The sequence below is a fragment of the Acanthaster planci genome, linkage group LG01, assembly GCF_054643075.1.
Source record: "Acanthaster planci isolate LZ-2023a linkage group LG01, COTS_SCS, whole genome shotgun sequence".
NCBI classification, from domain to species: Eukaryota; Metazoa; Echinodermata; class Asteroidea; order Valvatida; family Acanthasteridae; genus Acanthaster; species Acanthaster planci.
Genome location: NC_141777.1, coordinates 38,748,372 through 38,820,220, shown reverse-complemented (window position 1 = coordinate 38,820,220; position 71,849 = coordinate 38,748,372). Strand labels below are relative to the sequence as shown.

General features: G+C 40.5%; 4 protein-coding genes across 15 annotated transcripts in view; 3 read left to right on the top strand and 1 right to left on the bottom strand.

Annotated features, from left to right (window-relative positions):
• LOC110980616 (CMP-N-acetylneuraminate-poly-alpha-2,8-sialyltransferase-like) overlaps window positions 1-6,536 on the top strand; it is a 13,999-nt gene extending 7,463 nt beyond the window's left edge. For 2 of the 4 annotated variants that reach the window (XM_022237463.2, XM_022237467.2), the window contains exons 2-7: window positions 809-928; window positions 1,706-1,856; window positions 2,839-2,951; window positions 3,207-3,296; window positions 3,590-3,837; window positions 4,623-6,536. In XM_022237463.2, the coding sequence (XP_022093155.2) occupies window positions 809-928; window positions 1,706-1,856; window positions 2,839-2,951; window positions 3,207-3,296; window positions 3,590-3,837; window positions 4,623-4,843 (943 nt within the window). In that variant the 3' untranslated portion in view covers window positions 4,844-6,536. The remainder of the gene's footprint in view (window positions 1-808; window positions 929-1,705; window positions 1,857-2,838; window positions 2,952-3,206; window positions 3,297-3,589; window positions 3,838-4,622) is intronic. The other 2 variants (XM_022237465.2, XM_022237468.2) reach the window with 2 other exon arrangements.
• LOC147800737 (uncharacterized) overlaps window positions 1-11,270 on the bottom strand; it is a 52,482-nt gene extending 41,212 nt beyond the window's left edge. The window contains exons 1-2 of one of the 2 annotated variants that reach the window (XM_087140602.1): window positions 10,755-11,270; window positions 7,182-7,223 (exon numbers count right to left, since the gene is read on the bottom strand). In XM_087140602.1, the coding sequence (XP_086996728.1) occupies window positions 7,182-7,216 (35 nt within the window). In that variant the 5' untranslated portion in view covers window positions 7,217-7,223; window positions 10,755-11,270. Of the gene's footprint in view, window positions 1-7,181; window positions 8,336-10,754 lie in introns of those variants that run through there. The other variant, XM_087140606.1, reaches the window with a different exon arrangement.
• A 12,075-nt stretch (window positions 11,271-23,345) lies between these two features.
• LOC110980589 (CMP-N-acetylneuraminate-poly-alpha-2,8-sialyltransferase-like) lies at window positions 23,346-48,655 on the top strand. 8 transcript variants are annotated; one of them, XM_022237417.2, is made up of 10 exons: window positions 23,346-23,472; window positions 24,835-24,923; window positions 33,819-33,964; window positions 36,938-37,299; window positions 40,632-40,751; window positions 41,322-41,472; window positions 42,574-42,686; window positions 42,898-42,987; window positions 43,665-43,912; window positions 44,607-48,655. In XM_022237417.2, exons 4-10 carry the CDS (start codon window positions 37,037-37,039, stop codon window positions 44,825-44,827), a joined length of 1,206 nt encoding a protein of 401 aa, XP_022093109.2. In that variant the 5' UTR covers window positions 23,346-23,472; window positions 24,835-24,923; window positions 33,819-33,964; window positions 36,938-37,036; the 3' UTR covers window positions 44,828-48,655. The 8 variants fall into 8 exon arrangements, 7 of the variants coding, with proteins under 7 accessions (XP_022093109.2, XP_086995107.1, XP_022093110.2 ...); XM_022237418.2 differs by lacking the exon at window positions 23,346-23,472 and adding an exon at window positions 23,479-23,916; XM_087138957.1 differs by lacking the exon at window positions 23,346-23,472 and adding an exon at window positions 23,479-24,559.
• Window positions 48,656-53,696: 5,041 nt separating this feature from the next.
• Window positions 53,697-67,290, top strand: LOC110980563 (amino acid transporter heavy chain SLC3A1-like). Its single transcript, XM_022237372.2, has 11 exons — window positions 53,697-54,322; window positions 57,419-57,604; window positions 59,361-59,515; window positions 61,284-61,409; window positions 61,944-62,079; window positions 62,407-62,660; window positions 62,837-62,940; window positions 63,167-63,377; window positions 63,840-64,025; window positions 65,350-65,478; window positions 65,625-67,290. Exons 1-11 carry the CDS (start codon window positions 53,950-53,952, stop codon window positions 65,961-65,963), a joined length of 2,199 nt encoding a protein of 732 aa, XP_022093064.2. The 5' UTR covers window positions 53,697-53,949; the 3' UTR covers window positions 65,964-67,290.
• Window positions 67,291-71,849: the final 4,559 nt, after the last annotated feature.

The window sequence follows — 71,849 nt, the reverse complement described above, 5'->3', positions numbered from 1 at the left end:
ACAATCAACATGAAATCTTTATTGTCGTAATAGAAGAAGTTGAGATCCTACTACGTGTATAATGCATCCGAAATAATCTGAACATTACCTATGCGTCCACTTGTCCACAACAATCGGAAAGTGGAAAATTGATTAGCCTGATCCCCCGAAAAAAAAGTCCTGGGTCCATTAATAATACTGCATAATATATTCACTGCATCACATAATTTATGCATTGACCATGCGACATAATGCCTCGACTATACCACTCCATGGATTAAGAGCATGATATAATGGTGTACGTGAAAGCATCTCATAATGCATATTCCACATGCTGATAACTTAACATCACATATTGACATCATATGACGGTTTTTAACGTTATGACTTGACAACTAGTTTCTGTGACAGATTACTGCTTCGAGGAATGGAACATTTCATGTGTCATCCCGTGAAATCATTCTTATTGCTGTGCTAATGAACATTCATTATTTGTATACTGAACGCTGCCTCGTAATGGTCTAGGTCAAAGCGGACGGTTACATGCGGGATGCCTGCTATTTTTCCATCTTTGTACAGTTTCCTTATACTATCACCTAAATACAAAATTACAGCACCGGCCATAAATCTTTAAAAGTTGCCTAAATATATCCATTTGTTTTTTGCTCAATTGTTTTATTTTGTATAGGTACTTTCTTAATGATAGAAAAAAAGTTCTGCGGCCTTAAAAATAATGTTCGAAATGTTGGGTTTGTCTCAGACATTGACTTTAGTCCTGCATCCTTATATGAGGATAACAGGGTTCCGATTTCTTTGTATTTGAAAATAGGATCTTCTCTGAGAGATACCGTCATTTGTTTAAAGAAAACACAGAGATGTTCTTCAAGCACCTGAGAAGGCTCACTGAAACAGAATCGAAACCACACAATAAAACTATATGTGATTTCAGGTGAGATTTTACATGATGTTTAATTTCGCTCAGCGGCGTATCCAGCTTTAGGTGTGTGAAGGGGGATTCAAAAGTGAATGCGGCTTTGGGTTCCTTCAACAGGATTCATGTTGGGGGAGAAAAAAGTTATCAAAAACCTTACCCGCGGTCCCGACATCCTTGCTATTTTCATAGTGTTGTTTTAGGGTAAAAGTGGTAACATTTGATAAATAAATATACCGATTACTCTCTTACCCATGAAGTATTCTTTGTAAAAAAATCGTCAGGGGGACAAGCTGCCTCTGTCCCTAGCTGGATACGCCACTGGTTTTGTTTATGAGACATAAAGCAGACTTTCTGTAAACTTACAGTTCAGCTGGTGACTGAAGCAACTGTCAAAGCCGAATAGAAGCACAAAGTTTTCCACTGTATGCGCGGAAAACGCGTCCTTTCAAAGTTTACAAAACTTACATTTCGCAAGTGTTTTTTTAAAATAATTATTTAGGAAGTGTTATCAAATTGTAACACATTTTAAACGTAAGTCTCAAGGTCAACAGAAAATTTCTTTGTTCGACGAAATTCAGATTTTCCGAGAGAGATGGCATACCTTAATAGGCGTGACAAACCATTGCTGTAATCGATTAAACAAAGGAACTAAACTTTTGGCCAGAATGAACACTTATTTTTAGTGTATGATCATGTCACTCATTATGTTTGCAGGAGTTACTGCAACATCCAAATGACATTTGAATATTATATCAAGGGTAACTTTTCCATTCTGTGCCAACCTCGACACAGAGATAGCCTTCGTGCTGTATTGGGAGAAGAAGGAAGTATAAGGAATTTCCTGTTGACGAAGACCAACGTTCCACGTGATTCCCGGATGTGCTTCTACATGTACGGAAACATTCAAGCTTTCCCACCGGCTCTCTGGGAGTGTTTACCCAAGGTAGGTTCATGAGGGCTTAGGGAGTTGCTACTTGGTACTTTGTTTTTCACGACTGTTCCCATAGTGTTCACCTATTTGAACTGACTTTTGTAAAGGTCATTGTCTACTTTGCCACTGGCAATTGGCATACGCCATTCTTTGGTTCCGGAAATAAACCATTGGAAAAAAACTCTTTTTCTACGTCAAAATATGTACATTGTCATTGAACCTGTCCCTACAAATGGTGAAGTGATTACAGCTCACCATAATGTAGGGGCTTCAACCACACCAACAAATCAAAGTAGTGAAGTGTAGAGAGTTAATTCTAAAGCATTTCCGTCTTGATCGGGGTATTTAAGTCTCTTTGGAGACCAGTTATTACCAAAATATTAGACTTGTTTGGGACAAGTGAGCAACGTAGGATATATGTCAAAATGTGTATGCATATCCAGGAACCCTTGAAAATCTTCTTTTCAGTTTCAGTGATAAACCTTTTTGGTATTTATAATTTAAAGGGTATTTAGATGCCTGTATGGTTTTTATAGTAATCATGTTGCGATCCGAAAATATCCAAAATATCATTGCTTGTTAATTATTTTAAAAACTTACTTATTTGATACTTATTTATTCCGTAAATAAATCACTCTTCTTTGCTTTTTATACCAGTGTATAAAGAAAAATACCCTGGTATAAAAAGCAAAGAATAGTGATTTATTAACAGAAAAAATAAGTATCAACATGGTTAAACAAATTGATAGTGATAGGGTTATGCTAGTGTACATGTACTATGATTAAATAAGGCTAGCATTAAGTATAAGATCTTATAAAATATAGAAAGCCTATTTTACGGGTGAAGACTTGGGCAGTTTGCAACAAAGGACAACAGACTTCTCGACGTACAACGTTAAACTTTAAAGTCCCGCACTAGCTAGCTATTTGGGCTTATTTGATAATTCTGTCTATAGTGGCTTGTGCTTTGTTTATGAAGTTTCTATCTTTCTAGAACGAAATTTACAAACCGGGACAGTTTGCAAGCTGCAGTGTGGTCGGATCAAGCGGCATTTTGAGAGGTTCTCGATGTGGAAAGGAAATTGACCAACTACAGGCTGTTTTCAGGTAAGACAAGGCATAGGGCAAGTTGAAGTTGCCGAAATATGGAACGTAGTCAGCACAACTAAAATAGTCGAAAGTCAAATAATAAGAGAAAGATTTTGTGTCAATGTCTTAAAGTTCCTGGCATTAGAAAGCTTTCGATTTTCCTTACGAGTCTAGAGTGCTTTACGGAAAATGAATGACAGAAGAAATGAAACGAAATAAGCTGACTCATTTAATCTCTGAAGCTATTATGAAGGGGATATTATATCCTCACAGATTTAACTTAGCCCCGACCAAGGGTTTCGAGGAGGACGTGGGCAGAAAGACAAACTTCACAACTTTGAACCCTTCCTTTGTCAGGAACAAGTGAGTTTCGGATCTACGCTTCTTTGTTAATTAGTGTGTTTAATGCATCATTATTGTTGAGCAAAGGATGGCTTAAAAACACCCAAATGTTTCTGCTAGTTAACATGTTGAGTTCTTTTCAGGCAATGAAAAAAAAATTTCTGAAGGATCTTAAGAAAGTTAGGAAGATTGGAGAGATATACGATCAAGGTCGCTGTGAGACATAGTTTTGCCATGTCTCTCAAATAAAATCGACTTTCCTTAAAAATGCACCCCTAAATTTCTGAAGTTCAAAAGATGTTTTTTTTCCATAGGCTGAATAGCTTGAAAACACAGGATGACCAGACGCGATTCGGCAATGTTCTCGAGCAGTTTAAAGACTCTTACTTATGGTTACCAGCTTTTTCTGTTGCTGCCGATATCTCTATTGTAACCCAAACGGCACAGTTTGCTGTCAATTCTAAGATTGTTTGGCCAATTCTTGGGCATCCTGAACACTTCCTCTCAGTCTCAACTATGTGGCGGACGATGTCGAAGACCAAACACACCTGGGCTTCATCCGGTAAGGCAAAACACACTTTTCATGTTGAAACAGTCAGAATATAATCGGTCCATCATAATGCTGCATATTAAAAGAACTTGTTTTCGGGTCCATTCTATTTTGGACAATACAAGTGGGCTTGTTATGTATTTGGCTTGCGGTAGCGCAATGAAAAATATCTCTTTTGAGAGTATAAAAAGAACCGGATGGTTCTTAGTCCAAAAATGGGCTGAGTAAAAATTTATATGAAGTTGAGCTTGAAGGAACCCTTCCTACTCAGGCCCGTAACTGGGGGTGCAGGGGGGCCGTCCGCACCCCCCAGCCGACTAAGGTCCTCTTTAAGGCAATAAAAAGGTTTTGAGCTATAGTAGAACATCTTTCGCCTCGGTCGATCCCCTCTTCGGTAGTTTACTTGTAACCCCCCTAAAACAATTGGTACAAGCTCATGAATCCTGATTATTTTTTTCAAATACAAAAACACAAGATCTATGCTTGGTCCGCCTTGTTGAGGATTGGCATCCCCCTGGAAAAGTCCTGGTTACGGGCCTGCAACGTCATAGTTTCAACTGTGTTTTCCGCCCACTACTCTTTGCGCAGTTGCAGTTGTATCAAGAAGTCTGTTTTCACTTGGAGCGTAAAAGCTTCAAGAGGATTGTTTTGTTGATAATTTCGCCGACAGGAACAACGATTTTTCCCTTACAAACGACGAATATGGGAATATACCAGTTGCAACAACGCCCCAGTATTCCAGCACTCCACCTGTCAAAATGTTTGCCACTGATTTTGACTTTTTGTCTACTACACAGGTTTGTACCTGATCTTGTCCCTCGTCGATGTCTGTGATCGAATCCATGTCTTCGGTTTCTGGCCGTACACAACAACCATCAACGGCAGTGATGTTCCTTACCACTACCACAATGACATCTCTGCTATGACCAACGTGCACAATTTTGACACAGAATTCAAGAGTCTCGTTCATTTATACGAACAGGGTATAATCAATATGCATCTAGGTCCTTGTATTTAATATTACTACAATTCAGCGGATAACTATGAAGGATATTTTACACTACAAAAGCAGCATTTTCATGTGCATAATGCAGTTGTCATGGCCTTTTCTTCCACGTGTATTAGCCGCAGCGAAAAAAAACTTTAAATGAGAACTATCAACTACAACGGCACATTCACGTTAGAGTAAAGTTGTACCAAAAAGATGTGCGCTCTTATCGCTTGATGTACTGTATTTCAGGTTGGGGGTTTAACACTAGCGGTGAAACTGGGGATGGGGACATGACCCCACTCTGAACACAATGTAGCAGGGCTTATCTGGCTGTTAATGGTCTATGCCTGTTGGTCTCGCAGTTGCCTCCGTGTTGAGAATTTGTAAAGATGAATTTCCGAAGATTATGTAAATTAGTAAGTGGAGGCCAAGTCACTGGATTCAAGTAGTTGTTTGTGCCAGGTTTTAACCACATTCCTAAATGGTGGAATGATCACATGAATGTTCCACTGGACTTAAAAGGTTCAAGCATTTCATCCCTTGTTGAATCCTGAGCGTTGGACCGATGGGATGTGGGCAAGGCCCCCTCACCAACTATGCCGTGTTTCTCAAGTCATCAAGCATTATGAGTGTTCGTTGTTGGCCCTATCCTGCCGTGGTCTCCATCTAGATTCCGAGCCAAACTACCGCTGGCAATCTCCTCGTCTTCGCCACGCCCTGTGACCCGACCCTCTCTAAATGTCCCAAAGCTCGAGTTCCCGCGCCAGCTGTGCTGGCTCAACAAACTGTCAAGCACTCTTGTCGGACCGGGCACAGGATGTTGGAGGTTGCACTGGTTCGAGATCAAGGCAACACCTCTCTTGCGCCTTTCCAAAAACCGCCTTCTGAAACCAGCTCGGAATTCCACCCTTCGAGGTACCTCATTTTTCACAGCCACTGCCAAACCAGTTAATTCACTTACTTTGTAATGCATAATTTTCTCAATTGTTGATCTCAGAAGTGTTCTTTTGTCGAGCAGAAATAATTAAATTGTGTGATTATTTTTTGCTCCTAAACTCTTGATTTCGGTTTCACTTTTATTGCAGTGTTTCATTCCCTTAATTAATGTGTTGTCTATTATGTTGTTTTGCTTGAATTTGAGGCGTTCTTCTCGGGGCCGCGCATGCTCGAGTGGGGGATTGGTCCATGGTGTGGCCGCAATCATTTTACTCATATAGTTCTTTCACTGTGAAAAGTTCAAGTCTTATCCGTTTAGAGTTTATTGATACAAGTTTAACTCATTTTGGTGATGGAGGTTGAACAATTTGTGATGAATTTGGTTGCAAACTGCCATTCCTACAGGTATCGGTAACTCAGTTTGGTCTATTTTTTCAATTCTCATCTGCAATACATTATCTTCTGGGAGACCTGGTAAACTGTGAAATGTTGTAATGCATGTATTTTTGTATGATGCTATAACTGTTGCTTGATTGATATTTTTAGTATTTGTTTTTTTTAGTATCCTGCAGGGGTGTGACATGTGTTTTGTGTCTTTTGGGTGTGGTGTTGTTGCTTGTGCTGCTGTTTCTAAGTTTGTGTGTTACTGTATTTTGTATGTTTTTTATGGTGTAGATTCTTAATTAAAACTATATTTTTGAGCCTACATATTATTTTGTAACTGTGTAAATCTTTTGTGTTTAAATCCTGCAAAATAAATAAATGAAAATGAAATGAAACGAAAGAGCCGAAATTGCAATTTTTTTTAAATTTTATTGTGTAATTTTTTAAATATAGATATGTTACGTATTTTTCCGTTACAAAGTGTCTGGATTCACACAATTTTGCGCGAAAATTTGGTTCAAATTCAAACTTATTGTACACAAACATTTACAGGCGGATTCCCAGTTTTGGAGTGCAATTGATTAAGAAAATATTTTGGTTTATATGAACCAATTTTATAACCAGGGAAACTCATTTTTAATAGATATTGATCAAATTTGGCAAATTCATTTTTTTTTCATATGAGAAATGAAATAATTTGGGGGTTATTTAAAACCGCATTTTGCATTCCTTTTTGAGGCAGGGCACAAAATCAGTGCTACTGAAAAATGAAACAATTAATTTACTTTGGGTTTGAAAAATTTAATTATATGGGAGATCAGAGCGCGCGAAATCAAATACAGCCTGTTGTTAAGCCTTTACGTGCAAATCGTGCGCACACGCACCTTGGTAATGAGTGCCCTGAACACACGTGGTATACGTGCATGTGCAATGCGCCAGTTAGGTGTTTGTTTTGCCAAAGTCGCTCTCGATCTTAACCCTCTGGTTCCTTCAATTATTGTGGGGTGGTAAACCTATGGTGTGTTAATTTACATCACCCACTTACCTTTGTCCTTTGCGTACCCAGGTATTGATGGACATGCACAAACTGTGGAAATAAACGACCCCAGATTACTCCATTTATTCCAATCATGTCTAGAGGTTATGAAGTGATTAAATTAGAGAAATCAATCAGAACCGTTGCCGGTATCCGTCAAATATAACACTTACTTTGTCCGTCTTTACAAATCTATTTGACTTGAGCTAATTTGCCATAACTTGCAACAATTTTTCTCATCCATTAACACCGGTGCCAACTTTAATTAGTATCGTTCGTTTATGCCAGCATGTTTGCGTATTGCATTGAGGAATTGTTCTCCAAGAAACCGCCCGTGACTGCCAATCGAACGCAGTAACACGTGTCGTACGAAGCGTCGGGGAACGTACCGCTGACTGCTTGGCTTGACTTCTCTTTATGGTCTAAAAAATACCAAATAAGAAAGTGAAAGGCGGTAATAACGGCGGCAAAGGAGTTCGGGCGTTTAGGCAGTGCCAACATAATGCCAACTAACCACACGCGACGTCTACGTGGTCGGCTTCCTTGATTTGAAAGTGTCAATCCAATGGCTTCCCGGAAGTTTACCCAAGCTGCATGGAGTTTCGTTACATTTGTAATTTTTGAAATTTTCATTACATGTTTCATGTTATCGTAGAGGCCATAAATCTAGCTCGCGTTTCGTCCATTAGTCATACGGGCAGTCGCTTGAAATAATTTGATGATGTGCAGGGCTTGCCCTTTATTTTTTCGGACAGTAGCCTGCGGGGCTAGTAAATTGTAATTTTTACTAGCCCATAGAGAATTTTACTAGCCCATGAAATGTGTGAAAAAAATAACAATTAAAGCAGGTTTTTGACTTAAGAAGGTTGGTCCACCAAGACGTTTCTATCAATCGCTATCACGTGGGGTGATAGCGGTTCGTGGGTAGACTGGTTCCCGTTCCCTACTCACTCACCAGGCATGACTGTCCAATGAAGGGCTTGCGATCAGTGGTACAAAGAAGTCACTCACGAACCGGATTGCACCAGTCTATGGACGCAGTATCGGTTTTTGGTATTTGGTCCCCAGCACAAATCGTATGTTAATTATATTGGTCATGTATAGAGGTCACTGACTACTAGAGAAACTATCATTGATGCTTTGATGCTATATACTAGGTACAATGTACAGCACACAATACGGGATTGCAGGTGCGAGTCAGACGCAATGTTGGGGTTTATTTGATTCCACTAAAATAAATTTACATTCATGACAGACAAAAGGCAAAGCTTTGAAATCAACGATTACTAAGGTACGAAAATAGTGCCTCAAAAGCGTGTGACAGTTTCCTATATAACCCATCATTGCGTTTTTAACATTTTACAAGCTTACGGTTGGGTATTATGATTTTTTACTTACTAATCTTGTATACAAACTATTTGAAAAAAAGATTACCAAAATATTTCAAATATTATCAAATGCATGTGGGTCAATGGGGATTCATTTAAGTAGTGCAACCCGTCTGTATAGTCGATATTACGTAATCATTTCGAGCCTCTCGACCAATCAGAACGCTGGATTTGGCCTCATTAGCATAATTTGCTCTTTTTATTGTTCAAATTGGCCTTTTTATTGCAGGGGGGAAGTAAACGCCAAACCTACACGGTAAAATGAGATTACCAATGAAATTTTTAAACTCGATAAAAATCTCAAAAAAAGCAATTTATACATTAAAAAGACCAATTTATACAATAAAAAGACGAATTAAAAAATATGAGGTTTATTTTGATCAATAAAAATAAAAGATCCGCTTGAGCAATGAGAGGAATATATTTTAACAATGAAAAGATCAATTTACAGCACAAAAAATCAATTTGAACGATAAAAAGAACAATTTGAACAATTAAAAGAGTAATAAAACGAGTAAAACAGCAATATATAGAGCAGCTTGAGCGATAAAAAGACCAATTTGAACAATAAAACAATGAAAAATAAACAATGAAATATGCAAATCAAAAGCAGTAAATCCGTATATATTTAGGATATATGGAACGCTTTCCCTTTTTTCCTGTCATTTAAAGGTCATCCTTCGCAGAGTCAACATGACTGGTATTTATACAACCAAGCCTTATGCTTGTCACCAATGTGACAAATGCTTCGGACGGAAGTTTAATCTAGAGAGGCACATGGAAAATATCCATGTTGAGGAGGTATCAGACATGAATGAAGCTGACAAAAACTAAATTTCCATTTTATGTAAACTTACTTCAATTGATTACCCTCCTTTAGAAACATACATAACTACATACGTAAAAACAAATAGTAATAGGATTAATAGTAATAATAGCACGCTTCATTCAGACGACTAATGCAGAATGCGTTTCCTGTGTTTTCTGATTACAAATACACTACATAATACACATGTACATGTATATGCATGTCCATGTGCAGTATATAAAGCAGTATCTCGAGTAGCCTACGCCCCTCACTTAGGGGAACACCCCTACTCGTCACCCAAACATGGAACGACCCGATGAGGAGCTGGCTCCTCAAATTATGCTAATGAGGGAGAAATGGGGCTAAATACAGCGTTCTGATTGGTCGAGAGGCTCGAGAAAACCCCCAAAAGGGGCGTGGTTTCTCTATACAGACGGGCTTCCCTACTTACACAGCTGAAGGTAAGCCACGGAGAAGTGGCCCATCAGTGCAGTGACTTGTATTCTCTTGATAATAATTATTTATTGTAATTGATTTGATAAAGAAAGCGCGGAACAGCATAGAATCCCATCAGGATCTTCTCTTTTTTATTTTCGTATTGCTTTCAGCATAAGTCTGCGAAAATTTAACCTTCCCTATTCTGGATAAAGCAGCCCTCAGGGGTACAAACATTGTGGTTTAAGGCTAGGCCATTTAAAAGCAAATGGTTTGGACTTCGGATCCAGGCTCAGATTTGACAGCGATCTGGCATTTAGTACTGATTCTACCTCAGTCATGAAAGTCAACCTTTAACTTTAAGTGCCTCTTTTTATATTTTACGTTAACTTTGTAAAACCTCCACACGTCATTGGACTCAAAATAGTTTCTTTAGGTATGGAATTACTGGGCTTGTTGGGGGGTCGATAATTTAATACCAGTGGGGGGGATCCAGTACACCTTTGACCTCGACAAAGCAATTAATAAATAGGTACAAAATAAATATGTATAAAATAAATATGAATAATAAATAGATGAATAGTTATAAAACTATGAATAGGAAGGAAGTATGGGGTGAAAAAATGCGGTACGGATTGACCTTTCATGCAGTAATTGAAAGAAAGGGTACGTGTCACAGCATGCATCCGTCTTTCCCATGGAGGACTGCAGCGGTAAAGGTTGAGAGACGTGTGGACTTAGTAAGGAAAAACTCAGGAGGGCGAAAATTGTGTTCAGAAAATAAACTCTTAATTTAATTAAGTACCAAATCTATCTTATCCCAAACAGGCCAACTATTCCGTAAATTTATTATCCCAAAGTAAGATAAATAAGAGAATAAATAAATAAAAATATATCTATATATATACAACTGCTGTCTAAAGGGGCCAAGATAATGTAAGACTACGGTACCTGTACCAGGTTTCAGGGATTAGCCCACCACTGCATAGGAATATGCTCAGCAGCAGACAAGCGTCCGAGTTCAACAGGGACTTGGCGGTTTTTCCCACGGCCACTCCTGTAGGGAAGATACGGCCTGGCTCCGCAGCAGATTCCCCGGTAAGTAGTCTCTCTGGTCTCCCCCAGCTACCGTCGGCCTGACACGGCTGGTAGGTACTTGTAGGCAGCGGGCTCCAACTCACCAGTTCACACAGGACTCAGCTTTGTGTACAACTGTACACGGCGGACTCTCCCTACTCAGGAGTAGACTCGTCGTCCACCTCACACCAAATCCACTCAGGATTATGTTAAGCTTTGAATTGGTGGTCCACTGAGGACAAACAACCCAGCCTCATGTAGTACCCACGGGGGGGAAAGCCAGTTATGGTATACTGGCTTAAATCATGGGCCACTCCCTGGTACACACAGTACCAATGTAGAGTACACTCCACACAGGAGGTGACTGCTCACAGTGCAAGCTAGTAAGGCAGTGCCTACGGGGATGCACATGGCATTTCAGTGTTAAACAAAATCACTGAAGCAAAACCTAATTTGCCTAATGCTGATTTCCACGTGAAAGATAAACTTAGATACTCCCTGGGTCAACCTCATTGCTAAAGAGGGGGATTTAAACACAGTGCAAGGTATATGTGAGTCAAAGAATTATAAATTTACTATATTTAAGAACACATTGTGACAGTACGGTTTGACTTAGTGTACGAATATAAATAGGGAAAAGGGTAAAAATATGAAATGGGGATTTGAAAGTGGTAAAATGATAATTCCTACACAATGGACGGCCCGGACAGCCGGGCTGGAAGCGAGATAATCCGCAGACAATGGACCACGCGGACCGCCAGGGCTGGAACCGAGATAATCCCAAGACAACGGAACGTAATGGCCTTGGGTAAGGACGGCGCAGACAATAGACGGCTCGTGGCGCCGGACTGGAAGCGAGCATTTGATCCGACATAATCTCTAGACAATGGAGAGTTCGATTTAAAGAACCGCGGTGGACTGCATTGCAGTGGCCAAAGTAGCAAGGGTCATTTTACGAACAGCAACGAACAGCGACGAACGTTGAATCTTGTCGGCAATGGATTTCTACCAAGATATACAAAACCGTCAAACGTACTAAGCACTCAGCTTGCTTCTCGAAACCGTTGTACTCAGCCAAGATGAGAGGCCGTACGCCTTTCATAGACTGTGCGAACTGGCTCGGAATCAAGAAGACGGTAACGGGCCGTCAGATGAAGAGGATCGAATGGACCTGGCTGAAGACGGCGCACCGCACCAGCGAGGGTACGGTAATAGCGAAGACAACGTCGACGATCCGTGGGCAGAATTTGAGGAAGCCGACCGAGAGGACGGAGGAGTGGACGGTTAAGAACTACCACAAGTGGAAGACGGGAAGAACCAGGCACCCAAGAAGATGATTCGCGTGGAGAGACCGCAAGATTTTTACGATATTATCGACGTTAATTAGAAGTTTGTAAAAAAGTATCAGACCTCCACGTATGATTATAGAGTTCAGTTCCGGGACGTGGAACAATTTCCTTACAGGAGTTTTTGCAACGCCTGGGTTCCATTTTTGAGAGCATTTTTGAAAGGTTAACGGACAGTGTCCCCGCTGAAGACAAAGTAAGGTTAGTGTGTCAATCAAGTTACTTGAATTTTCCCATCGCTCTGCTATTTTTACGAGTGGATGAATTAACGGTCGAGAGATTTGTGGCTCGTGTCGAGCAAGTGTTGCAGTCCTACCAACACATTCGATTGGACCGCCAGGTAGACATTCATTTCGTGCATTTGCAGATGCAAAAAGGGGGAAGGACCCAAACTCAAGGCGACGATGATGATCCTCGGGCTGCATTTGAGGAGGATGTGGGAATGGACGAAGTAGCGGACATGGCAGGCTACGAAGAACTACCGGAGGAAGAAGACGGGGAGAACCAACCACCCAGGAAAAGAATTAGTGCTGAGCTGACTCCCCCGCCTAGCCCTGCTACCCCGCCCAGCCTGGCTCCCGCTCCCGTCGCCCCGGTGCAGAATCCATCCGTCCTCCCACCCAGTGACGACGACCTCTTCATACAGGCAACCATGCTATTGTATGTACGCGTACACGTGGCTGTGTTTTTGAAATTCGGAATAGATGCCACGGGTGTGAGGTGGATCACCCGTCGCAAACACAGCACAGCTTCATCATTGAAGACAGAAAAACGTTATTAGATTGGTACATGAATGACATGGTGGAGGATTTGATTAAAAACAGATATGAGGAAGTATTCAACCAGTGGTTAGAGAAATTTGATCATAATGCAGAACTGCAACACCTTTATAGGCACCGAGACATGGCCATACTGGACTTATGCAGTTTTCCCTGCATCGAAACTCTGGAAGAAGATAAGTTGAACGTTCTGAAACAATTTGTGTTGCATTATTAGGGTTTCTTCGGGGATGTCGTCACAAGGTTTCTCTTGTTCGCTTCGGTTTTGGTTTTTACTTTGGTTTCGGTTTGTTTTTTTTCTTTATATTAAGTTTTATTATAACTTTTTTTCACACGGTGTATAGGTATATGTTTTCTGTGTTTAAGAAGGATTTGTTTGGAATAAATTGGTTGTGGTTGTACTTTGGAATTCTTGGCCCTGCTGCGTTGTTTAATACCTCTTTGTTTTGCTTCAAACTTCAACTAAAATAAGAAACTAATAATTTAAACATAGAAAGAAAAACTCAAAGAAATTGTAAAATAAAGAATATTATTGAGAAGGAAAAACAAATAAATTTAGACATAGAAAGAAGGAAATGAACATAATACTAAGGGTTCTTAATAATAAATTTAGACATAAACAAATTAATCTGACCGGACAGCCATATTTTCGTTAATTCGATCGTTAGTTTGACCCTATAGCTTGGCATTTTTTATTATATCTTTAAGTACGTTCATAATAACACTGTACACTTTCTTTTGTGCCCATTTTGAAACAACCAACTTTAATTCCCTACAAACACAACAGATAATCGCCATGACAAACAACAACAAAAGCAATTGCCGATTGAATTTATTTAAAAATAACGTGCTAATGATTCGTTATGGTTCATACGTGGAATTCTTTGTGTATATATCTGAGACTGATAATCCCATTCACTGCAATTTGAACATTTTATGCCAACAATTTCAATAAGCGTGCTTTAAATCATTGTAACACGCAATGATAGCTCCTTGGTAAATCTTTTATTTAACCTACAGAAGAAAAGGTGAAAATTGCTTTTTGTGCTAAAATATTAAGAGATTATTCATTTGGCACATGTTTTACATGTTACCCTTGTGCCTCCATTCTGCTTAAACAATGTACATGTATGTGTAGAGAGGTCTCAAATCTGTTAAAATGGTAAATGAAAACTAGGCAGTCTTCCATGGATACACGTCCTATTGTGTTGAATATTTTGTTCCAACTTGAAACGTGCACAAATAAATAAATGAAACATGTAATGGCATGGGCATCGGTGCCGTTGTGCCCATGTTTTCGTTTATCCAATCCTTAATTGTAACCATTCGTAGGTGGCCACTACATAGCCGTGCGTTTTTTCTTTATTTCGTCTTTCGTTGGCATTCTTGTGTGCCTATTTTAGTCTTATGTTAATGTTTATGTTATGTTAAAATACATAATATACGTAAGACGTAAGAGTTAAACAATCCAAAATATTACCCAATAATAAAAAACGAAAAATAGTGACAACCGTATATAGAAAAAGAAAACAACCTTTCCAATACAAAAAAGACAAAAGCAAAATCTTCGACAGTCGTACTTTCATGTGCTCATTTGTGCAATACCCCCATGGTATATACATACGTTTACCTTTACTTTATCATCATTGCTATGATATCTTAGTTTTCAAATGTCATGACTTACACATGTAGTTTAGGCCCTTTTGTCTTACTCATTGCAGATCGCATTACATCATTACACTTTTATCTTCATATTTATGCATTTAATTTTTCAGTCCGGCTGTAATATTTGTATTTTTATTTTTTGTCAACGTGTTGTTTTACTAGTTTTAATTTGTATTTGTAAAACAAGACTTGTAGACGAATACAAAGTTTGCTTATCTAGTATAGATTTTTGTTGCTTAATGTTGTTTACACCCAAGCAAGAACCAAGAAACCAAGTAGATGCATACACACGTTCACCTGTGAAAGTGTGTGCACTGCACTGGCATGTACATCCGTCAATCATTCATTTAAGCCGATTAAGGTACTCGCGTATAAACTTCATGAGTATCAATTCAAACGTGACAAAATGAAGCCATCCTATATGGCTCAACCGTGTGCAAGACTCAAGATGAGATGACAGTTTATACTTTGGGTGTTTTGTAATTAAACAAACTGCTGTCTAAATCTATACTCCACATTAAACGCGTAAAAATCATATTTTTTTCTGGATGGACAGATGAAACTGTCAACTCGTGATTCTGTAGTCCCTTGTGTTGAATTATAATACGAATCTGGCCTTTTTGGCACGATGAAGCGATGGCGATAACCATGTTTTCAAACCATGTGACGTTTATTGGGTAGTTACTAACGCAAAACACCACGGAAAATACCAAATCTATACAAAATGTTATTTTAACCTATAGCTCGAGAAGCATGCAAAATGTGGGGGGGATAGTATGCTGAAAAACTCTTATGGCTCTCGCATCAAGTTTGTAAGCACGCGTAATACGGTCAACGTATACTCTCAACAGTGCCAAATATCTATTCATCGAAGGAACACCGTGCTCATAACGTCACATCAAACTCAATAGAACTCGACGATGACGTCATGACAATACGAAACATACATTTGTCACTATACGTACATTCTGGAGTCTAAGGAGGCGCTGCCAAAATAAATCGATGCCAACAATTTACATTTCAGTCTGTATTGTTTGATGACATAAATTATTGACAAATCAACCGGAAAGCTCGAGATGATCTAACTGCAAAAATAGATATTTTGGCTGCGCGCGCAAACAACGGGTAACAGATCACCGTGCACGGACACTCCCTGCGTAACGACATTACGAATGAATACAAAGTAAAGCATGAACACAACACAGGTTAACTGTCATGTGGGAACTGTTGACAGGATCTTTCATTTTCACTGAAAAATCGACCAACCGGACGCGCATAGTCATAGAACCAGTTTCCTGTTGCTCTATGACACCAAATAAGACACGTATATAACGTAGTCCGGTTGGTTGTTGCACCACACGGTCGGATCCCGTTCATTCTTTTCATCTTCAATGAGGCGGTTATCCTCGAAAGACTCTCTGAAGAAGGCACAACGCAACCGTGGACACGCAAGCTCACAGGGCTGTTATAATCCCACACGCGCACTAGGACATGCTAATTTGTGGACTAGGGACTTCATGACTCGTTGGGGGAATGAATGAATAATGACGCATCTCAGTATTTTTGCAATCACCACTTTGCTAGATTTACGTGTACATACATGTCGCTGTTTACCGACTTATGATGTGACTGTTGGTTCCAACGTTGTATAATTCTGTTGCGGACGTTGTGATTCGTCATAAGTGCAGTGCCATGGGTTAGCACTTTTATCTTGCAGTTCGATTGGCTGAGATACGTCACTGACAGATGTCATCATACTTACGATTATAGACCTTAAGGAAAAACGTGTCTGGACATGTTCTATTTCCTAGGTGCACTTCATTCGCACATGTAATTGTGCTCTTCTATCAAATCATAACAGACATTGTTACTGATCTTAGGGTGGGTTAGTATATCCAAAACAATAGTTATCGAGAGTTTAAGTAGCACTTAAAGACTAACTGAGTAGATAAATCACCTAAGCTTTCGTAGGAACAAGTAATTCATCAGATGTGGTGAAGTAACATATTTTCAACACAGGTATATAATATGGCAGTGAAGCACTCAAGCATGTCCAAAGAAAAGGGCATAAGTCATCACGGGGGAGGGGGCAGTGGTAGATAATGAAACCATGATCTCTATGAAGTCCAGAGTCAATGCAGTCCAGTCTGTGGATTATCTTTTGTTCCTCTGCTTCCCTTTCCATTCTGGTTTTAAAGTTCTTTTGTGTGAGTACAGCCACCCTCGAGTCAGCGACAGAGTGGTTGGAGAGATGAAGGTGTTGGGATACTGGCTTTTTTACATCCTGGTGTCGAATGTCAAATTTGTGGCCATTGATCCGTTGCCGTAGTGACTGACCAGTAATGTACAGAGCTCTGGGGCATCGTTGACAACATACAGCAGACACCACATTGGATGAGTTGCCGGTGTGTGATCCTTTGATAAGGTGGCATTGTTGGGGCCAGTTATATGAGTGCTGGTTTTTATATGGTAACAGAGCTGGCATCTTGAGGTTCTGCACGGCGATGTTCCATTTTCTTTGGGGTGGGGGTGAGGCTGCTCTTGACGAGATGGCACAGAGATTAGGGGCTTGTCTGTTCCTAGTAGATCTGTCTTAATTCATCGTCTTCTTGTAGAATGGGGTTGAGCTCGTTTATGATTTTTTGGAGTGGTTTCAGTTGGGGGCTATAGGTGACCACAAGGGGTGTTCTATCTCCACGGCTACATGCTTTGTACTGCAGGAGCTCCTTTACTGATGTAAAGTATAGGCCTACCGTTTTGTGATGGTGAAACTCAACGCCTCTTCAGTGCTACTTTCCGTTGGTTGCAAATTTCTCTGCCAATTCTCCCTAAAAGTTTCTCCGTGAATCTGTTAAATGATAAAATACATAGTTAATACAAATAACACATTAAATGAATTTAAAACAATGTGCAGTACGTCACATATACTTAAATGAAAGATTGGCAGCGCGATGTAATGAAGTGACAGTGGGAAACCTCTACAGGTTTCAAATGTGTACGCGCATAATTCTATTGCAAACGTCGTATTTTGTCGATATGGTAAGCTGGTAACTGCTTATTATTTATTGCACAAGTTGTGACTGGTTGAGAGCTATTAAGCTCTATGTATGCCAGATGTCACTTTTAAATCAAATCAATTACCGGTGAAGTTTATACGCCATTATAAAAAATCATAAATAAACGAGCACCACAACAATCAGAAAACTAGAACTCTATATCTTTGCATCATTCATAAGTCGGATAGAGGGGGGAAAGCGACTTGTTTTGGCCCTGAATGACTGCCAGCCGCGCCCACTTTTTAACTTTATAATGTCCATACACTAGACCAATCGGCTGCAATCACGCAGTGTGTCTAGCAAGTATACCCGTTCCGTTTGCATATTTGATCCAAGTCAACGTCATGTTTTTTTTTTTATTTTACCACCTTTTTTTGACTCTACGCAGCGTTGTCTGCTTGTTTCGCATTGTTGTACCATACAGTACTTTGAATTATAATGGAGCAAAACAAACTTAGAGTATCCTCACGAACAGATTCAAGTTTCTAAGTATAAAGTACAACCTTTGGCTACCTTGAAAAATGTAGCCTTTGTTTGACTCGCTATTAATAGGACATTCAGAAGGATGAAAAGCTCTCCTCGTTTTAAGCTATCGTTTCTTTTGTTTTCTTTGCGTTTAACAATGCATGCTTTGCCTTGCACCGATTTTCAAGGGAAGTGATAGGAGCGTGTTATTAAGTTTCGTGTTTTTTTTATCAATCCTTCAATGACTGTGAATTTTGTGTACTTGAGTCATGAGAGGTAAAAAAATGAAAAGACGCAGCCTCGGAGGTGCAAACGCGTCTTAACACGTTCAAATGACAAAGATATAACCCTAAGCCTTAGATTCGGTAAGGTGCAATGCATGAGTGATCGATAAGATGCGTAATTTGTTAGAGCTGGGTTGTTCCTACTTCTAAAAATTTAGATTTCCTTTCCAACCGAATTTTGAAGTACTATTATTTTCCTAACAATTAATTTGCCTTTCTGTATTTGCCTTTATACATCAAAAATAGTTTAAAATATTGGGCGGATAGTGAACTCCGGGTGACTCCGGTACAACACTTTTCGAACGTAATGCTATAAATAATTATATCAGTGACTTAGCAAGGCTATAAATATTTTAAATCGGGCAACAGAGTGCAATGTGTACCTACGGCAGTGTATGCAATACACCCAAAACCTGTCATTCATGAAATGGAAGAAAAAGATTGTCAATTCATAGCCTTCATTGTTAGTATTTAACCCCCTTACAGAGCTATAGGATTGCACTTGTCCAGAAAAAAAACTCGGAAAAACCAAGAATTATTTCTTCAAATGACGGCACTTGGGTTCCTCAGAGTTGGCTGCCCTAGCTTCGTAAAGGAATAGCTCGCAAGAATTCAGTAACCACTCGTGGAAGAATATTCTGTGTGCTAATGTTGGTTTGGCGATTCTGAACTCTGAGTTCGCGTATCTTAGACATTACAAACTCCATTGGTGTATAATCTGACATGTAAGATACAGATAGGTTCGAGGACCACAGGAAAGTGGACATGACTGAAACGGGAGAAAAATGTGCTGCCACAACTATTGAGACGTATTTTGTTGTAATCAGTCACTTAACTTCGCTGTATCGCTACACAAGTACATTGTATAAAAATCCAGCCTATGCCTGACCATAAAATGTAACGTACAGACAGTTGACGAAAAACACCATTTTGTTCTAGATAACTCTTGAAAGTTTGCATGCATGGTAAAGAGGTATAATAGAAAGAATGTTTGCGGTAGCACCATGGACATATCTCTTTTGTAAGTATTTCTGGTTCTGAAAAGAACAGGGGTACGTACTCCACGTTCTGCCAATGTGTTTTCACATTTATGTTAATTTTTTATTTCAAATTTACAATGATTTTATCTGTTCACTAAAATACAACTACTAAGATTGTTTCTAATTTCACCGTACATGTACTAACATATCTTTAGTGTTGTTAATAAAGGTGTTTGATTTTACAGATTAAAAAAGGAAAATAATTCTTTGAAGAGTTTTTTTGAAGTTTAAATCAAAATTAAAAGTAACTTGTCAAAGTTTCCAAACAATTTTATACACATTTTAAATGTACAGAATTATTGTATTTCTAAACAATAAAATACATGCAACTTCGAAAAAGGTCCCAAATATTAAAACTGTATTATTAAAAGTTTAATAATTTCAGGTTTTAAACTGTGTTTTACCGTTTTTCACATACAGATTAATTTCAGCTTTGCACGTTGATCTGTCCACCGTCGATCACTGAACTCGTTTTTGAAGAAATCAACAGTTTACTGCAATATGCCTTTAATAACCCTGCTTTGATCTCTGCTTTATATCCAACGTTAATATTTTTACTTTGCAGTGCAGTGCCTTGCGTCTGGGCATGCATAGTGTCCGGCTAAGCGTGGTCGAATTTATATTGCTCCTTTATTGTATACTTTGAATAGAATTAAATTTGGCATCCACTCTGTACGTGATTGTTGTACGCAACAAACAATACGCAAGTCATGAAAAGAATAAAACTAAGCTGAAAACCGATTCTGTTTTGCCAAAAATGAACGTGTGTGCGATTGTGATAAAATGTAACGATTTCCCAGTGTCCTTTCCTTTCACCTGACACATTGAATATCACTGTACACATACGAAGGCCCTATCAAGCCATTCAATGCGTGCATGTCTTGACACAGAGACATGAAAGGTCTTAAGCATAGCACTGCAAATCTTGAGCACTATAGCGGAAGCACCCAATTTTATGAATTTAATAGCAACCATGTTTTCATGTACTTGCACGGTCAAGAGTCGGTCTGAAGTTGGTCATGGACCCATCTGTTGGGGTGAGATTATTGGGGCAAAGATGTCAAAGTTACAAGGAGCAGGTCCAGCCGGGTGTTAAATCAATTAAGATGGCAGTTTTGTTCACCGAAATAGCAGTTTTTAGTATAATTCCAAAGGCATCAAGTAAAAGCAATGCTGTCATTTTTTTCAAGAGATGAAATAGTGCCAAACGGACCACAGGCCATAAAATAAGATATACACTTACATGTATTAATCAAAATTTAGTTTTGTGTCTGATTTCCCATTTTCCTATCCATAAAATAATAATTTTCGCGAAAAGCAGTCAGTGGAAGCCCGCAAGACCACGCGTGACAATTCAAGCATCGTTCATGCAGCATAGTGTAGCCATCTTGGTCGTCTATAAACACAGGAGACATTTTATACCCATCACCAAGGCCATTCATTACATGTACGCTTTCATAATGAGACATAATTGCTCATACTTATATCTTTAAAAAAATAACCAAATATTAAACAAGGAATTGGAGCACATAAAAAGATAAGAATATCGGCTGCTGGTTACTGAAAACACGTTTATCATAATTAAATGTTGAGATGACAAATTACTTTGAAGCTGAAATCGAGCATGTTGTGATCTTTACATCCCAACATCGGCTAAGTCAAACTCATTTTACTTATGGATGCGTAATTTTCTCACCGTATTTCTACTAATGAGACACATTTTTGAATCTTGTACTGCGACTACACTCAACTCGACACTATGACACAACACACTGAGTACTCTATGCAAGAGTGTGAGCAAAACGTTACCTTGTGAACTCTGATCCAATCCTCGCCAGATTCCTCTGGGCACAATATAGTGTAGCGCCGGCAGGTTCGGCCGGTGGGGGCGCCAGCTCGGACCCGCATGGAGCTAGCAGGCTGCCTCCGCTGGTATGCGAACGGCTTGCGGCTTTCTCGCCTCGCGCCTGCGCAGTCCCCGTCTAGACACCTCGTGTCTGGAGCTGTGTGTGTGAGACAGCACTTTGGCTTTCGGGGAAATAAACAGAGCAATTTTGCCCGGAACGGAGATTTGAGCCTGACCGAGTAGTTCTTGTCAGCGTCAGAGCCCATAGACAGGACACGCTACAATATAGATTACAGGGCCACTCCCTCCATATGCTCCTTCACAACTCTGTTCAGTCTTTTTTATCAAAGCAAATCTTATTATTCAACGTCCAAATGGTCCTGAACACCTGTAATGCACTCACAACACCAAGGTACAATTATACGTTATTTCACCGCAAATGATTGAATGGGTCAGAACTTGACATTAATATCGTGTGCTTCCAGGTGTTGCTTGCCTTCTTTCCGTTTCAAGACGCAGCAGTGCCACAACAGTTGATATGTTTGCATTGAACGAATGCGCTAAAACATTGCGCCCACGGATAATACTTATTTTCTTCCTTGTGTCTAAACAAATCGGCGGTAGAAAGACTGAGAGATGATATGAGGGGGTCTTCCCAAGGTTTCGTTCCCTCCTGTTCTTTGACGAGATTACCCGCCAATCCTGCGAGCTGTCGCTCCGTTATTTTGGAGGTCAGGTACATTAATCGAGGACACCCCTCCGTTTGCCCGTTTGGTATTTCCCCGCACATATCCATCTCTGTTACCTTTCGAATCAAAAATACATCTGAGTTACTGCGTCAAAACCACTGCCTTAAAACTTCCCTCTCACGCCCAAATTTTATTATTAATATTGTTTAGTGTTTGCTAAACCATCAGATTGTTACGCGTTCCCCACGACTAATTAACTTCCTTTACGTGCCCCTTATTCATCCCAATAAACCCCGCATCTTTTATGTCGTAATAAAAAATCTGCCAGCAGAAGGAGCCGTGTTAACGATTGTGAGACAAGCGCGCCCTGTCGTCGTCTTCCGAATTACCCAAATTATCTAAGGCTTATCTCTATCTCTTAGCCCCGGCACCACAAGCCATCTATTGTCCGGGGATTATCTCGCTTCAAAGCTTGATTCCAGCCCGGCGGTCCGCGCGGTTCATTGTCTACGGATTATCTCGCTTCCAGTCCGGCTGTCTGGGCTGTCCATTGTGTAGGGATTATCATTTTACCACTTTCAAATCCCCATTTCATATTTTTACCCTAATTATATTTGTACACTAAGTCAAACTGTACCCTTTCTTTCAATTAGTATACAAAAGGTCAATCCGTATCGCATTTTTTCACCCCACGCTATTCATTTATTTATTATTCATATTTATTTATACCTATTTATTTATTGCTTTGTCGAGGTCAAAGGTCAAAAGTGTACTGGATCGTCCCCCCCACTACTAATACCGGCCGATAATGTAATAAAAATCTACAAATAATGTAATAACAAAGCTTTATGGGTCCTTTGGGTTATAACAATTATTCGCCGGATTACATTGTTAACCGATCATTACACCATCGTCTGTAACAGAGGGACAGGGCAACTATTTGTTCAAAGTTAAACTAAATATATTTGATATTCACTAAAAGTGAAATGTTTCTGGAACTATTTGTCTGCGTAAAAGAAGCAAAGTTCTTTTATGCCGGAAGATACACTGCACTTTAAACTGAAAATAATCCTTGTAAGATCGGTCTTACTTTGCTATCCCAATGATACCGTTTTAATTTGTTTCATGTCCTTCCTTGTCGTCCTTAGCTTTGTTTATAACTGGTTGTCCGGAAAACATTGCGCCATGATCTTTTATTTAGTACGTGTAGTTCATTATAAGCTTTAATAATTGGAAATGCGGGCCAAGGACATTGCAATGTAATAGCATTTGTTTATTTTTTATCGGTGTTCTGTTTGTTGTAAATTTCCGAGGTTTGGCGGCCTAATATCAACTTTCAGTTTTTCTGAAGGGTTTAGACTGTACTACGCGGGCACATAAATGCCGCCCCGAAACGCTGGTTTTGGCAGCGCCTTTTTGCAGGTAATCATGTCGTTCCTTTTACTCCCTTTTGTAGCGTAAATTTCATTATTTTGTGGAAAATTTTGGGTCAGATGGCCTACTACCTTTACGGCAGTTTATCATAAACAGATTTGATAAGGATGGGGATGGCTTTTGTTGGATTGAAAATGTGAAATTGAGGTGAAGTTCGAAGAAGTGTAATGTTGGAGCTTGAACGTTGATTTTTGACAATATAGGGACATGTGTATGTACGTGCGTTGTGGATGTGTTAAGACGTCACATGGGTTAACGTGCAAAGATGTCTATTATTGGATTGTGTGATTAGATTTGGATTTTTTTAACTGTAACACCTTTACATGTATGGCATTAAGTGTAGTTACCCTTGAACCTTGGACTGCTCGCTGTCAAGTTAATAGTAGGCATGGCGGCCGTGTTGGATACCCGAGGAGGGTTGGAGTGTGTGCGGTGAGTGTGTGTACGATAGTCGGTCAGCCAGCGCGCGGGGTTGACCTGACTGCTTGCATCCCTGACCCATGTAGCCGGCGCTGCCTTCATGTCTGTTCTGTTAAATGTATGCTGTTTTCTAATTTAAGTGTGGCACGAATTGGTTATTACTGTTTCATATTTATTGTGTATGTTTATTGTTTAATGAATACTGTGTAACAACTTTACAACACCACCTGCCCGACTCTTTGCAGGTAGCCCCAGTCTCGGGGCCTGACTACTTTTATACAGATACAATAAACCCTCTGGGAGGAAGAGAACTGAAGAACACTGGCAGTACATGTACTTGTGAACCTGGGTGCCTAATCCCCTTCCTTCCAGTTCTCCACATCAACATTCAAGTTTATTGTATCACAGAAAAAAAGATAAAAGAGTTAAGAAAGTTTGACTACAAATTGCCCTATCTGGATATATGTCACAATGACTAATTCTGACAAACTCTGTATACAAGTGTTGATCGCTTGTGAACATGGTGAAGTCTTGTCTAGCTTGAGCTGTCAACCGTTGAGCTTCAATCAAAGCTGTCCTTTCTGTATGATCTGATGATGTCATATCCAGAGATGGCAGAAAGGAAGTTTTTTCTTTCGATGTATAACATTCTAAAGTAAGTATGATATTGCACCTATTAAATTTGGGGCTGTCTCTTTAGATGAGCGCATTTTGAAAATTAAGGCAAATCCCTCTGCATCGATCTAACATACTGCAGTGACTATGTGCCACCACTTTTAAGGGTTACATACATGTCAGAGCTTTCTTTCTGTGTCAGTTCTCGAGTTCTAGACCTCTGGCACTTTGCCTGTTAATATTTTTTGTGTACCACTGCGTTGTATTCAACTGATTTGGCCATGTCATGTTTACTAATGTGTTATCCATTCTTAGATGACACATGTATGTCTGCATCAAAGTTGTCAAAACAGCCTGCACCACACAACCACCTAACCCCACCAATGCCCCGCCCCGCAAATCTTGTAAGTAAAGGTTTATTTTTATTTGTTGCAATACAAGCTAATTCCTTGGATAATTCATAAGGAAAGGTTACTCCAAAATTGTGCATGCAATTAGTGCTCTGTCGTCTTTTAGTCGTAGGGCCTACTGTAGCTTGGAGCAGCTTGCAGATTATTTCGATGATTGATCAGAATTTTTCCATTCACAATAAGTACTGCTGGTAGTTATAGCAGAGTTCTGAGTAATTTGCGAGACAGTTTGGAGACAGGTGCAGGTACTGTGTCATTGAAAAAAATTATTCAAACAGCGAATGTGAGCGTGAGCTGTGGCCTCTCTCGGGTAACTGGCTTTCTTTCGTTTCGACGGTTTATCAAACGTATTAGACAAGCACTAGACCGTGCACAAAATTTTAATCAATCAGAAGCAGTGAAGTACAACGGGGACGTGCACAACATTCGCACCCAGTCACGTACGACGTCTGCTTCATCAACATTACTAATTAATGAACAGTAGTGCATTATTCATTACCGGCTTAATTTGCATGAGGAAGGTGTTCACTGATGATTTTCTGTAGTATAGAACCTTATTAGCCCTCAGAATGCAGTAGCATTTACTGAAAGTCAAATTTTAGCATTGAAAATGGTTTTTTTAAGAAAATTCGAAAAATCTCTCCTCGATTTATTCATTAAAGTGCACATTTATTGGTTTTGCTAGTTTTTATCTAAGAACTTAAGCGACTATCATTACACGAGTCGAACGTCTGGTTAACCTTGACGTTATAACACCACAAAAACACATTAAAATTACATGTAAAAACATGTAGTAACAAAAACCGCAGCTTCTTTATATTCAGTGTGTTAAGACTGGGAAAAAGAAAAACTGCGTTGCGACAATCTGCTTTACGGCTATAATACGGAAACAAACTCAACATTGAGCCTCTTTCTAGAATCGAAATAAGGCTTCCTATGAAAGATACAAGTTTAAATAGGACAAGATGTTTCTCACACAAACAATCCATATAACTGTCGTTCACATGACCATTTAAATTTGAACATTTTATTTTAAAAAGTTGACCCGCGCACTGATGAGGAAATATTGCGGCCTTATGGGGAAGACTTGTTACTAACCTGTGACACAAAAATCAGAAACTTACAAAAAAGCTCGGTTGACTTTTCAATCTAGTTTAATCACTTCATATACTTAATATTCCTGTCTTATCAGAGTTCTGGTTGTACGTCCATATTTGCTTCCAAGCACTGATTAAAGTACCTTATGCTTTGTCGGAATTCCCTGGATATTTCGGGCAAGGTGACTGTCACGTACTCGCAGAAAGCTTCATGACTCCTTCGGACTACCTTGTGGAGAGGAAGTCTTCCAAACCCGCGTCGTGGCACGGGAACGTAGCCACCACGCCACCGTCTTGGGGGTGGAGTTGTGGAGGAGGTGCTTGGTACTTGAAGTGCTGAAGGGCAACGCTAAACGTGGCAGCAAATAGGGTACAGGCTGGTGAGGCTGTAGAGGGGTTTTGGCCGGTGGGGCTGTGGAGGGGGTTCTGGCTGGCGAGGCTGTGGAGGGGGTTCTGGCTGGCGAGGCTGTGGAGGGGGCTCTGGCTACCGAGGCTGTGGAGGGGGTTCTGGCTGGCGAGGCTGTGGAGGGGGTTCTGGCTGGCGAGGCTGTGGAGGGGGTTCTGGCTGGCGAGGCTGTGGAGGGGGTTCTGGCTGGCGAGGACAGGGTGCTGGTTCGTATAAGGTTCCACAGGCAGTTCTGGCTGGTGACTTTGTGCACGGGCTGCCAAATTCCTTAACATTCTTACAGCAGGATCCATTCGGGCTGCGTAGTGCATGTCTTGTATCCGGCGGTCTTGTGGTCTGAAAAAAGAAAAGAAAAGTAAAAGAACATGTTTTCAAATGCACGTGTAATGTTCAATTGGGATCTCGGGTTATTGCCTCTCGCAAGATACTATTGGCACATTGGCTTTATAATCGATGAGGCATATCATCCTTCCAATAAATGTTTTGTATTCCGTGTCTTTAGACCTATAGGAAGTATATAAACTAGTCGTGATCGTAAGTCTTCATAAACAGTGCATAGAGCTTTCCCAGCCCATTCCTTTACACCGTAATCAATGAAATATAATACCTACCGCATTATATCTCTTGAAATCACATCTCTGGCTCTCCTTCTTTGTTGAGATGCATTTCTCAACATCTATTGCTGATACATAGGGCCATTCAATTCACAGTTCTGCAAAGCATAGTCCATCAATCGGCCCCAGTTGTTGCCGTGGACTTGATAACCGGCGAATATGAGCCGCTTCTCTTCTACGTTAACTCGAACGGCAGCTCCCTCTTGTGCCATTTCGTTGAAGCAGTACCTACGGCCAGATTTTCCGAAGGTACCTGGGAAGTTGAAGTGCCTTCACTGCATGCACTTAAGCCGTTGAAGAAATAGTGGCAAAAAGTCACTGACAGTTTACCTATAAAGCCCTAATCCCTCACCTACACGGTTGGATAACAGACGATAAAAGACTCTTAGAAATCGCCAGTCTCAGCTGTCAAAAAAATAATGGCGAAACTTCACTGACGGTTCCTTTATAAAGCCCTAATCCCCCATCTGACCAGTGAAAGAAAACCATAAAAGCCACTGACGGATCACTCATTTATGATAATGCAAGCTCTTATCCCCGAACTACAAGGTTATTTTAACCTGATGCTACTGACGTTTCAGCCAAACCTAGAGCTGTTACGACAATAAGCCAGTTTGCATTTCAAAATGCCAAGATCATTTTGGAACTTATTACGCGCGCGAGCAGGCGCATGGCTGCGCTGATTGGGCAAGGTGCACATTTGATTCCGAATGGCCTCGGACGTTTTTAATCTGAGTATGCGCTGTTGAAATACCGAACTGGCTTATTATCACATTTCAACAGATACAGCAAATGGACTGACAACGCACCTCTTTTGAAGACTCAAAAGAAAAAGTGAGGCCGTGACCGAAATGAGCTTCTGGAGCTACGGCTATTCGTCTATAATGTCAGCGCGTATCCTCAAGCATTTACAATGAGTAAAGACCTAGACCTTGCTCTAGTTTCGGATGCAGTATTGACTTAGTGTTGTCTTGTTACGGTTGTTGTCGATAATGACTTGAAGGGATCACAACAAATAACAAACAAAATAAATTCCAAATGACTGAGAAAACATGCACACAATAAAATGAGGGAAATATTTCCAAATACGGAGAACACTTGACACCCTATGCATAAAACTCTGCGAGATTGGTCGGAAAAAGAAATTCTAAGGAAATGCTTGAAAATTGTCACTTGTGATTTTGACTCTTTATGCCATGCTATGTTAAAGCTAATAAGTGAATATGGAAGATACAAAAAGTATACTTTTTCCCATGTCGAAGTCTTACCTATAAGGTAGTCTGACAGACAGAAAAGCTATAAAAGGTTAGCTGAAAACTTCAATTCAACGGAAAATTATATGTTGGGTTTTGAACTGACCCTGCCATTACATAATTATACACAATGTAGGCGCAATGAACCCATTTTAACGCTATTAGGAACATCTCAGTACCTGGGTACTCAAGCAGTGGTACCAAGCATATCCGCTGTAGAAGTCTTGTTGGTCTTCCGTCTGTGGGCGCTGGGTTTCATGTAAGGTTCCATCGATTGCACCAACTGCGCCATGAGACATTGGCCAACGGCCTCTTAAGTCCAGCCACTCCTCAATGGTTGGCCAAGAAATTATGGAATTAAAAGAATACCAAAGTAAAGGGACGATAACGTAAAGGTGTCTCGTAATGGCTGTCGGAGAAATGTTTAATAAACTGGATAAAACGTCATATGTACGGTATTGGCGCAACCATCAGAATCCTATTCCGTGCAGAATGTCCATGTTGTCGTCCACTGAGCTGGTTGATTATAAAAGGCTCTAGGTCAGTTACAATCCTCATTATGGACTCTGGTGTTTCCCCTGACATCCTTAAAAATCTCTGTGGATCTCTCTCCAAATCAGTAAACAAATCTCGCAGTTCCACCTCGTGTTGACCAACAAAATCAGGAAAAGAGTGTATAGTCCTCTTATGGGTAGAGGCAAACCGAATATGCAGCTACAGAGAAAAAGCCTGAGAAGGTTACCAAATGAATTCCACAGCAACGCAAGCTCGTTATCGCCAAAATATGGAGGCAACGGCGGTATCGCTATCAACGAATTATATAGTAAAAGTTGATCAATCAAACTACGACCACTGGATTCATGATGGAAAGATGAGTTCATGTAAATGGTCACACAAGTCAACTGAATCCTACAGTAATACAACACAGCACTGTGTGCTTTGCATGGCGTTTGAATTTCCCGAGAGCAAACACCTGTCTGTAATTTTAATACTCTGAGTTCGGTTTTATTGTAGAAACATTCCTGCTCACAATGATGATTTCAAGTTCGCCAGCTTTATTTAAATAGCAAGGCAATGAACATATAAATGATGCATATAATTTATTTAATAAATATGTAGGTCCTCGTCCATGATTGAATTAGACGACAGAAGGAAGGACTCGTGAAGTCTAATCATTCTGATTGGACAGTATTCGTCGTACAAAATACCGTACAAAATACCGTACACGTACAAAATACCGTTATAACGAAAGAAAGTACTCGGACTGTAGGCAGCTCACCCATTATTTGTTGACTTCGTTTAACATTTCTCCTCTTACATGAAAATACTTCCTATCGACGACGGACTGTAGCACCACTTTTTACAATCCAAACTATCACAAAGCGACAACCAAGTCATGTCAACTCTTGAGCGCCTCATCAACAAATATTACACTATCAACCATTGTCGGAATTGAGTCCTCAAATCTTAGTACAGAGTACTCTGAGTACTTTATGAGCCGAGTCCCGGGATGAGTAAAAAGTACACTGGTGACAAGTCCGAGTCCAAAGCACAGAGTACATTGAAGGTCTCGTACTGGGCAGAGGTCCAAGTCCGAGTTGATTGAAACCATTTTGCAAGGCAAAAACCTTTCGCCAGGGCACACCTGAAGCGCAGATTTATCTACGCCCTTATAATATTAATGACTGCTACTCAAACAACAATGTGTGAAAAAGAAAAAATGAAGAAATCTATATACATTTTCAAATAATTAGAATTACTACAACTTTAATTGACCCTTATCCACCAAACAGCAAGATTAATTCACCAGAGGAAAGCAGGGTAGCCTATGCAGATCTAAATAAGAACGTAAATAAAAAAAAAACTTACTGAGAGCAAAGGATGTGCTAGTCGATAGGAGTTGACTATGGTGAAACAACATCGTAGTCCAGGCTTGGTAGAAAAGTTTAAGGACTAAGATAAACCAGGAAATTGGAACACACTCACATTAAGACTGCACAGACCTGAGAACCCCTTCAGAAAAACACTGGTGGTGGTGATGCAAAGCAACAAATTTAATACATTTCAGATAACCATGGCAAAGTAGGCCTAACTATATCAAAACTATATAGTGCACTAAACAGAACAAAATCACACACAATGCAGCATTCACAATCACGTCCTAGTCATAAGTCCACGCCCTACTGGTCTTAAACAATTATGTTTAATAATAACATAACAATTATGTTTAATAATACACCCGCAGTAGCGCTGCGGGTGTATCAATTAATACACATCGGATTGTATGGGGTGACGAATGATAGGGGTAGCCATAATCCGGTCCAATCTCCTGCGACTAAGGCTTCGAATTTAGATCAAAAGAGTATGGTTCTATAGCCGCCAAATGTGCGTCACGTCGTCCCGTCGCCCCGACGCCACCACACGACGTCACGACGCGACGCTACGACACCTCTGTTGCGTTGTGCCGTGTATATATTTCTATAAATTCCGAATTCGGGACTGATTGTCTCCACTTCGGGGTATTTCTTTCGCAAAAAGCCTCAAATTGCAGACCTATTTTGGATAGAGGCGGGCGGCTACATTCAGAGCTGAGTGCAGAATTTTACTACTCTCATTGGGGGGTATCTTCGGGGAAAATTGAATAAAAAAAAAATCACGTGGCTAACCCCCATAAAATTGAAATTATCTTTTGGCCATAATCTTAAATTTCCAGTGAAAAACGCGGCGCTTTTTCGGTTTGAGGCGCGTATTTGGTGTGGTGCAACCATTGATCTCCATTATAAAGACTGAATAGGTCATCGCCCTTTGTTTGTGTACAAAATGTGCGGCCGTACAATGGCGGCGCGCTGCGTTTCAAGAGGGTAACGTGATGCTGTATGGTGCGCATTTAGTCAAAATTGATTATGGGGAAAAATTATAATGCAAGAATATCATTTTTCGAATTAACAGACAATTTCCTTATTAACTAACCCACTCGAAACTGATAATAATTAACCTGTTTTTTCTGTGTGTTGTGTTTGTTTTGTTTTTTCTTCATTTTTCACACGTATACCTCTTGACTACGGTCTTCTTCGGGCAATGTTGTCACTCGGAGTTGGTTCAATCGTGAAATGTTGAGTATGTAAACATTAAAGTTCCACCAAGACCCACAATAGGTTTTACTTTGTAATGTCCAAACTGTCCACGTATTTTCCGTTGTTGTCAATGAGTCAACACTGAAAAACGTCATTTAAATGAAAAGGCCTTAATTTTAATTTTAAAGACTCACAGGAAACACCTGTATTGAAATTCATTCATATACTGAATAAATTTATTAAAAACTGATAAGTGTGAGAATCTTTTCTGTGAGCACAAAGTAAGCAGAACTTTGACAGCGACCCAAACTAATTAAGTTTGTGCCACTTTCACCACAGACACTTATAAATCAAATTGAAAAAAATATTAAGTTCCCAACTTGACGAAAAATTAAATTTAACAATGAGTTTCTGAAAAGAAAAGGTCAATGCCAACTGAGAACGAATAATTTTACAATTTAGACAAAGTTTCTTTTGTTGCATTGATTGAATTTCCATGTTTGTTACTTCACTGGACGTAAACGTCCGCTCTCTGTCTCTCGCTTTAGTTTCATCTCTGCCTTGAATATGGATATTCCGTCACTCATATCACATCGTCTCTCACACGATTTGGGTTCAATGCGTCTGCAGATCTCACGTACACAAATTATGGCTTTCTTTGAGATTTTTTCATTGAAATCTGAAAAATTTAAGACAAATTAATCACTCAGTTTTAAAACCATTTTGCTGATTAATAATATTGTAGGTGGTCCAAAGCATTATAGCACAAGGCGTGCAGAAACCTTCTGAACGTGCGACTCATATGTTAAAAGCTGCTCCTTCTTCCAAACGTGATTTTACCATCGATCTCCGGCAATTCTCTGCTGTGCACACCTCAACCATTATTCTTTCCAAATTTATCCATTCAGGGGGCAGAATTCAGTTTATCTTCAAAATTTGACGATTGAAGTACAATAACCTCAACCAGCAGTTTTGAGATCTCCGTTTGAAAGTGCACGGAACAAAATTCGCAACGCTTGTTATTTACCTTCCTGAAAATATGCACACGCAGGACGCGTTTTGGACGCGATGTCCTTTCCAGTATGTATAATGGATATCAATGAGTGAAAGCCTATGCACGTGATCCTCGTGCCTGCCCTGGTGTCAGTCACTACTACCCCGGCGAGCGGGTCTCTGGAGGCTGCCCGAGTGTAATGACGTCACGGATGGACTGTTCATGCATGGACGTACATAATGGAACGTGGCGGGGACTTGACCTTTTTCCCAGAATGCCTTGGCGAGTACACTGCAGCGTTCGATTACCCTCATTTCGAGGCTTCCCTGCCTTCCCTTCCCTCGAACGCACCCATAGACAGGCAACGCGACGCTACGACGGCACGACGCTACATAACGACGGCACAATACGACGGCAAGACGCGACGGCAAGACGCAACATCATCAAGAAATAACACCATGCAGTGGCACGACGCGACGTCAAGACGGCACGACACAATGTATTAAACATAACATAAAAGTAATGAGAAAAGAGGCGACACCATGACGCGACGGGATGACGCGACGGAGCTGTTGTAGCGTTGCGTTGTGGTGTCGCGAGGCAATTTTGGTGGCTATAGAACACCATAAAAGAGGCACCCGTGAAGAGCCGTAGCCAGTGTTCCATACTTGTGAATGCCGTAGTCTCACCGCGTGTTTCCAACATATATGGAGTGCAACACAAACCGTTGAAATTAATTCTTGTAGGGGTTTTCCTGTAGCAGCGGGTACCGTAAACAATTCGATTCGAACCAGCCAGCCGACACCGGCAAGCTCGGTGGTTGAGTGGTTAAGACGTCTGCACTAGTAAGCAGGAGGTCGTGGGTTCGAGTCCCACCTGAGTACGCTTGTGGGTTTTTCACAAGCTTTCGGGGGCACACTGAGTAGGCCCTATACAGTGTTAAATACACGTCGGGAAGGGCAAATCCAAAATTAAGTTGAGGAAGGGAACATGTGTACAGGCAGGTTTAACCAGGTTTAATAGGCCTGCTGGTCACAAAAATGTAAAAAGGAATGCTAACCTGGACTAAAAATGCTACAGGAATTCACAGAACTCGATGAACTGAAGAAACAGACTGTTTCAAACAGTGCATTTTCTATTTCACAAAGCTAGAGAAACGCTCCACTGTAAGAATGAAGAACAAAGGTACGTGAGCAAAAGGACTGAGCTCTACAGTACTGGGGTCAATACAATCTAATTTAATAACTCAAAAGTTGTTACAGTATTTCCAGGGAACAAAATAACGTTTTGAGCAAATGGTACATTATTTCCAGGGACCAAAATATTTCGATAAAATGAAATAAAACACACCATGTTTTCTCCGAACTGGGCCTTGAACACACTGTTTCATAATTCATGTTGCCTCACTGACCTAACACCATATGACCTGCCATAATTGTCTCCACTTCCAGTTGCGATACTGTCATCTCCATAATGTGGGCAGCCATCTTTATTGCACGTGTTTTTCATGTTGCACGTAAAGCAAGGACCCCGCCTCTAAACCTGTCAGAATTTTGCAGCTCTTTCTCCTTCCGTGGACTCCCAGAAACCAAATTTGGTAAGAATACTTTCCTTTCTCTTTCAACCTCCTGACGACGAACTGTAGGAAACGGTTCATTGTTGTTTTATTGTCAAAACATGAGGATCATTCGGTAATCACGGTTTCACCTCTTTGATTTTAGACAGTTTCCGGCGCAACCCAAACGGTCATGGCATGGTTCAGAGTTATCCGTATAGTACATGTATGTTCGGTTTTCTGCTCTTCAAATAGCAAATTGCTAGGCTATCTCAGTCACATCCAATTAAACTAAAACTGACAGCTAAATTGTCACGGTCAAGTGACTCATGATTTATTGTGTCGCGTGCGGGTTGAGTGGGATTGCGAGCGGTCAGTCAATAATTGGGTGAATATGGATTTTCACGTTTTGAGAATCAGAGCTCCGAATCTCATCTCTGCGTAATTAATTCTGCCTGAGGCAGCCACATGTCACAAACCCGTTGCTCGAGATCGCCTTGACCCGCATGACACGCGACCCTTCACTGCATCGACTCCCCGACCTTCTTTCAAAACACAGTTCATCGAACCCTGCATGGTCGACCAGTAACATTAAGGCAGCGTACTTGTTTGTGTTGTAGGGATGCGTAATGATAAGCTGCATGGTAACCTATTAAAACCGGTCAGAAATATTTAATTTTCATTATCTAGCGACTGCCACTCTAATTTTTTTGGCGCGGAAATCCATCCCCCTACGGATGTTTACAACATGTGGGTCACTGAGTTCATCAGAAGAGCACTGTAACAGCTGTATCGGTGTGCTACAGATCTGTGTAATCATAACCAACAAAACAGTTCGAGATTTTATGTTCAGAGTTTCCACTTTTATTATTCATGTTTATTGCCATCATATTTCAATATGTTGATGTAGCTTCCACAGTCCTCCGAACAACTTAGGAAAAAATTAACAGACTGTATACAACTTTACGAAACCGGTAAGTTTTATACGAACCATATATTGTGTCAAATTTTTGGGAAAAAAATAAAAAACTGGTAATATTTTATCTTAAAAAACAAGTAAGTAACATAATAACTCGGAAAAGCGATTGGGTAATATTTTAAACCATAGAGATTCTTTGTTTAAATAACTGCATGCTTACTTGATTATTAGGGGTTTTGTCAAATTAGTACCAAATAAAGATTTTAAAGTCTTAATCATTCATCTTTTAATTTAAGACATCGATTTCTCGTCTACGAAGTGAATCAGGACATAAACGATCATCTAAATAACTTGGCAGTCACTGTCCTAATTCATAGTCGAGAGTGCTAAAAATTTCACTATCATTCATTATACCTAACCGAAAATATAAAATTTTGTTTTTCTGCATTTTACTGTTTGTTTATTAAAACAGCGCCGTTCAAAGACAAAACGATCAAGAGTTATTCAGGGTGGTCCAAAAAATGTAACAAAAAGAGTATTCATTTTCTCTCGAATTTTGTAAGAAATTGTTGGGCTTACAAGCTATCTGCCAGATAGAAGCTTAGGGTAGATGCCTTCATCCTAAGCTTTAATGTGGTAAAAAGAACAAAATCTGAATTATTGGGAGATAATAAATATTCCTTTTGTGTCGCGGTTTTTGGGGGGTCACGTTGTACATAACACGGCAGTAGGTGTCAATACAAAAAATCTCTTGTGACACGCTTGTCATCAAAACTGGAAAGGAAATGAGTAGCATTTTAGGATTTTTCATCTCTAATTTAAAAGATTATTGATTATTAGAAGTCAGTCGAAAGAAAACAAAATTAAGAAGGACATGTATAAGGACATGCAAGGAATACATACAAGCATTTAGTTTGGCTTTTTAGCAAAACAGGGCACTAATGGGTCGTATGAATATAAAGTAGCATTTGCTTTTACTGCCATTTTTGAAGCATTTCCTCGTGTTTGTATGAATAATAACGAAGCAAATGCTTTCACTTTAGTGCGATTGCTAAAAAGTAAAAGTATTTACTTTTTACTCTTTAAGCTTGTGCTTGACAATAAGCAGTTGCTTCATTTTGTATGAATAAAAACCAGTAAGTTCTACAGAATTGGAGTATTTACTTGACATTTATCAAGACCGGGTCAGGCAAGCTTGAAAATGAGGAGCCATGTTCAAAATGGCAGCGTTCATGAATGTTGTTCTGAAGGAAAAGCTGTATATTAGTCGGGAATCTCAAGAAACCAGATGCCTGCAGCTGTACCGCTTTGAGAGTGGAGTGGCAGAGCAATTTTCTTCATCAAGGTTTTTGCGATCAAAATTACTGCCATCGTGCTTGTCTGCCATGCTGAGGTCTAGGGCTGGTTCATACTCGCTGCGTTTGCACACACGCAGCGCGTAATGTGAACGCCGCCATTTGACGTTCATACGTACCGTCATGCTTTCTCAAGTCTCGGCTGCGTGTGCGTATCCGACAAAAGATTCAATTTTTTAATTTGTCCGAATACGCATACATTTGGTGCGCTCGCACTATCCATTATTTTCACAAACTTTGTGCAAGGGTGCGCATTTTCATTATGCACTGTGCTTTCGTTCATGCACTGCAGGCACCTCAAAATAGACCTTCGCGCTGCGTACACAGTGAATACGCAGCGAGTATGAACCGGCCTTAAAGCATTTGCTAATATTTATACTAGTAGATGCTGAATGGAAAAGAAAACATTTTATTGCACAAACTCAAGCATTTGCTTATTCTTAGTAATTTGACTTCTCAATAAACGCGTTTGCTGTTTGCTTGAACTTCACAGCATTTGCTAGTTTTTATTCATACGACCTGATGTTTCTGCTTCCTCTGCTACTCCAAAAGAGGCATAGCTTTGGGGTAATGGTTATGTGATTTTGGGAGCAATATTGCTTGTTGAGGAAATACAGAAGAACTATCAGTTAAGTTGCAGATTCAGTAATCGTCAATTTGCGATTATCTGTAGACATTAGTTGTAACAAAGCCTCGAGCCTTGATAATAAGTCACGAACACACCTGTTGTTTTTATTTTAGGGTTGGCATTGAAGATTCTACATTGAGTGGAAAACAAACATCGCCTTGCACAACTAGCAGCGAGTACGTGTGCAGTGCACAGATTACCATACGGTAATTATGGCTCGGAAATCCTGGAGAAGCCATTTCTGCTACGGTAGCTGCGTCGATTCTTGTTGGAAACCAAAGAGTAGGCGAGCTGTATTTAGACGTGGCATTTACCGAGGTACCGCCCTACTCGCTTTGCTATATTTCGCTTTTCGTTTCACGAGAAACTCCAAAAGTGAGCCTAGTTGTAAGCCAGTACTTGAGTTTGATCTGGAGAGCGTGCATTGGACAAGGAAGTCAAGAGTAAATATCTCCTCCCAGGTGACAGCATTGAGGTAAGGGCGCCCTCACCCTTCTTAAAACAGTTTATGGTGGACATATTCAGGAAATAGATACATATATATCTCAACTAAGTAGTTTGCACTACTTAGTTGAGATTTGGCGCATGTGCACTTGATCACTTTACTGTGGATTTTGAGGCAGGCGACTTCGGACAACGTTCCGACTCATCTTTCCGCGGATGGAAACCACAAAGTACCAACAAATTAAGTTCATATTTTGCACGAAACTCATTTGTCCGTAGTAGTGCATGTATACGTGCGTTGATGGAGTAAATGTACTTGTACATGTACATGTATAAGTGCACATGTGCACACAGAAATCATGACCGACCATCAATCAACAGAGAGCCAAAATTAAAATTGATAAAACTAACGAAGAATAATTCACAATAGCTTAAACGTAACATGGTACCCTTTTTTAAACAAACGTTCAATTACCCAAGATATGCAGCATGTGTGAAAAAATGGAGAACAATTCAAAACTTTTATTTTTAAATACCCTTTTTTACGTTCGGAAATGTGACGTACACAAGCATCTTTCACCCCATTTTCTCCGAAATGTCACTTAAAATTAACAAGAAACATATCACAAATTGAAATTTGAAGCCTGATTATATTTCTCTGGTACAAATCAAGAAAAATTGTACACAATGTGGAAGATCTCGGCAGATATGGATTTTTGTATATTCGTTTGCTGGCTGGCATCGCCATCTAGACAAGCAACAGAAAGTGATCACGACATTGCCGAAGTTTAGCGCATGCACGCACAATTAAAGGGGTGAACATGCGTGCAGAGTTGTAGGCAAGACCAGGCAGTCCAAGTCAAGACAGAGACAGACATCAACAGTTCGAGACCAGGGGTCTAAGACCAAGACCGGTTCAAATTGGTCTCGAGAGGTTTCGAAGACTACAACACTCATGTACCAAACGTACAGCTCTTAGCACGACGGGTTAGCACGCATTATTTCCTCTTGATTTTGTCCCGACATAATCAAACCTGCATTTACGTGTAATGAAAACAATACATTCGGCTGTCGGCGTATGATGGATATGTCGGCCAATTTCACGGTGGTCATTCCGTTGTAGTAGTGTTCATTCGTTTTAGACGTTATGTATCTGCCACGAGATACACGGGTTGGTTCTTTCCTCGCTTTGCACCAATGAGGCCTGGGTTCCAGTCCCGGCTTGGCCCAGGCTTTGAGTGCATTTGGTTTCCAGTCCATACTCGCTCTCGCAGGTTTTCTCCGGGTACTCCGGTTTCCTCCTGCCTCTAAAACTGGACCTTCTTCCTAACTCCGTAATGTGATGCTGATTAATAAAGTGTATGAATAAACGTACAGTTATTGGCGCAAATAACCTGAGTTGCTGAAAGCGCCATTAAAACAAAACAACAACAAAAGTCATTGCGGAGACACGTGTCAGGAGTGTTCAGCAACATTTAGTTCTCTCAGTTAAATACTTCTGTCAAAATTGTTTGCGCAGAATGTGTCGCTTAATGCCCATTCGGAGCTGAAAATACTTCTAACCATTTTTTTTCTTTTTTGTAACGTAATCCTGGAACAAACCCAAACCGAAGGTTTCTTCTTCATCAGTCGTCAATATAATTAGCTTTTAATGAAGTCAATTCAGAATACAGCTTATGTTGCATTCTGCACTTTGGAATATGTATCCTACGATGACAACTCTCCACAGTAAAACGCAAAACTGTAATGACTCCGTCCAAAATCAAGTGTGAGCATGCACCTCTAAGATAAGATCAGATAAAATAAAATAAGATCAGATCAGATCAGATTAGATCAGATCAGATCCCTAACTCTTCCCTAATTCTTGAATTACCCATAGAACACGAAGTATGGTTAATCTTCAGTGAGGGATTGGGATTCGTGCTATACATAGACACCAGGAAAAATCTCATTCACGGATTATTAATTTAAACAAAAAATGGAGAAAAAGGTTGATAAATGCCGGGACATTATCCGAAAATTGTATACATTCTGTGCCATAGCGTACACGAAATACGGTTGAGGAATGAAGATTCCATTCCACCCTCCGATAAAAAAAGACCAACCTTGGCGGAACCATCTCTGGACACAACTTTAAAACTCCCGCTCCTTTGGAATGTCAAACGTAATGGGCAAGTTGGCTGACGTAATTTCGCTTACAGAAAGAACGACCCATCATTTTCACAGGTGTATCGAGGTGGCTTGCAGGTCCTCTTAGATCCTGCTAGCACAAACACGTCCATATATCTTAAAAAAGACAAAGTAAAGGGTTCCCGGTATTTTTAGGTTCTTATAAGGCTATAACTGTAACTTTGGAAGTATGTTCATGGGAGGGCTCATACAACCTCCCTTTCTCTTAACTGCCGTCAAAATCACACTTTCGGTGACATGGAGGTGTTATGATCTGTCGGTTACGATTCCTATACACACGTCGATCCCTCTATACACAAATATACTCACATAAATATAGAGGGATTTATGTAATTGTCATTCCTTCACCAGCCGTAAGGCCGTGTCCGAATGACTTGGCTACAGCTTGAAATTACCTACGAGCCTGTGACAGTGGTTGCAGCCACTATAGTATCGTGTGCGATTTCAGCCGAGCATTTTGGATAACAAAGCGGCCTTGCTTATCAACGAAGAATCGAATACACGTACTTTAGAAGAAGTACATATCATGTACGTACTCTCTCGTCAGTTGAAAAGAGCCATGTCGGTGGGAAGTGTTACTTTTGTTGGTAGCCACGCAACCTTGGACAAAGCTTTCATCGATGAGCCAAATTTTCTGTGCGAACCCTGTGAGGAATCTTTTTTTATATCGGAATCGACTTCATGATTCATGTCTGACTTTTGTAGTAACTGATGTACTTTCAGAATGTATAATGTAAATGTCACACAAAGAAGGTCTATAAAGGGATATCGTATGGCGTGTTGCTTAAGGAATGTGTGCGCGGTAATGCTTTGGTTCAAATTCTGATTCATTGAAAGGATTCTTCTTATATGTATGATGCTAATGTCATGATGTGAAGGAGCCCGGAAGTTTCGTTCGCTATTCGAAGACATTTGAGCAAATGGATAATAATTGTTCGGCAGTGGGTTGCTCTTTGTCTGAACCGGCGCATGCGGCTGAAAATGAGATGATGGCGAGAAGACAGTGACAGGACATGTTGTTTTGATGTGCATGCGTGGCTTCATACTCACAAGTCTGGGCGCACTCATTTGGGCTTTTGAACGCGTTCTTTGCGAATGATAAAAGGCCATATTTGCACGTAATATTACTCTTAGTGACCTAACAGTGTCTCTGTGCTTTCTGCTTCACTTCAGGCACTTTTCTAAAAAGTACTCTCACTTGTATGAGGAAAATATAACGATATTTTTCAACCATCTGAAAATGCTCAAGAAACAGACATGGAAACCTCAAGGTCAAAACAGACAAGAATTCAGGTAAGGTTGCACACAGTTTAGTTAACTTTTCGTCAAACCGAAAATCGAACTTTGAAAAATGGGGAAAAAATCTCTAGCAAATATCGATGTGTAGATTGGCAGAGCAGCACTTTCCTCCCTTTGCCTTTACTCGCCAAGAAGTATAATCGACAGCGGATGCAAGCATTTATTTGCAGAAGGGTTAGGCATTGCATTTTTAATATTGCTGCCATTTTCGCACCGTTGTGAAACATTTTGGGTGCATTTAAATTTTTAGACCGCTGGAAATAGGCCACTGATCTTCATAATTGTTAGCTGCTCAAATATCTTAGATTACTGTTGTTTACAAAATAAGTCAAATAATTGTCAAGCATAGGCCTTAGCGTGTGCATGTCTGCGCTGTTTACTAATGCCGAGACGAACTTTGTGTTTGAAAAACGTTTTTGTAAATCAGAGGAGTGTATAATGCTTCCTTGACCTTGAAGTTTATTTCTCCAATAAAAACAGTTTTATCAATTCTCATTGTCGGTTATTAAAGATTGACGTATTTCCAGAGTGGGTAACGTTCTTTTTCAATCTCTAATCGAACAGAAATTGCATTCATGCTGCATTGGGAAAAGAAGGAAGTATTAAGAATTTTCTACTGACTAAGAACAACATTGAAAAAGATGAAGAGATGTGTTTCTACCTGCATGGAAATATCCAAACGTTTCCACCGGCCCTAATGGAGTTTTTACCTGAGGTGTGTGATGGAGGCTTTGTATGGAGTGTGTGTTCCTGTTTCCATCGTGTTATTTAGGGGGGAAACCTACTCCTGCTAACAGGGTTGTTCCGTATGAATTTCTGCGGAGGTGACGAAAACGTCATGTTGAATTCTTAGCTTGTTGAATTATGTAAGTTGGATATTGATTACTTCGACCAACGACCAGAGCAGTATCACAGGGCAACTTCTTTGTTCCTAAACCTAAATGTGAACTTTTAAAAAATAGTTTTAATTACAGAACTTCTGCTTTTAAATGACATTCCTCTCGCCATTCGTTCAGGCCATTAATCTACTTTTCAGCTTTTCATTCTACTTTTGCTGAAAGATAATAGGATATGCGTCCGATGTACACGTATTAATCTTATACCGATACTCTGCCAGTTCATTTGTACTTGCATTTTGGATGGATTGTTAATTCTTTCAGGAGGTGGGGGGCGCTCAATGTCCTCTCGATGTTTTCTTTGTGTCTTTTCCCTTGTATCTATACCTATTTTTCCCCTCTTTCCAAACTGTTTTCTTTTTCCATTTTTTTTCATTCTTACTGGATTTTAAATGTCAATATTTTTTTCTCTGGACTCTGATATATTTGTGTATTTGAATATTTGTGCATTTGTGGTAATTCTTTTTTAATGGGTGCCCCAAATGATCAGCTTCTGCTGGATGGGTTACCCTCAATTAAGATTTAAGTAAGTAAATAAATAAATAAATAAATAACTAAATAAGAAATGTTACTTGACGTCAAGGCCTTCGGAACCTGAAATTAATTATTGATAACTTTTTGGAATCAGTTATTGTAACTTTCGATGATCAAAGTTTATCTGTTAGCAACAGATGTGCATAATTCAACCCCGAAACGAACCACCATACAAAACCTTCAAAACTGCCTTTAAGCGGAATTTATTGGAAGGTAATTCACAAAAATTCTAAAAATATATGTTTTGTGAAATTTGACCAAAATACTATTAATGGATTAGAGTGTTAAGTGTCTTTGCCAATGAAACAGGAATTTGCTGGTTAAAGCACGCGGACAGTGATTTGTGTTTTGCTTCGTCATGACCTTCACTCCTTCTGTATTTGCAGAACCAAATTTACAAACCGGGACAGTTTGCAAGCTGCAGCGTGGTTGGATCAAGCGGCATCTTGAGAGATTCTCGCTGTGGGAAGGCAATTGACCAATCGCAGGCTGTTTTCAGGTGAGACAGGTATAGGGTAAGTTTGGCTGGGGTTAGCAGCATTTGACTCTCCCAACTCTTGAATAAAATGAACCATGTAAAACAGGAAATACGAGAGTGCTTCGGAACTGCAGTTGTTTTTCAAAGCTAGGCATCGTTGCTTAATAAGATGTAATTGGAGTAAAAAAAAGACCAACTAAGCTTCTTCAGTGGTTAAACGTATCCCTCTTAGATGTAACCTCGCTCCCACACGTGGATTCGAGGCTGACGTAGGCAGCAAAACCAACTTCACAACTTTGAATCCTTCCTACTTGAAAAAATAGTGAGTATTCGATCTTCATCTGTCTCAGATTTGTGTTTCATAATCTTGACCTCAAATTATTTAGTCATTTCTTGAGCACGGAGAGTCTGATTAAGTATCAAAATGCTGACACCGGCCTGATGAGGTCATTTTGATGGGGGGTATGGGTAATATGAAAGTGGGCACTTTGCATCCGTGTTCAGAAGTAGACTGCTATCGAGAGTTGCTCTCAGCTCTCATGCCCACGGGTGTCGCAAAGGGAAGGCGGCCAAGGGGATACTTCCCAACTCCACCCATCCCCCCCTCCGAAAAAAATGAGACATGAAATAGGAAAAATAAAAATCTACGTAGCGTGGGAATTTATTTTGCAGTACTATTTCGTGAGAATGAATTAGTAATTCATGCAAACACCGAACAACAAACTGTGAATTTGCAATTGACCCACCTTTAATGGTGTCAGATAAACTCTACTTCGGATCAGTACTCTGTAACTCCGGCAAAAATATCCTAGCCACACATTTTAGTCCCATTACTATGTTACAATGCATTTAGTGACTCGGGTATACTGGTCTTAGCAGTGTGTTTTAAGAATGGGACGATATTCTGACACGTGTTCCTGTTTAATGCATGTCTTTGAGAAAAAGTAAGATTCTTAAAAATGTTCTTCAGATTGCATATAATCTCTTTGTTTTCCCTAGTTTAAATCGTTTGCGGACACAAGAAGACCTCGTTCACTTCGGCGCCATTCTCAAGCAGTTTAAAGACAGTTACTTATGGCTACCAGCTTTTTCTGCCGACTATGATATTCCGATCATAATCCAGACAGCGCAGTTTGCCGTCCATTCCATGATGGCTCAGCCTGTCCTCGGACATCCTCAGCACTACCTCTCCGTGCGTACCTTATGGCGAACATCGCCAAGGGCTAAACGCTTTTGGCCAACAACTGGTAGGAGAAGAGTCGTGGATACGGTTTGGGATGATGTACCACCCCCCCCCATAAATTATTTTCAGAGAGTCGGTTGAAATAGGAAAGTGGAAACAGAAGGGTCTTCAATTTCTGAATTTTTACCCTGCCCGACGTATAATGCAACACTGTATACTCAGTGTTTGCCCCCGAAGGCTTGTGAGAAAACCCACAAGCATACTCGGTTGGGACTCAAACCCACGACTTCCTGCTTACGGGTGCACACGTCTTATTGGCAAAGAAAAGACAGGTTGGTTGGAATGCACGTGTCCCCATCACCCGAACATGGCACGGCGAGCCGGGGGTTGCCATCAGCCATTCACAAATGTTTTGAGGAAATTGCGTCTCAACTATACCAACGCACAAAGCATTATGGGTCAAGAACATTGACGTCAGGTAGGCACTATCCCACTGATCTCTGTACACTGGATAGGCAGCTCAGAAGTAACTGCCGATGTGTAAATTGAAATGACTGCGCGGCCATTCAGAATATTCAATACAATGGCGTCCAACTTCAGTCCATTCACTTCAGTGCACTGATGTATGTCGCCAAGGCCGGTGACTTGGAAAATGCAATTGTATTAAATAGCCCAAGATGGCTGCGCAGTTGCTTCAATTGTAGTTTATTATTGACTTGTAAATGATGACAAATAACGGTTTCTTTTCTGTTTCACAGGTTTGTACTTGATTCTATCCCTCGTCGATGTCTGTGATCGAATCAATGTCTTCGGTTTCTGGCCGTACTCAACAGCCATTGACGGTAGTGATGTCCCTTACCACTACCACAATGATATCAATGCCCTCAACCAAGCCCACACTTACGACGCTGAGTTCAAAATGCTAGTTCATTTATATGAGCACGGTATCATAAATATGCATCTAGGTTCCTGTGTATGACATTAATACATCAATTTCAAAATACCTTAGACACTGTACTTAAAAAGACATGTGCTGTGTTTGTCTCGCTTTTTTGCTTTTTATCGACTTTATGTCTTCGTGTAAAGAGAATTGTTAAAAATCTTTTGACTGTATCTTACCGCTGTATCATGTTGAGTGGATAATGTATGAGTTGAATGTTAAGATCAAGTTTGTTTCAATGTTATCCATGGCCACCAGAACACAAGACTTTCCTCCTGTTGTTCTAAGTTATCCGTTCCTCGTTGTAATTTAACAGATCTTTGTGTTTTGGGGGAATTGGTACCAATGAACGTTCTTCGACATTCACCCCTTACTCAGACACTTCCTTGTTATACAGGCCGCATTTAGCAAGTTAGGGGTACGTTGCATTTGCCAAAGTGCATGTGAGCTGGAAAGTCTTGGCAACATTTATACCGTTCATAATGCAGTTGTAATTGTAATGTAATGCCGTCATTTTGTACAAATCAATTTCACCGACAGAATATAATTTATGTCGTACTATTTATGACACACATTTCCGCCTCTCTCTAGCCTTTTCCAGGGCGACGCAACTACACGACGTCTCCCTTTCGTCATGCCGTCGCGTCGCACCTTCGCCTTCTTGCCACATACGCGTTTGTACACACACAACGCCTCCCGTCGTGCCGTTGCCCGTCGCGTCATGCTGTCTTACGTCCTTTCTTTATTGCAATTTTTCTGCCTAAACGTCGCTCCTTCCGTTGCCCGTTGCGTCGCTCCGTCGTGTGTCGCGTCGTATGTTGTGTCGTGTGTTGTGTCCTGTATTACGTTGCCTGAAGCACGATGTGACGCACGACACGACTCACAAGGCGACGCGCCGTGTGCTGTCGCCGTTAGCTTCATGGCGTTTATAGAGGGCGCTTTTACTGTTTTTTTGGTTTTGTTTTTTGTTGTTTCATTTCCGCCCCCGTGCTTGCAGGGTATATACTCTACGTTGGAGGCCGTGATTCTGTATGAGTTGCAGCTGAAAAGTTTTTGGGTTGTTTTTTTTTTTTGTTAGGTAAAATGTAATCAGAAAGAGCGTTGCGACCAACTATCAGCATTGTCGCCAGGAAATAAATAGCATTAATGTCAGCCGTAACAATGTTTTAGCTTTTCCTGCTCTAATTCTGATCTTTCTAATAATTATTTGTAAATCCATAAATTGTGGCGCCAGTTTGATAAACGAAGATAGTGCTTCGTTCGCCGGAAGTCAGGGCACCCGACAGGTGCCGAGATGCATAATTCATGTTATTGTGGTATACTTAGTAATAAGTTGCGCGCGCACTTTACTAGTGTAAAGTACATGTACACCCACAGCTCGTGTGTGGAGCATAGTACAGTGACATGCATGTTAATATTATTCAAAGTTAATTTCACCTGTTCCTCGTTCGCTTGTCACGCCAGTTGACGGGGAACCACTTTTGAATGGTACAACCACGGATGTGTATAATAAAATCTGGACTCGCAATGCCCTTAATCAGCTTATAGAGATCATTGAATCCACTCGCGGCCATTTTACCGAGCCCAACACAAAGCTTTCCTGGCAATGCCCGCCTTTGTTCTCCCTGGCGTCGACAGAAGCGAGCTAACCTGCGCATTTGTATTCCCTCGGTAAAATGGCCGCTGGTTGGCTTCTTCTTCATACAAAAGCGTTGCAAGTCCAGGTTTTTTTTATACACGTCCATGGGTACAACCTATACCAGAGCGCCTGTCATATGCCTTGAAATGATCTGGCACACGAAGCACTGCTTTTGTTTTTCAAATGGCGACGCCCACGGTCATCAGATCTGCTTCAGGCGAAGTAATACGCGACGCATGACGCGACCCACATCGGTGCGGCGTGATGGGCGACAGAAGGAGCTACGTTTAGGCAGAACAAAGGCAACAAGGAGAGGACGTAATATAAGACTGCTGCAGGACGCGACGGATGACGACGCGACGCAAGACGCGACGCGTCTTGTAGGGACAAATATAATGGCGTTAAGTATTTTTTCGTAAAATTTAATACTATTTAAACACTTGTCTAAATTAGATTATGCACCAAATTTCTTTTACAGTACTTTACGAGCAGAGCAGGTGCCAGAAATATACTTTAAATGAAATTCAGTAATTTTCTAATGGTTGATCGCTGGCATTTATTGGAAAGTAATCAACTATAAAAGTAACAGTAATTCCATTCATGTAGTGTAGACAGCTCATGCAGTAAATAACCATTTTCATCTATTACGGACATGATTTTTAGGGGTCTGTGACCAAGTGATGAAGCAATTTTTTTAGATTCATTCAACACTATTGTTCAATAATTATTACATATAAAGGCACAAGTCCCTTTCCTTGTATCTAGAATTTTTTATTACAGCTGTACTTAATTTTCCTTCTTAATATGTAAATTACATTATACAAATATTGACTGCCTTGATTGGAAAAAAATAAAGCAATCAATATTTGTTTTATAAAAAATACCTCATCCACAGATTATGTATAATTTAAGCTAAAATCAAAAAATAAAAAGCAAAGTGTTGGTGTTCAATTCTGCAAATCGCGTGTGACTTTAGAATGTGTGTATCTATAACTTGTTCAGTTATGTAGCCTGGTTCAACGGGTTCGAGCGTGACAGATAACGGCGAAATACACGCCTGGGTACTGTTCCTAGTTTCGTTGCCATGGAAATAGTTCTTTTCAGAGTGAGGCTGCATGTGTATGGTCTTTTTGGAGTTGTGGTACAAATATAGTAAAACTAGCAAGTGGCACACTTCGGCGAATCAAGATACAGAATCTGTGGATGAGGTATTATCGCATGCATTGGTTGGCCTCTCTGGTGTGATGAAAGTTTGCGTATAAAAAGTACACTGTAAATTTTTTCCTATTACGTTTCACATTACTTTAGCGGTAGCACAGGCGCCAGTATTTGATATAGACATTAGACACAGCATGTTACTATTTCGTTGATTACTGGCTCATTCTACATGTGCATTTAGGTATAAGTTCTGTTGAAAGAGGATTGTCAAATTTCACGTTAATTTTAACAGTTCAAATATACTTATGTATAAGATACACTTACCTCGTACTCAGAAGCCTTGATCGCGGCAGAACTTTATTTACACTCTTAATGTGCACTGATAATGGTATATATGTGCATTGTTTGTCTCCTAAATGGAATCATGTTTGGAACACAAAAAAGTAAGATTTGTCAGTTTTCGCTTTCGATTTATTTTTTTATGCAATAGTTCGCATTTACTACCTCCAAAAAGCACAAACATTTTTTCAGACTAATTACAAATACTTGCGTAAAGAATGGAAAACCACAAACCTACTTGGCAAATGTATCCACGCCTCATTTGTGTCAATATTCTGATTGAGGTCAAAATTTATACCGTAAAACAGTACTGTTAAATATACGGCATTTTACCGCATTCACAAAAGCATAGTAAATACGTGTAACAAACATATTAGTTTACAGCAGTTAATGTTGCAAAAATACAGTACAATACTGCTCGTATGGTTCGTTTACTGGGGATAACTGTTGTAAAGTACAGTACAGTATTGCACATTTAACATTTTTTATTATATAATGAATTGTTATTTTGTTCATTCAAACAAAACTTTGTGGTCCACATTTACGGTATTCATTTCTGTCCCAGTTGTTTGATAAAATCAGCACTCTATAGAAAACAGTATACCCATTATGTGACTGACTCGCTTACAAAAGTTGAAATAAACACCCAAACACTTTCATTAACAAATTGAAGATGTGAAGTAAACGTGAATAATAATTTTGCGCATTAACAAAGCGTTCAGAAAACAGAACCCACAGTGATTTCTAAAGCGTTAGTGTTATTTCACAGTTGTTTTACATACTACAAGTATATAGACACTTAGTCTCAAACCACAGCTTGTTTGATGTTTCATTCAATATTATAAATAAAAGTTGGAAATTTCGTATTTGCCAAAGACAATGCACTGTATAGGCCTACAAATTTGGAAACAACTGAATCTTCATTTATACTGTGATTTCTAAGACAGCAAAGGAATAATTAACGATTTTTTGTTACTTTGGACTATACAAAGCCACTTAGTCTCAAACCGTAGCTTCTTTGGTGCTCCATAAACGTTTGAACTTCTATAGGCCTATATTCCAAAAATAATATCGTTAAAATGTATAGATGTCACAGATACACAAAGATCTACTGCTTTGGGCAGAATAAAACAGTAGCTAATATTAAAAAATGCAAAAGTAGCCGGGTAGGTTTTATTAAGGGAATGAATTAATGTGCTTGGCCAGTCTTAAGACCGGCTTGGGATCTGGACACGACTAACTTGAATGCCCGAGCCACAGAAAGGTCTTAAACTTCAGTTTACAACTGGCCAATCAGACTCCATTAAACTATCTCGTATCAATGTGCCAGCGCGTGATTTATTCCTATTGGTCGAAATGCGTCACGTGACCGTGATATCAACCGCAGAGAAGTGATAATGCCCGCAGCTGTGTAATAAGTGTCGCGCTGCCACGTAAGTATAAAGAACGGATATCAGTAGATAAGAGAAGTTTATAGTTAGGAGCCTGCGTGCGCGCAACGCGCCACGTGCACGCAAACTGGTGATTCGTTGTTCTGATTACTCTGCATTATAAAGACTGGATAGGACATCGTGATCCCGAGTATGCGCATTTTTCAGGAGGGTAAATAACGACCATTGTGAATTTTGGTTTATGCACTTTCAAACAGAGATTTCAAAACTGCTGGTTGAGGTTATTGCGCTTCAATCGTCCGATTTCGAAGGAAAACCTAATTTTACACCGGGAATCGACAAATTTGGAAAGAATAATGGTTAAGGTGTGCGCACAGCAGTGAGTTACCGCAGATTGACGTCAAGTTTGGAAAAAGGAACAGCTTCTGAAATGTGAATCGCACTTAGTTTCAGAAAGCTCCTTGCACTTTATAATGCTTTAAAATGTTTGGTCTGAAATATTACTCCCCAGTACGTACTGGCGAAAGTGGCTTCAAAAATTGAACGATAAATGTTTCTGTTATTTCCCCCAGATTTCAATAGTGCACCAAAAAATCTTCAAGAATGCAATGATTTTTGTAGACGCACTGAACCCAAAACGGTTGACTGACGATGTGAAATGAGTGAGAGAATTCTTCCTCGGGGCAGAGATGTAACCAAAGCGAGAAGCAGAGAGCTGACATTTCTGTTGAGTAAAGTTTATATAACCCACTAGAAATCTATCATTTTATTCTGTCTTTGTGTATTTTTTGTTTTGTTTTAATTCATTTTTCACACCTGTTGTTTGCAGTCTTGCTTTGGCAATATTTTCACTTTGGGTCGGTTCAATCGTGATTTGTTCAGAGTGAGAATTCCACCAAGACACACAATTGTTTTTTTCATTAAATTATGTTGTCCAAACTGTCCACGTGTTTTTCTGTCTTGTTTTGATGAGCCAACACTGAAAAATTTCCCAAATAAAATGAAGCATTAATTTTAATTTCGCACACTCGCGGGCAATGTTGTACTAAAATTCATTCATATATAGAATAAAATTGAAAACCGACATGTGGCACATGGAGGTGTGAGAATCTTTTCTGTGAGCACAAAGTGAGCGGAGCTAGAAACTAAGCAGCCAAACTAAGCTACTGCCGTTTTTTTCGAGGGACACTCATTGATCTGATTAAAAGCTGAGTTTTACCTGAGAATGAATAATTTTTTATGTAGATAAAGTTTCTCTCATTGCGTTGACTTTGAATTTAATATGGGTTTTCCAGGTCAATTTCAGAAAATGCGCGATCTAATTTGTAAAACAAAATTTCAATTGAACGTAGACTTTGAAAACGACTTAAAAATTAAACCTAGTTCCACTTTCGCAATAACAAGCATTCGACTTCGTTTGCATCCTTCAAGTAATGACTCTGCATTATGTTTTACAAATACGTGACTGGGATTTGGGATTGGCGTATTCCTAGAAAATTACAGCGAAAGTGCGTTCTTATTCGCTGAAAATCTGTCTTTTCGGTGGCCCTTTGGAAGTTTTCATTTGCTGTAATTTGAAATCGCATTTCAGTTTGGTTAGAAAATACAAGGTTACACAAATCTGAAAATAAACGTTATGTTACTCATTTATTGTTTATTTGTTCTCGAACTGTAAAAAAATAAGGTTTTCTATGATTGAAAGGCAGCACAAGAAGGAAGGTTCTCTCAGCGCCGATGTTCATAAGTTTCCTACAAAAGTAGGTATATGAGTGGTTTATTTCAATCATGAATATTCAAACATTTAGCTGACCATTCTGTTATAGGTTTTCCCAGCCAATTTCGGAAAATGTGTAAATAAATTAGTAATAGAATAGAATGCTGTTAATAAAAAACCTCGCCGCCAAGAACTACAAATGCCAAACGTACCCGTCGAAGTAGTCTTGCCCTAAGACTAGTTACATGCACTGTTTTGGCCGGTGCCAAGTGCAGGCGACATGGGCTGGCGAGCACAGCCGAATTGTAGTACTAGTAGAGGGCGCTTTATTCACAAGAGACGAACTGCCAGAAAACCAGTCTGGTAAAATCTGGCACGCTTACCCGAAAAATTCTTAGCATACCTCAAATGACTGTGCGTGCGCACTGCTGAAAACCATGGTCATGGTGTGCAGTTTTCGACAGTGCGCATGTCCATGTGCAATCATTTATCATACCGTCGAAGTGGATGCAATGTCGCTGCAAACTTTGCATGACCTTTGTAGGTCGTTCGTCAATACTATAAGTTTCTGGTCAGCGCGTGCGTCGCCCTAGACCTGCGCGTCGCGTCGGCAAAATAAAAAAGGTTTTATTTGGTAAAAAAAGATGTTCAAATGCTGCCAAACTTTCTTACCTGAAGCTGACTGTAATCCTGCTACTGCGAAATTTTAACGTTATTTGATGGGTACGGTTGAGTAGTACGTCTTGTAAAGGAATCCTTCTAGTTCCCCGTACATTTAGTCGGGAACTCGTTTCAGATGACGTCATTTCTGTATTATACACATTTATATCTGGGAATCAGACAAACGAGGTGGTCCTATGTCCTGTGTATATGTAGAAGCTGAAATTTAAAACAGAGAAAAGTGCAGTGGCCAGCCCATTTTAGCGTTGGTATTGGCCAGCCTTCGCGTTACGTGCGCATGCAGTGGACATCGAGCGTTACGCGTGTACGTGTATCATTTGCAGAAAAAAGTGAGGGTAAAAAAAAAGCCACATCGCCGCACCATTTTTGAAGCCAGCTCCTGACCAGAAACCGGAGCCTTTTTGGGGCCTGAGAAGTGGAATAGAAAAATAATTTACAGTACTCTCATATAATTTGCACGCCTCAGGCCTTCAGCTGGGGTTTGATTTTGGAGACACAGCTGATACGGGGACGTGGTCGAGTTTTAAAAAACGGCCACTATATTGACTCACGGTGAATGCAATGACGGACCTGAATATTCACCATCTGAAATTGGTGGAATCCATTGTGAAATATTGGCGCGATTCCTATGAGGTTTGAATAGGCCCAATCCATCTTTTCCGAAACCAATGGCATAAATTCTATATTTGGAACTTTTGAAAAGAAACTGTATTTTAATTCAACGTAAACGTTTATTGCAATATCAGCTCCATTTAAAATTCTCAATATCATTTGCTAATCCCTAGTCCTTTATGGAATCGACTGATCTTTTATAAAATGCACACGTACTTGGGGTGTTATTTAAACTTGTTATAAGTCGATGGCGTGCTTTCTGACGGCCTTCCAGCTGACACGCGTCCAGTGCCATACAGCGGAGGGAGCATGGAGGTGCACGCCCCCTAGTGGGAGTCCGCGCCCCCCAAGTGGCCCCATTTGAAAGTTTGAAAGGAAAACAACCCATAAGTCACAGTTGATCGGCTCTACAGGTAAAAGTCGTGTGGTCACTGGAGTGCAGGGGGGGGGACGCACGTGCCCTCCGCCGATGCCCGTGCCCTCGGGTGCCCTTCCCCATTTGAAATCTGTGAATAATCTCAGTAATATGCACCTGCAGCCTGTTTTTTTGTGGTCTCCTAATAAAAAAAGTGTGTGTGCCCTAGGGTGCCTTCTCCACGGATATGCAGCCCTCGTTACGCCACAGTTTGCTCTGCTGGATGATGGATGGGCCTCTGAAATGTACACTATCCACCTTGAGCAGAAGCACCCCTTCAGTGGTTGAAAAGAGCCAATGTTGGTCGGTACTGTTTATTTTGTTTGCAGCGATGCGACTCTAACGCGCCGCGCAGTAGTCGTTCGTGAACCAGCGGAGTTCAGTTCCGACCAATGAAAGGACCAATGTTGCTACGAAAATTTGCTCCCTCTTTAGGCCCAGCTTGGGGGTCATAGAGCTGGTTGGAAGTGTTTCAGAAAACCTTCGGATGCTTCTACACCTTTCATCCCAGGACCAATATTTCCACATGAAGCCCCGTGACTGATGTTATACTTAAGCAGATCTCACTGACTGCCCCATCTAAATAATATGCCCAGAAACAAACATTGGGAACAATAATTGGATAAAAGTTAGTATCTCTGAACATTTTGTACCTTCAACCCACTCCCCACACTGTAAAAATCATTTGCAAACTGCTTGTCCAATGAAAGGAAATTACATTTATACGACGCTGATTTTCCTCCATGCTCCCTGTCGAACAGGCAAACATCTTCACCAATTTAAGTACGTAGGCTCTGGGGCGGCTACTTTATCATCCACCTCCAAGGGAGCAAAATGACTTGAGCCCATGATACGCACTAGCACGTAAATACGCAACTGCCAAAAGGACTTGTGGAAGTCAATTGGCAAACCGGTTCATTCCGGTTTTCAAGGCGCGGTATCGACACAAAGGTTGCCCGCCGGTCACAGCAAGCCGGCCTTCCGCGCGCGCCACGGACCATCCATAACAACGTGGGATGCACATGTACGTGTACAGTACACAAAACACCAACACAGTGAGACTTCGAGTCGTGAACTTACTGACTCAGCTTAACCCTGTCTGAAAAATAAGATTGACGGTAGCATATGTTAGTCATCTTGACTCTGCTCTCAGCAGGAAGATCCTATTTCTTGATTTTATAGGCAAGGATCCGAGTATATAAGGCCAGCACGATGGGAGACAGCAGAAAAGCTAACTACGAGTACGAAATGGCGCCGACAACCGACCCGGAGAAGGCCGACTTGGAGAAAGGCAATGTCCCGGAGAAACCCGGGCAAATGCAGGAGGAGGCGTCCAGCGAATGGACCGGCCTCGGCAAGGAAGAGTTGCTGAAAGTGGCCAACACACCAGCATGGAATTGGACCCGCAATATCCTCCTGATTCTTTTCTGGGTCGCTTGGTTGGCAATGCTGATCGCAGCCATCGTGATTGTAGTCAAAGTACCGCGCTGTCCGGATGTCGCATGGTGGGAAAAGAACGCCGTCTACCAAATCTTCCCGCGTTCATTCCGCGACTCAAATGGGGATGGTGTTGGAGATATCAAAGGTACGTTTTTGTAATAGTTGAAAAAGGTCTAAATTACTTCTGATCCCATCAAAATACATTTTGGGGGTTAGCTAAACTATTGAGCAGTTGAGTGTTGAATTTGATGACCTCTTCTACAACATGATCTAGTACTAGGCATTAGGCCTAGGTCAAAGCCTCGGTTTTAAATATTTATTCCTCCATTGTTTTATTTTCTTTCGGTTTTCATTTTGCCTTTTAACGATGAATTTGACACATATGATGCGGAAATAGTCTGTACACACATGTGCGTACTTTATTTTGTAAAGTCAGTGGCAGAAGGCTCCTGATCATGCCGATATTTTCGTGACAAAATTGTTGACTTCACTTACTTCGCACATGTACAGTACACGTACAGTATACAGTACATGTACTTCAATGTTCACGCATTGGACAAGTGATGAGGGGCTTTCTCGCCCGTGGTCTGCACTGGTGCCCGAGGCTTTCCTATGGGCCAGTTTGTTGAGCTGAGTACCCGTGACAAAAACACGCGGATCAGAATGATGCAACACCTTAGCTCCACCATCTGTCTCAGTGTAATGTCAATGCGCGTAATAACCAATGGCTCTCCAGTTATTTATTAATTGTGCAAATTTATTGATTGACGTCAGAAGAATAATTATATTGGTATACTTGTCAGAGAAAGCCGATGAATGACTGAAGTTAATTATTGTTTTCACTTCTTTCAGCTTTAAACTTTATCTTGAACTTGTATATCATAAATATTGTGTGCTCTATTCATCAAATTAATTATTATTCACCTTGTGTCATGCGTGTAAAGTGTAAACATTGTAATTTACAGGCTTCAACCTTAAAGTACTTCAGAGGGTCAAGGCCACTTGGCCTTGAATGCTCCCAAAAACCAAAGGGCATCAAGGCCAACTGAAAGGGCACCAAGGCCACGTTGAAACTTTTGCTTATGCTTGTTGGTGACTTCAACAGACTTTCCTTCAATTTAAACTTTCAACCTGCAATTTTCATTGTCTCTGTTCACATGCCGAGCAGTCTGCTTGAATTGTAAAAATAAAATACAATACAGTCTTAACTTTTAATTTAGTGTTATGTCTTATTACTTTTCATGATGCCATAAAGGCAACACTGCATTTCAAAAATCACTGTAATTACAAACAATGCAATTCAAGCAAGTCGGTCACTGAGTCACAAACATCTATCCAATAGAAGCCCACTGTCATGCCCAGCGCCCACGTTAATACCAGTAAAATAGCAAGGAAAAATAGATTGTGTCATTTTCCCGTCCACAATCCCCCAAAATAGTGACTCGGTCTCAATATGTGCAGTGTACAGAATGCAATCAGTGCAGAATGTGTAATTCTGCACCACGACTTGTTATCAGCCTATGTATAAAAGTAGTCTGGTGCCATGTTTTTAGAGTCACACAACTCAACTACGTTGGTATGGTTGCCATACCATGTTGTCCACAGGGCGATGCGAAACCAGTCCGTGAAAAAAAAATAGTGCTCGTGCGGCTGGCTGGACATTGACAGAAACGCTATCGCTAAACAGTAACTAGAAAGTAACTTGAAACGTTAAATACACGTTGGCCTAGTATTGATCATTGATGAGGGGCACATCGCCGTGGCCAAGTGGCCGAAAGGTATGCGCCATTTTTAAAGGGCATCACGGCAATTCACTGGGGCATCGCGGCAGTGGCCGCTGGTGCCCGCTGTAAAGATCGAAGCCTGAATTTAGCAGATGAACACTTATACTTTCCCAGTCACAGGTACAAACTACAGGTATATTGCAGTAACCCTCTGAAATCAAATTGGTGGCCACTCTTTTGAAGGCTGCCTTGGTAATCACCCTGGTGGAGAATTCATTTGGAATTTCTACCAAGTACTTTCAAATTATTCAGTTACCTCAACAACCTTGACAATAAAAAGCCTTTATGATGTACTCCTGTTATGCTTTTAATAGAAAAATGTAAATAAGGACAGAATTTGACAATTTGGGGTAGACCAGAGGCCAAAACAAATTTTTTCCGATTGTTTTCCCCACTTTTACATGTATAGTAAATTGGCAAATTTTAGTGAAATATGACACTGTTCTACACAGGAAAGTTGAGTTACCAATAAATAAATATTCTACTTCATACACAGATGCCACTAGTATTCCCTTGCAGATGTTTCTTGGCCATCAGAAAGTAATTTGTCCTGAAAAGCCATATTTATTAGGGAAAATATTAAAGCATTTACGAGAAAAGCACTCACAGTATTTCAGACCAGTCTCATAGCCTTTGTTTTTATCCCATAACAAAATGTTCAATCTTGCGATTTCAGCATTATTTGTGCAGTGTACTTGTACATGGATACAAATTGTCCTTTGTTATACATAACTGTGAATAGTTAAAAGGAAGAGAACAAAGCTAATGTTTACAGCCAACTTGGGCAGATGTCCATGTAAGAACTAGGTGCTATTTAATCATGTTTGTTCCTCATGTTTGAACTCTTGTATGCAAAGGACACTTCCCAGCTTCAGTTTTGTCAATGAAAGATAATTGCCAATTCACTTTTGGAGGCATGTACTTGCTGTGAATATAGGAACCATGTACACATGACCAGTCATTAATTCATACCAGCAATCTTGTCATACAGGAAGTCCTGTATTAAGTTAAATACCCTCAGAGCAAAATTTATGGGGGTATGCAGACATATACCATACATGGCTTTTCAAGGAACTAAACATTCCTTTCATGCACTGCCTATTTGGCATTTACCTCATCTGAATTTCTTACTGCATAGTAAAAGGTTAAACCTGCAGGCATGGTATTTGGTGTGCACGAAGGATTTTGCCCCCTGCTGTGTAGCTGGCATGCAGTGAAGAGAATCAAGCTTAATCCTTTGAGTGGCACTGATGAAAAGACCCCTGTTGGTTCAGGATTCATATTATTCCAGTGCCTGGAATAAATTGCTTGGAAAAAAAAAGAAGCAGGGTTATGGGGATTATTACTGGACTTGCCCCCAATGTAGTGTAAAGGAAATATGTTGGTATATATTGCACGCAACTTCTTATTTAATAAATTAATCTTTCTGTTTCATTTGATTTCTTGTGTGATTTCAGGGATTATCCAAAACTTGGACTACCTGGATAGCATTGGCATCAAAATTCTGTACTTAAACTCCATCTTTGAGCAGTCCAACGAGACCACAGACATTGGCTATGACATTGTCAACTTCACTAATGTGGACCCCTTGCTTGGTAACCTGACCCAATTTGACGAGTTGGTCGTTGCTTTGCTGGAAAAAGGTTGGTCATTTTGTTCATCCAGTCCATTTTCTCCCCCCTCCACTACATATGTAACATCCTACCCTAACCTTCAACACTGTTTAAGCTCAACATCAATACATCATGTTTCCTCAGGGATTTTTTTGCTTACAATAATAACAGTGTGCTGTTGAATTTCTAAAACTTCTGACCCATGCCTTTATTTTTGTTACAAAATTTATTATCAGACTTACTCTGCCTTCACATGTTATCCAGTTCAGATTTGTTCAAATTCCTGTAACAAACATATGCTTTCTTACCCCAAAAGCTTTGTAGTTCATGTACATACTGATATGTGCTTTCAATGAAATTTTCCCAGAAAATTCAGAACAGTTTTTGAAAAACAGGATGTTGGACATGGTCCATAAGTCTGGTATTACAAAAAGGATGTAGCCAATAATTGGATTCCCTTAGGATGACTGTTGCAATTTATCAGTATAGAAATGACAAATTGTGGGGTAGTGGTGAGCTTTTTGTCAGGGTACCCGTCAGTTAAGATGGTTACAGTGGAACACTGTAATAACAAGGTCCTTGGGACTTCAGCAGTATGTACCTTGCATTATTAGTAATAGAAAACAAAGAAAAACAAAGACTTGGAACTTCAAATTGCCCTTGTATTAATTAAAACCTTGTATTAGCAGTGCTGTGTGTTTGACTGTACATGTATATGGAACTGGGGTCTTTAAAGTAATGTGAACTCTTGTATTTTGCAATTTGTTAGCCTTACATTGAACTATTAGAGATAGCTTATCACATGGGTAGGTTACCAAACTGAACACAATGGCAGCTCTGTAATATAATCACACATTGTATCTGGTTCTGGTCGGATTGAACAGGAAGGCCTGCATTGTTCAGTTACCCATTGTATGCAGAGTTGTTGCATATCTGTGAAGTAAAACTTGTTCTGTTGATTATTCTAAGTATTATAAGGAGTATAGTAAGTGATAACTAATTTTAAGTAGCGTCTACTAAATGAGGTTGAAGTGAACCAGGGTAGGCTTTTAAAAACAGGTGTAAAGCAGGTATGAATACAATGGAAATGTTTAAAGGCGTCCTAGTACATGTATATAGTTAAATTTTTCACTCCAACTGTTTCACTTGGCGTAAATGCTGATTGCATTTGTTGCTCACTGTAAGTGCTGTAGCGGGAAGTTTCTACAAGGAAGTGTTTCAATTGATAGTTGGACATCAGATTTCATCCTGTTTAATTGCTGCACATACATACGTACATGAGATTAAATACAATTTCTCTCTGGACCATTTGAATGGCATTGGCAATGCAGGAGACAATGCATTAACGTTTTAACATTTTTAATGAACATGTTAAACTGTTGAGTTATTGTGGATGGGATAAAGAAAGTGGGATGGATAAAAACACTTGCCCTGCTGCCTAGAGTACGTGCATGAAGTAGGGCTTTTTAAAAACAAAACATGTGCAGGTGACTTTGCTCTTAATTTGTGGGGTACGTACATGTAGCTGTGGTGTTGATGTAAAAACCAGCAGTGACTAGTTAAAAAAAAGCCTGCCATGGCAGAGGTAGACAATGATATTCGAAGGAATACACCCTGTTAACCAGCTTTGCATGTCCAATTCCTGTGTCAAGATATTTACCACTCGCTCCTAAAAGCAAATCTAAATCTATAACGCCAATTGTATTTTTTTCTTTTATGAGTGGAACATTTTCATATACAAACCCAAAATTGAATTGATTTCTCATTTCCATTCTTCCCATGACAGAGATGAAGCTGATTCTGGAGTTTGTTCCCAACCACTCCAGTGACAAGCACCCCTGGTTTGTAGAGAGCAAGAAGGGACGGGACAACAAGTACAGTGACTACTATGTCTGGGCCAATGGGACAGGAGGCACTGGCCAAGACCCACCAAATAATTGGGTAAGAAGACACTCCTGACTTTAAGCCTGTCTGATAAGGGCTTAACATTTGGTAGTTTTTCTTGCAGAATGTAAAATTAACAAACTTATTCTATTCTGTGAGAATGGACATCAGCTTTGAAACAGTTGTGGTATTTGTATTGCTGTGAATTTCAGTCCAAGCCCTTAGGAATGAGCTTTTCCAGAATATTTTAACTGACATTGGAAAATAACCATTTGAAGGAAATACAGTAAACTCGGACTAAGTCGACATAGCGTAACCTGTCATATCATCCAAGTCAGCCGCTTGACAAAAGTCCTGATCGTCTGTAATGTATTTCCATTGAAAATTTCGTTTCTAAGTCGGCATTTATAAGTCCTCATTTCGTACATATCAGTGTGGTTTTTCTCTGTCCTTTTTCCACAAAGCCACAAAAATTCCTTTGTGTAAGTTGGCATTACAAAAAATTGTGCTTCGGTATAGAGGGATCCCAACACAACACTGTAAGCGTCGATCTGCGCTCTTCCGCATTTGAAAACGAGGCTGCATGTGTCAGTTTCAATTCTTATTACAATCAGACGATTGAAAGTAAGGAGTTAAGACACAAAATACATAAAGGTATGTTAAATTCAGCCTTTTCAGGCTGCAGATTTTTGTTGAAGAGTCTTTCAGAATGACACGTGAAATCAAAAGAAAAACAATGGCAATTTACCGCGAACTAACGTACCTGCGATGGCCGTGTATCTTATGCAGTGGGCATGGTTTAAACTGAAGTGGTATCACACTTACGAACCGCATACTGCATGTACTGTGTTGACTCCGCATCCATCCGTCCGTCCGTCCGTCCGTTTCCCTTGCCGCAGTTGCCAAAAAGTGTCAAGTGACAAGTTGCCTTATTGAACGTAAGATTCCCGGACGACCCTTGATAATGATTTGTCGGGTAGTCAGAATCATCGGATCTGGTATCCAGACCATATAGAACGAACTTAACCAAAGTGTGTGTGGATAAATGTATGTTTTCTGTACCGAAACTGTATCACGTACACGTACGTACTGCACTGTCTAGTCGTGATGTGATATGCAAGTGGCTTGCCTTCCTTTCTTCCTCCCTAGGGCACATGATCAATTATCGAATTTGCAGGATAATAAACGAGAACGAATTTGTGGGGATCGACCGTACATGTAGAGGTAGAAATAAACCAGGGTACATCAAAACCATTGAATTAGTGCAAGGAATCATAATGTATGTGGCAATACATCAGCATTCGCGTAAGTTGTCATAGTTTCTTGAGTCCTGACAGTGCAGACTTAGCCGGAGTTTATACAGCGAAGTTGCTTGTTGGTATCAGATAAGACTAGAAAACCCAAATTATGCCATCTTAACATGAATACAGGGTTTGCATTTCTTTTGAAATGTCTCAGAAGCGTAGTACAAAACCTCTTTCATGCCAAGCAGTGAAAGTAAAACCACTCAAGCTTATAGTTTTTATAAGTGGATAACATATCAAACCAGTTCAGGGAACCAAGAACAAAAGTTCCCACAGGGACAGTGGGGATTAGTTTCGATATTCCATCCTACTCCGTAAAGAGTCTACCCGATCCAAGTTTTTCCTGCTTGCCCTCTGCCTTCCTGTAAAACTAACATCTCCTTCTCCATAGGCCCTTGATTGACAAGTGCTGGACTGCAGCTGTTAGATTGGATTTCCAGAGAGCTTGGCTAATTGCCAACAGTAATCATGAACTGGTCACATTTCAATTGTGTAATATTAATGAATTTGTTTTCATGCAGCAAAATGCCTATGGGGAGTCAGCTTGGACATATGTGGCTGAGCGAGGCCAGTTCTATTACCATCGGTTCTTATCTTCCCAGCCGGATCTGAATTACTACAGTGAAGCAGTGAACAAGACAATGCTCGTAAGTCATCCTAAAGGCATTAAGACTACTTCCTCGGAAGTTACCACTACTTTCTGTGAAACCTTGTTTTTGTGTGATTGTGATTTTGGTCTGTGCAAGTCTTGACGTGTATGTACCAGTTTAAGAGAGAAGTGGAGGAGTTGAGCATCTTTCATGTACAGTGTCTGCAAATATATTGTGCTGTCTTAAATATTGTGTGCTGTTAATAATCGGAAGTTACTGAGGAGAAAATGTTTTTGTTCATTTTTTTGGACTTCACAGTTCAGTCTTGTTTTTGGAAACAAAATTACAAGAGCCTTCAAAATGACCACGAGAGCTTTTCAGAGAGTGCCCCATAAAAAGCAAATTTAATCAGATGAAAATTGTTTGTGGTTCCTTTTTCAACTTGTTATGGTTGAAACTGTTAAATTTCCAATCATCTTTGAAGGGCCTTATGCTTCATTCCAACTTGTCAGACTCTTGTTACTTGGATTACATTTACATTGTTACATCACAAGGACTGAAAATCTTGATTGCATTTGGCTCCCCCTTCAGGATGCTATGGATTTCTGGCTGAACCGCAAGATTGATGGCTTTGTGTTCACCAACGTGGAGTATGTGGTGGAGCCACAATTATATAAAAATGTTCTTGTTCCAGGGGACAGTACGAGACGTCGTAGACAAGCTGACCGTAAGTTTCAGCCATTTTGTAGACTTCAATTAGAGGCCACCTCTCATTTTTGGTATCTTTAGCATGGAGTTGTATTTTACTTGGAGCGTTGTTGCTTCTTTTCCTAGGTTTTTGTAAATTTGCAGCTCTTGTAAACTTTTTGCCTGTTAAAGTTTATTGTTGGCTCAAAGAAGTGTAAGCTTCAGAAGTTTTTTATTGAAAGTAACATCTGATACGTCAGCATTGCATACTCTGCTCTGTGATGTCAGTAAAAATTGCATTCTTGATAATTTCCTTGGTAATATTGGTATCAAGTACTTTTTGCAATTTCTGAATTTTTGGAAACAGCAACTGCAACGTCTGGAGTGGAGACGCCTGCTGCAGCGACACCCGCTGCGCCTGCTGCACCGACACCCGCTGCACCTGCTGCAGCAACACCCGCTGCACCTGCCGCTGTGACATCTACATCAGGAGCAGCAGCTGGTCCTATGATGACCACAGGGGCAGCAGGTGGGGAGCCTGTTGGACAGCCAGCCGACCAACCCACTCCAGCTCCGGAACCAGAGCCTGCTTCCCAGACACCTGGCGGTGACTCTAATCCAGTGAGTGTGCCCTCTAGATATCAGGGGTTAATTTGTTGCTTGGTTGTCATTTTCAGAAGTTTTCATTGACTAATCTGAAAACTGAATTGGCTCTGAAGACGGTTTGATAAAACTTCACTCATTGCTTCAATTGAAACATTTTCAGTTTACTTCTTACTTTTTACCTTGTTCCGCAGTATTATAGAATGAGCGAGGATGCCATTGCAAGTGAGATGTTGGTCAAAATCTTGAAGGGCTGGCGTTCCTTGCTGCACACTCAGAGCTACTTGGGCAAGTACAGGTGGGACCACTGCCCTTATTTCATAAGATTTTTACTCTGTTATCTTCTTTTGATTTAAAGTGCTGCCTTTATCAACACCGGGTAACCAGTTTGGAATTTGATAAGATGTGATGCGATAGGTTTTGGGTAGTTTTGTGAAAGCTCGTTTTTGTGTTTCCAGTGGAGGTGTATTAGTTTCTTAGCTCATTTGTTATTTTCTAAAAGTGTCCTTTTTTTCCCATGTCAGGCTGATGGTGACCCAGTCTCAGTATGATGTGGACCTGGTAATCATGCAGTATGGAAAGAATGACTCCTATCTGGCTGACTACCCCTTCAACTTGGGTCTTGTGGAGGTGTTGGATGGCCGACTAGACGGGGAGAAGATAATGAAGGCTGTTGACGACTTCATAGAAGCCAAGAAGATGGCTGGCATAGAGAGTCGTTGGAACACTTGGGCGGTGGGTACAAAGTACTGCTGAGGGATGTGTCTGAGAAGGGGGAACTGGTGAATCTGGTTTTGGTGTGGCATCAGACTGTCAATCACATTAACAGATTGGATTGAGTGCTTCATGAAATGTGACCACCACAGCTGTGTGCTCACAGTTGTGTGGTAATTTGGTGTAAGGGAGGGGACTCGAAGATAGAACAAAGATTAAAGGAATTGCTGAGGTTAAACTGTAGATGGATAAACTGTCTCTCGAATGCAGACATGTAAGCTAGGCTGAGCCCTCGTGAGTGAAGCAGGATATGACATTAAATGCAGGCCTTGTTTTCAACCCTTCGAGCTCTTGTTACTTGACCATAGGCATGCAACGATGCATGCAGAGAGATATTAAAAACTGGCATATAACCTTTTTCAAGGATAAGAAACCAAACACATTAATGAAAGTGGCAATGATTCATCTTGTTTTATTCCTCAGCTTGGCAGCCACGATATCAAGCGTATTGGAAGTCGGGTCGGTGAGACCTATGTCCAGGCCTTGAATATGCTGCTCTACACCTTGCCAGGTACCCCAATAACTTACTACGGTGAAGAGTTGGGAATGGAAGACATTGAAATTGCTTCCTTCGATGATGTGGTTGACCCAGTTGCTCGAAGGTTCGAGGTAAGCTTTTCAAAGCCACTTAATGCTTGTGTTTTTGGTGGCAATTTTTGGCCCTTCATTGGAAATGCTCAAACCCTTCTTCTCTTTGTGAAAGATGTAATTTTTTTGCTATTAACAGAGATGCCAACTCGTACACTTTATGCATAATGTTTACAATTTGTTTTTACGATTACTACAAGGTACAAAACCATACAGTTGTGTATAAAACTCTATTTAAGGTAGCCTGGAGCCGGCCTTGCAATGTGCACATCAGAAATGTGTCGCTGGCATTGCGCAGTTTGTGTGTACAAGCTGCGTAAGTAGTGGTAGAAACCAGTGATGTTTAACCATCCACATGCCCCAGTTAACGGTATGATGAACTTGAGGCGAATAGGCATGATTGCACTTCATTTGCAATGTGATTGTGTACGTCCATGCATTGTACATGTAGACGTGTACATATGTACAGTGCTGTACATGTACATTGCTATTGTGACACGCACATTTGCATTATCGTGTTGAACATGATGAATCATGAGTTGACAAGGATGGGAGATTATATATGGAGGAGTTTATTTGTTGGTTTTTGGTGAGCAACTGGACTTGCTTTGCACAATGGCAACAAGTGAGCAGGAATTCAAGGACAAATATACCAAAAAACCGGGCCATTCTTGTGGAGAAGCTTATGGCCTAGGGAACACATGTAACTAACATGATAAATTTTGCCCACGCTGGATCTTATGACACCTTGCGAGGAGCAAGCTAAAACAAAAAAATACATTAGTCACGCCAAGAAAAGAAGACTTGTGCGTTTGATTACATGCCTCTCAAAAATTGGGTTGGTAGGTTGGTACTTTCTGTTTTGTCAATATTTTGTGGTGATTGTATTTGTATGTTTTGGCCCTCTTTTCTGGCCTCATAAGTCATGACTTTTACTCTAAATTTCCACTCTTAGGGTTTGAATGTTTTTCTGTTGAAAGTTGTAAGGAATTTGGTATTGTGCGAAAGGTTACACTTTTGGATTTTGACAAGTTGGCATCTCTGTATTTAAGCAAGAGGTTGTAGGTTGAGTCTCACCCGAGTAAGCTTGTAAATTGTTTTACAACCCCAGGACAATACCGAGTATAAAGTGCTCGCAAATTTATGTGAAGGGCAAAAGATACAATGTAAGATGACTGTGCTCTTTCAAGGACACATTAGCTTCACAGCAAAATGACTTTAAATACTTATTTAAAAGCAATACACTCTTGACCAGTGTGATTGTGTTCTTGCTTAGAGAGTTCCTATAGATCGAGAATTCATGATGAGGATACTTTATATTAGTTCTTTTGGCACCATTTCACAGAGCAAATGGATGGAGTTGTCTCGAGATGCAGAGCGTGCTCCTCTACTATGGAATGACTCGGAGTTTGGCAATTTCACCTCTGGAAACTCTACCTGGTTGCCAGTACTCAATAGAAATATCAGTATTGCGGTAGGTGTGCCATCAAAACAAAGCTCGACATTATATCTCAGGTCCATTCATTGGACTGATCACTCTGAAAACCTTTCCAAAGCCAGTGAAAGTGTTCTTGATAAACTTTCACAATGTGTATGTTTATTTCAATTATATTTGCACAGGTGCAACAGAAGGATGAGGGGTCCACTCTGAATCAGTTTAGCACCCTGGTAGAGTACCACTCCAAGCCATCCATTGTAGCAGGAAACTTTACTAAGGTGGTGACCTCAACCAGTCTCATCTCGTACGTTCGCGCCTACCCAGAGTGGCCCTTCTACCTCGTGGCCATGAATGTTGGCACGGACAAGGTCATGGAGAATTTCCACACCGCCGACACCACCAATGTCCCCGAGACGGGAACCATTGTTGTCAGCAGCAGCGGCAAGGAAGGGGAAATCTCCATGGATGGGCTGAAGCTGGAGCCTGGAGAAGCTCTCTTGGTGGAGTTCCCTGCAGCTTGAACCTGAGTTTGCTGCAGTCTCCACAAGTAATCAGCGTTAATAATCTAATCTGCTGGTTACTAGGTGATGGTTTAGTTTAAAAGCATATTTTCTTTAACTGCATGTATAGCTTTAAGAGTTAGTACTTGGGTCATGCTCTTGTCGGTGTCAGTATTTTCAGCACAAAAAACTAAGAGATTTGTTGAAAAGTCTAATATTTTTGATGCGGCTAACTCCTTGAAGAGCCAAGTTTGTAAAACCTCTTCTTGGTTGGTAGAGTGGGGTGTTCCTCAAGATCTTTGCCGTTCTATGGTAAGCATAAAGAGACATTCATTTTGAGTTCATCTGCTAATTAAAGTTCTGTTTCATTCCGACAAAGGATTTTTGTTTAGGTATTTGGGTTTTTACTCTCTCATGTTGACCGCATTGAGGGAGGCAGTAGGGAAAAGAAATACTTCTGGCCCACCTGTCTTTGAAAAAATAACTTTTTTGAGAAATGCATTTCATGAAAATATTGTCAACCACAAAACATTTTTAAAAACCTCTGGAAGATTCGACACGGTATAAAGGTAAGTTCTGACAATGTCACACACAAAAGATGCAGCGTTCTCCTCTTTAGCTACATGTAATTAAGGGGATGAGTTTTATAGCTGCAACATTACATTGAAACAGTTCGGATATGCCAGCGGCAATTTGAAGTATACATGCACATGCATATATAAATCATGTGCCGTGTGCAAAGATCTTGGAAGTCTCAGGCGATTCAAAATACTGTTCCAGAAAAATTTTGCAGGTGATTTCGCCACCGTTCAGTATTTTTTGTTTGTTCCATTATTTGGTCATAACAGTTGTTTGGTCTTAAGCTGGTGGTTAATGTGAAGTTATGGGATCGTAAGCAACAGTTCGCAGTCACTTATAAAATGAAAATAACTGGACCGACTTCATCTCTCTGCCTGCTACTCTTTATTATGTAACCCAATTAATGGTAATGCTTGCACCTTAATACAAAATGTTGGGATAACTTGTACTTCGATAATAGAATGAGTACCTTTTCTTAACTCTACTCATAGGAGTTGTTTCATTGTAATTCGTCAATTCATGTTATTGCTATAAGCCAAAAGGGTGCATTGTGGAGGAATGACATCATTGAAGGACAATAGGTTGCTTGTCTTTCGGAAGACTAAATTGTTGAAACAACCTCACCAACAGGTGAGAAAAAATTGAAAGGGTGCTACAGGTACCTCGAGCTTACCTTCATTGACACAGTCGTCACCTCCGTGAATTCCAGAAACAACGCTCTTTCAATAGATTTACACTTTGCTGTGATTAATAAAGTGTGTACCCTGGACATCAGTTTGCATAGTGTGTCAGTTTCTCAATTGGTTGCTACTAAACGAACCAACTCTGAAACAACATACATGTAGTTTGTGGTACTTGTCTTCATCGGTGGCGTTAGCCGGTTTTTTTTTTGGGGGGGGGCAAAATAGATATTGTCTTGCTCTGCTCTGTGATTCCGGAAGCGAAGCCAAGGGAAAATGGAGTGCTCCATGGATCATCAAGTGACCTGAGTTTTACTTGCCAGGAGATTAAAAAACAGTCAATCGTGGTTTTTGTAATATCTTTCGCACAAATTTACCTTGATTTAGGTAACTGACAAATTTGATCGAACTTCATAGAAATACACGTATGTTCATTTGAATTTGTAAAAAATTGTTGAAATTTTGGTAATACTTTTTGAACTACATTTTCATCAAAACCACTTGCCGGGAACCGGATCAAAACTGGGTTGCCGGAAATGAGACAAAAGAGCTGGTCCGGGTAACGAAAGACCGTCTCGGAAATAGAGACCTGCTGCTGGGAATTGCCTTCATTTTTCGGCTTGCAGTTGTTGAAGGTAATCCGTCACTGTTTTTAAACAGTAGGGCTTAGCGCGCCCGCGGATTAGCACTGCGGACAAAAGTGCTCCAGGGCCCTATTGATGAGCGACAAAGCACCGCGGCATGCTAATCCAGCTGCGTTTGATAAGACGCCACCAATTACAAAGGAAATTACAATTACAAAGGAAATAACGCAACACCTCACAATTCTGGGCTCTCTTTACAGGGCCGCTGTCCTGGCTGAATATTCAGGAGTCAATCAAAGTTACCTGTCATCTTAGAGTAGACACCAAAGAGCCATTCGTGTGGATGAAAACGTCCATTATATGAAATGATGAACTTTTGAAGACTTTCGAAAACTGAAATTCTTGAAACCGCCCGTAGGTGTGCACTGCATTTTGAAATGTACCTGGCCGGCAGCAAGTGGATTGAATGTTTAAAGGAAACAGGAAATGGAATTTTTTTTATAAATTTTACTTAATCCATTGAAATCGCATCTTTGGGTTTCAATAAACCTTATTTTAAATTTTTGTTTTGCAATTTTAACCCATATTTTGATTTCTTCGGTTTTTATGCTAATAATAGCATATTCATGAGCAGAACTAAAGCCAAGGCACTGAATCTCAATGTTGCACCCATTTGTGCGCAGGAAATTTCTACATTTTTTTAAAGCACTGCTATGGGAGATTTTATTTTCTTTGGCAATTTATTGCTTTATAAGTACTCGGAAACAAACCAGCAAAAGTCCTTTTACAGAAATGTTCCCAGATAGCAAATTTGGGATTCACAATTTGAACACGAAAACAGGCGACCTGAACCACGTCTTCCTGGATTTACGTCAAAGCAAAAGCGCCCTCACTTGTCCAGAAATGCTTGGTCAATTTTCAACAATTTGAAAAAGTGCACCGTTCAGTGCACGTTCCTCAAAAAGATGTCAAACATTCTTCATGCCAATGATCACGCTAATTACGTATTTCTGTTGCCAAACAGAATTGGCAAAAAATCTCTTTGGTCACGGTGGAGGTTCAATCTACGCCTTGTAGTCTTCCTTGCATTACAGTAGAGTCACACTCATAATGAGTTTAAGTTGACTTTGTTGTGGAAACATCCGTGACGTTGTATCGCGGGGATCCGGTCTCCATCAGATTAATGCCGACGAGTGCTGCGGACAGTAAAGTCGTCAAAAGACCCGGGTGTTTTAACAAGAAGGAGCAGAAAAAGTGGCCCCAAAACACAGTCATTCAGCACAGGAGAGCTTGGTTGGATCAGTGCAAAAAATGTGGAAACACTGCTTTCCTTCCTCCATTGTTGGAGGAAACAACGAAACTACACCGTCAAACACACAATTTGTTGATCGCTGGTTTACATTTAAAAGAACCAGATGTAGTCAATTCTGATAGTTCCGAGTGTCAAACGTTTCTAAAATTGGCAACTATAGCAGTCTGCATTAAACGTCTGTGAGTGGCATATGTATTCCCCGTACAGTCTCTTACTAAAGGTCTATTTCTGATTTATACTCACCTAACCTCAACGAGGACGAAAATGTCTGTTTCTTTCCTTGTAGATGAAGCAAAGTAACATATTTCCATTTTTCGGCATGTAACATATAACAATAGCATATCAAATTTTAAGGGAAAGGGCTTGAAATTTTTCTACATCAGATTGGAGGTGGATTGGCCACCCCAAAATCAACATACCCTGAATTTATCTGACGAAAATCAGCACGACAGAAATAAGAGGTAGGGGGCCTAGGCATAATTTCTTTTCAACTGGGCTGATTTCGGAAACACGCGAGGTCAAATTTTGTGTTTATGTTTGGTAGATACATGGGAGAAAGGTACAATTGGCACGCATATAGCATGATGAAGGTACGTGTAACTGGCATCGTTGTGGCGCAGTTTTGAGGACGTGCAGAAAATGCACAATATTGCACATTTATATCTTAGAAAATGCTTAAACTTAAAATTGTATTTTTAGCTGGTCAAAATAATTGTGAGATTCGTTCTGAAATAGAGTTTGATATGTTGAAGGTGGAGAGGAACGTAACTTTGGGTGGCATTGAGAGTGCAACACAAGTGTGTTTCACTGCCATAGGCCGTGTGGACAGTTCGTTTTGCAGTTGCGCATGCACAGCAGCCTTCAGTGTGCCGGCAGCTCGCAAATTATACTAGCAGACGACGAAAGTGATATTTTCTTGTGTCTGACATCATTTAATAAATTGTTTGTCACTTAATAACAAAACCACCGAAAAGGGTACAATTCGGGTAGCGTGTAAAACAATCATGACAGACCTCTTCTGTCTGAAAAGAAAATATTTGAAATGAGCGAAATAAAAGAAAAACGAATTTTCACAAAAGAAAACTAATAGAAATCACATTTGAAAGTCCTGTTTGAAGTATTTCTCCAGTTTTTCCAAAGAAAATTGCCAAACAGCCTAAAGGACCAATACTTGCTGGCATCGCCCTACAAAAAGCAACACCCAAAGCACCACGAAGCATGCAGCTACTGCTATATCGTGGTGAGGTGCGAAGTGCAAACCGAGCCTCCTGTGGAGTACAGCGAGCTAAATGCTGCAGAGCACTTCTCAAGAGCTCTCCAAGAAGAGGAGCGGAAGATTAAGACGGTGCTAGCTAACCCGAAAGCCATTTTAATGACCCTGGAGGACCTGCAGGCAGACAACAGTGCTTCAATCAGCCATGTATGTTAAAAGTCACTTGAGGGTAACTCTGTCTGTGACCACTGCCACATCAACGGAAAAAAGGGGTACTGCACACAACGCGTGTAACCTGAAACTGCGGCAAAGACCCCAAACCACAGCCATTCCAGTAGTCTTTCACAATCTACGGGCCTATGATTACCACCTGCTGATGCAGGCAATCTCAAAGGTAAGGGGCAGCATATCCTGTATCCCTAACAACACAGAGAAGTACACCACCTCCTCTCTGGGGCAGCTCCGCTTTATCGAAAGTGCTCAGTTCCTTTTGGCATCACTCGATAAGCTGGTGAGGGCTAGCCAACCAGATGCATTTCAGATGACAGCCCAGTATGAACCCAACTAACAGCGGCGAGAGCTTTTGATGCAAAAGGGCATCTATCCCTACGAGTATATGGACTCCTGGGAGCGCTTTGCGGAGCCCGAACTACCCCCCTTCCCAAAAAAGGCCTTTTATACCGTGCTTTCGGAGACACTATGTCCAGGCGCAAAAGGTCCGGAAGGTCTTTGACTGCGAAACCCTTGGGGACAATCACGACCTCTATAACCGCACTGATGTCTTACTGCTGGCAGATGTCTTTGAGACATTTTGGATGACCTGCCTGTATCAGTTTGACCTAGACCCCGCTCACTACTATACGAGCCCTAGCCTCTCTTGGGATGCCCTGCTTACAAAAACAGGAGTTGAGCTTGAGCTGCTTGCAAACTATGACACGCACTTGTTCATTGAGACGGGCCTGCGAGGAGGTATCTCCAGGGTCACAAAGTGCTATGCAAAGGCCAATAACCCACGAGTCGAGTGCTATAACCCAGAAAAGCCGAACAGTCACATCCTCTATCTTGATGCAAATAACCTCTACATTTGGGCTATGAGTAAGTCTCTGCCCACGAGCGGTTTTCAATGGGTAGATGGTCGCGAGGGCCTAGCTGCAAGCACAGCTGGCCACCCGGCCAACAGCCCAGAGGGCTATATCCTGGAGGTAGACCTCGAAAATCCAGAGTAGCTACATGAGGCATACAATGCATATCCGCTGGCACCGGAGCGCATGCAGGTCAAGAAAGAGTGGATGTCAGAGTACCAACACAATCTCTTGGAGTTGGGGTGGCGCCTACCGAGGTTGAGAAGCTGGTGTCTAACCTCCGCAGCAAGGAACGCTATGTGCTTCACTACCGCAACCTGCAACTTTACCTGTCACTGGGCATGCGCCTTACGAAGATTCCCCGGGCCTTGGCATTTGAGCAGAGCCCCTGGATGGAGCCCTATATCAGGATGAACACTGAACTTCGGAAGAGGGCTACGAGTGGCTTTGAAAAGGA

Coding starts and splice junctions, on each gene's coding strand:
- LOC110980589 (XM_087138981.1), top strand. CDS start 37,037: ATGGCTCGGAAATCCTGGAGAAGCCATTTCTGCTACGGTAGCTGCGTC. Junction 40,752..41,321: donor CAAAACAGACAAGAATTCAG/GTAAGGTTGCAC, acceptor CTAATCGAACAG/AAATTGCATTCATGCTGCAT. Junction 41,473..42,573: donor TAATGGAGTTTTTACCTGAG/GTGTGTGATGGA, acceptor CTGTATTTGCAG/AACCAAATTTACAAACCGGG.
- LOC110980563 (XM_022237372.2), top strand. CDS start 53,950: ATGGGAGACAGCAGAAAAGCTAACTACGAGTACGAAATGGCGCCGACA. Junction 62,080..62,406: donor ACGTCGTAGACAAGCTGACC/GTAAGTTTCAGC, acceptor TTTTGGAAACAG/CAACTGCAACGTCTGGAGTG. Junction 62,941..63,166: donor AGCTACTTGGGCAAGTACAG/GTGGGACCACTG, acceptor TTCCCATGTCAG/GCTGATGGTGACCCAGTCTC.